We start from the raw sequence: 70,903 nt of genomic DNA, 5'->3' as shown, positions 1-70,903 counted from the left end.
CCAGGTTTCTCCAAGTTCCATCTAAACTGCCCTTGAACCCTTCCAGGGATGTGACAGCCACAGCTTCTCTGGGCAACCTGTGCCAGTGCCTCTCCACCCTCACAGAGAAGAATTTCTTCCTAGTGTCTAATCTAAGCCTAGTATCTTTCTAATACCTAATCTAAACCACTCACACGGTCAGGAGGAAAGACAGTGCGTGCAGGGAAGGTCCTGCTGAGATTGTGCAGAGGGTCAGATTGTTTTGGATGCAGGAGAAAAACAACTGCTTATTCCTTCCTCTCGGAAATGATTTCGCCTTGGCCCAGCTTGTGCAAAATGGAATTAGAGAGCCTTGCTGAGCACCAGGAGCTGGCGGGAGCCATCACTCAGCCAATTCATCATAATGGGAGCCTGCTATCTAATAAGCAGGTAATAAATGTGCTAAGTGTCCACCTTCAGGTTGCCTGTGTGCCTCCCCCCTGCCCAGACCCTGGGTTGCAGCTGCTAGCAAGGAGACATCACCCTGGCTGAGGAGCAGACAATGCTGGAGCGATGCCTGTCTGGCTTTTCTCTCCTGCCATGGGCATGGCAGGCAAGTCACAAGCCCTGTGGGGCTGGGGAAGCAGGTGAAGGCAGGAAAGCCTCATCTCAGGTAAATCAGACCTGGAGGCTGCAGTGGGGCTTGGCTGATTTCTGAAAGTCAGGCAGCAGGTTGGGGTAGGGAACAGGGAGGGTTTTGCATCTTCAGTCGTGGTGCTCAGATTTTGATTTCCCTGGTTTTCAGTGCGTGAGATGGTGGACAAAGGGCAGCTGGAGACAAGTGCTGAAGAAGTACAAGGGGATATTGAGTAGAGAAAGCACAAGGCAATGCTCCCCCTGCCCTGAGGGAACAGCCATGGGGCAGGCTGTGCTACCAGGGAATGCTGGAATGGTTTGGGTTGGAAGGCACCTTAAGGATCACCTAGTTCCAATTCCCTGCCATGAGCAAGGACACCTTCCACTAGACCAGGTTGTTCAAGTTCCCATCCAATCTGGCCTGGAACACTTCCAGGGATGGAGCATCCATAATTTTTCTGGGCAGCCTCCTCCAGTGCTTTACCTCTCTCTGGAGCAGGTGGTGCCAGGAGAACCTGGGCCTGGAGTCACAGAAGCTCAAGGGAAGCCCATGTTCCAGGGAATTGCCAGTGGGTGGCTGTCCTTGCTGGGGGATGTGGGTTAGGAGAGGCAATCCTGGAGAAGATGACAAGTCCAGAGAAACAGATCCTCCTCTGACCTCAGGGAAATGTGGATCCCAAGCAGCAGTAAATGATAATGCTGCAGCAGACCTCTCATTAGGGGTAGAAGTGAGCCATGACACAGACTCTAATTCAACAACAAGAAAAAGGTCCTGGATTATTCTTCTTTACAATTTAGCCATCCTGACTCTGACTACAGCAAGCTCCTGATGTAGGGTCCAACTGTAGACTCTGCTGGCTACTTCCTGCTGGCCTATGACTGCAATTATTGGCTTGCAGGCTCTGAACACAGCTTTCACCTGGCTCAACTGTGACCTCAGGCTTCACAGCATACCTTTTACAGCAGCAACTCTTCCTTGTTTTGGTCATCTTTATGTCCCTCTGGATTGTTCCTTCTTCTTCAGGGCTCCTCTACTTCCTCCAGGTCCTCTCTGACCAGCCAGCCCACCCTTTTTATCACACTTATCTTTATTAGTCACAGCTGTGACCCATTAAGGGTCTTCTTTGGTAATTACTACAACTGTGACTTATCAGGGGCAAGATTGCCTGTTAGATCTTCTTCTACAGCAACATGGGAACACACAGAATTGCAAGGGCCTTTGCTGGCATCAGGTAGGAGGGACTGGGCTGGTAGAGTGATGTCTCTGGTGGGACTGGGGACAGCCCTGACCGGATCAGACTGCGGGAAGGGCCGGAGACAGGAGCTCTTTATATCCTCCAGCTGAGAAACCTGCTGGGGCACAATCTCTGGGACCACCACCTGGATTGACAGCTGTCAATCTTCTATCCTTGCTCTTCCCAGGGGATGCTGCTGTGCTGGTCCCCGCCATTCCAGTGGGAGGTCAGTGCCGCGGGCCCCGCTCAGCAAAGCAGGGAAGCCTGTCCCTATTTGTCACCCAGAGCCGGGGCCTTGGAGGAGGTGAATCAGATGCACTGCTCTAATAGATCTAATCATGGCAAGCCTTGGTGGTGCTGGCTGGAGCAATCTGTTTGCTGGCTGACAGCGAGCTCGCCGCCAGCAGCAGGGAGAGCCGGGGCGGGAATCGCAGCCCGGCCGCAGCTCCGCGGGGCAGGGCCTTGAGGGTGACTGAGCCGAGGTTCTGCCATGAGTTTGGTGCCTCAGGATTTCAGCTTGTGTGGTTTTCATCTGTTTGTAATCCTGCAATTCTTTAGTGTATAACTCTGTCTCCATATACAGTGTTAGCTACTGTTCTCTCATTTTGGTCAGATACAATTCCTCTCTAGGCCTGGAATCAAGGACACTCACTGCCTCAGGCCCTGAGAGATGGAAACAAAAGTGCCTGGGTGAGGAGCAAACTGAGGGTAAATGACTTCATTACCTGAAGTTGCAATTGGAAGATGAACCCCCAATATGCAAATGGACCAAACTTAAAAAAGTATAAAATCTTGTGACCTGTCATCCATTTTGGGTGTAGCCACAGGTCTGTGGGGCAGGGCCTTGAGGGTGGTTGAGCCGAGGTTCTGCCGTGAGTTTGGTGCCTCAGGATTTCAGCTTGTGTGTTTTCATCTATTTGTAATCCTGCAATTCTTTAGTGTATAACTCTGTCTCCATATACAGTGTTAGCTACTGTTCTCTTGGTTGTTTTTTTTTTGTCAGATACAACAATTCCTCTCTAGGCCTGGAATCAAGGATGCCTCATTGTCTCAGGTCCTCAGAGATGGAAACAAAAGTGAGTTTTGGCAGAGAGAAATCTTGGGGTAAAATGACTTCATTATCTAAAGTTGTAATTGGAAGATTAGCCCCCAATATGCAAATGGACCAAACTTATAAAAGTGTAAAACTTGTGACCCATCATCCATTTTGGGTGTAGCCCCTGGGGGAATTTGTCTGCCCAAAATGTGCCTGAAGGCCCTTCAATAAATATAAAATAACTTTTTATTCCCTTAATTTTGTCTGGCCTCTGTTTTGAGGTAAGCCTGAAGAGGCATCAAGTTGGGTGGGTGAAATCCTGGTCTCAAGGTAGTGAGTGACAAATCCAACAGAGTGGATTGCAGTCAGGCAGATTTTGGGCATCCTGTGCTTTCTCTTCCTTTGTTATCCTTAGAGAGGTCTGCTGCTCCTTTTAGTTTGCTGGCATCCCCCAATTTTGCATTTGTCTTCCTTGCTAATGCTGCAGTTGGTGCCAGCGCTGCCTGGGGTTTCAGACCAGCCTGGGATCAATAGGGGAGCACTTGCAAGCATCATATTAATTGAGTCTTATGTTGAGAGCCCTTGTGCTATTGATTGTAACAGTAACTTCAGCTGGAATTTGGGAAGCACTTACTTGAAGTCGAAAAAATGAGAAGAAAGCTGAATGCTGGGTGATTGCATTGACTTCATTTCCAGAGGATTACACTGTAATAATTGTGTGTGTCCAGTCTGCTTTCATTACTTGTCCCTCTAATGAAAGCACCAGGAATGCTTTCAGATTTCAATATGCAGGATTACAGGGCTTGCTTGGAGCAAACACCAGAGTACAGTGGCCAGGAGCAATATGAGAGACTTTATCTTAATAACCGGCAGAAGATACCCACTCACCCTGCTGTCTGCCCCACTCACATCCTTTCCTTTGCTTTCCTTCCTCTAAAAAAAAAGAAACAAAAATGCCAATTACTGACTAAGAACATGAATTTTTCATTGACCTCCTGTAATACCCCACAAAGCTCGGGAGCCTGGAAAGTAATGAAATGAGATTTCTTCAAGGAACAAATGAATGAGAGATGACGACTGTCTGGACCAAAAGTGAGATGAGGGCATTGTCAAGGGCCTGACTTTGGGGTGAGGGAAGGACAGGGCTGCTCTGGGGTCAGGAGGAATACCAAGGGGTGCTGAACACTCATCACACATCTCTACTTTATGTTCCAGCCCAGGGGTTCCCCTCTCTGCAAGCAAATGCTCAGATTATGGGATTGTGGATGCCCTGAGGGGTTGGGACAACCTCAGCATGGGTTGTGCAGCTCTGTTGTGTTTTGGTTTTGCTGTTTTTCTTCTTTTCTGACACACAACCTTCCACTGAAGCTCTTGATGTGGGGCGAAGTACAGTAATTTCACGAATACAAGCCGCAGCAATTTGACAAAAATTTTGGTGGAAACCCAGAAGTGCGGCTAATAGTCGGGTGCGGCTAATATATTAATAATTTTCTGACATTTACAACCCCAGATGTGCCAGCCAGGGCGCCGAGCCAAGCACCGGCCAGTAAAAGCCGGCATTTCACAATTGTTACAGTGTTACCGTGTTGCCCTGGCTCCCTGCAGGCAGCACGGGGGGGCGGGGAGAGAGGCGGGAGAGCTCTCTTTCCTCCTCTGCTGCAGCCCAGGGGAGGAGGGGGGGGGCGCCGCCATTGCCGCGGCCTGGGGAGCCGACGGGAGCCCTGCGCAGCCATTGCTGCGGCCCGGGGAGGGGGGGGGAAGTGCGCGCCGCCATTGCCGCGGCCCGGGGAGGGGGGAGGAAGTGCGCGCCGCCATTGCCGCGGCTCGGGGAGGAGGTGGGGTGCTTTGTCCACACCCGCCGCCGGCGCCATGGGCGTGGGAAAGCTCCGTCCCCGCCCGCCGCCGCTGCCGTAGGAGCAGGGGAAGCTCCGTCCCTGCCTCCCACCGCGGGGCAGCGCCGACCCGGGGTGACCGAGCCCAGTGGCAGTGGCGGGTGGCCCCGAGCTGCAGCACCGGGCTGGGCCATCTGGCCCCGTCAGCGGCCCCTAGCGGGCCGAGCCTGCACAGCCTTAGCTCAGCCAGTAAACCCCGCCCTCCCGCGGTTCTGTTACTAATTGCACGCGGGTCCTCGCTGCGAACGACAGAGCGGCTTATATTCGTGTGCGGCTTATCTATGGACAAAAACCGAAATATTTGCCAACACCCAGAGATGCGGCTTATATTCAGTGCGGCTTGTATTCGTGAATTTACTGTACCTCGAATACACCGAGGCTGGGGGTGACTTGGCTGCCAAATGTCCTGCCCTGCTTTGCAGAGCTCTTTGTGGAGGTTCCCTGAGTGCTCAGAACCCCAGGTTTGGCACCAAACTTGCTGGGATCTTGCTGCTATCCTGGGGCTTTCTGGGACTTCTGGTTTTTTTTTTAATATGCTGCTTTGCAATAATCCAACAAAAGCTGCTCCAAACTAATTCATTATTTTTTTTTATAAAGGCTCCCCACACTTTTTTTTTGTTGTGGTTTTAAGATGCTGTCAAATTGCACTTCTTAAGATTCATGGTGGATCTCCTCTGCCTGACTCTATTACCCAATTTAAATACACAACAGCAAGAGGGGTTGAATGCCACTGTGTTAACATGGTGCCAGAGACCTCTGCGAGGTTGTTTGTTAAAAGCAAATTGTACCTGTTAAGGGGCTGGGAAGGGGAGCACAGCTGCTGTTAACTGCTTTACCAAATTGACTCTGACTCATTCGTTTCAAATGAAAATTGAAATGCTTTTGACTTCTCCTTTTTCTTTTTTTTTTTTTTTTTCCATCCTTCCAGTGGCAAATTTGCTTTACTTAACGCTAAGTGGGGATCATTTCTTGTGATTACTGAAAAATGCATCATAACTTTTGATTACGCTGCTATTAAGGATGCAGAATGGCAATTGCTGCTGCTCGCAGAGAGGGAGAGAGAGAGGGAACGCTGCTGGAGGAGCGGGTGTAACCCTTTGCTGTGCTGAGTGCTGTGGACAAGCTGGAAATGCTGCTGCTCTGGGGCCCCAAGCTGGAGGGAAGGACCTGGAGGTCCAATTTGGGCTGGGTGTGAGTGGACATGAACACAGGGGACCCCGGAGGGATGCGGTGATGAGGGCTGGAGCACTGCTGAGCATCCTCATGAAAAGAAGTTTTCCTTTTGTAGGGGTTAATGATCCTCTCTTTAAGTGAAAACACCTTGGGAAGGCTGGTGGTTGTTTGGAAGAAGGAAAAATTAGGGGTATGGAGAGGGAAATGGTTCCGGCAGCAGGATCAAGGACACATATCTCAGGGTTGGGGAGACCCTTTGGTGGGATGGGGGGTTCTGCTGGGGCCTTTACAGCGGGGAAATGGGAAGAGAGGGATGGTGGAGTGCTCAGGGATGCTGTCCTCAGCGCTGGGGAAACTGAGGCAGGGAAGGGAAGGTGGCAGGAGGAATTGCTTTACCTTGCACTGTGGTTTGCAGCGGCAAAGGCTTGACCTCAGGACTAGTGCCAGTGATGCTGATGAGCTTTCTGGAGGCAATCCCTGCCTGGATGGGAAAACCCCTCCGGGCCAGTGCCAGAGAGCCCCTTCCTGCCTTAGGGAAGGTGGAATGGACTTTTCTTTCCTGCTACTCAGCACGGGGAGCTGTAACCAGACACAGAACACCTGTGGGCTGGTGCAAAGGTGTGTGCCCAACATTGCAGAGGATTTGGGAGCTGAGGAAAGGAAGGGGGGTTGTTCTGCATCAGAGGGTCCCAGGAGCGACGTGCGGGGTTTTGGTGGTGGTCACTTTGACACTTGCCTGTTTGCAGCCCCTTTCCAAGGAGCTTCGCTGTTTATTCTTCTCCTGTGGCTGCTTTAGCCCCGAGCTCCCACTTTGAACTACGTTTCCCAGAGTTCCTACTCTTGAAGGGCTGTGCCAGGCAGCGCTGAGCCGCCTCTGAGGAGACGCAAGAGGGAGAAATGTCGTAGGCTGCACTTAATTAAATCATGAGCGCTTGTGGGAGCAGCCACATCAGCTATTCGGGATAGGTTTGGAAGATGGAGCTCTCTTATGAATAAGGGAAGGCACTTTTTTTTTTTAAAATTATTTTTTTCCCTGCAGTCCCTGTTGCTCTGAGGAATGCTGTGGCCAGCTGCAAACAGCTGGCTTGTCTCATGCCTTGAAAGTGTTAGTGGGAGTGAAAGGATAGGTGAGCTCTGTGGCGCTCTGGGATGCCTGGGGGGAGTTCTCTGCCCTGCCGAGGCTTGCCTGAAAACACTTGGGTGGTGCTGCAAGGCTGGGAAAGTTAGAGACGGACAGAAGCGTGTGGAATGATCAGATGCAGGGACCAACCTGCAGAGCTAGGGAGAAATGTAACAGCTCCCAATATTGATGAGACAGGCAGTGCCCTCCAAGGAGAATTACGATTTCTGCTTCGTTTTCTTCTTCCTCTCCACGCCCCAAACTGAGCTCGATAGCAGAACAGATGTGGCTGGTCCCCCCAGCAAAACGTGGTTACAGGAAAGGCTGTTTTCAGGCAGCACTGGCAGCTGTGTGGGTTGGATTTCTTGGCTGGAAAGCACACAGGGGATCATACTTTTGAAAATGTCAGATTTTTACCAGCTCACCGTTGCCCCACCCCCAACTGGAGGGGATGTAACCCAGTTCTTGCAGCCCAGCAAGTTGGGGTTTGCATTGTCTTGGCAGCATCCCCCTGGCTGTGTCTTGGCAATGTGGAAGGGGAGCCAGTCTCAGCATTCCATCCGTGCACGCACACTTACAGATGCACACACACACACATATATGTATGTAGATGCGTGTGTATATATATAAAATACATATATATATTTTTTTGCTGGCAGCTGAGATAAAAGGGATATAATGAAAATGTAAACGAAAAACTTTACAGCAGGCATGGCCTGACAGAGGGAAGATTGATATCCCGTGATGCTTTGTCTTGATGAGACAATGAAAAATAACCACCACGGCAGCTGTGTCAATATCAGACTTGGTAATGCACCACTAGCTGTGGGTTTTTATTTAATCCGCTTTGCTTTAAGATGATAACGGTTGTTACTTTTCAATGCCTGTCTGTCAGCACCCTGGCATTGCAATATTCCTCCGCAGCTTTGCGAGCGGGTTTCATTTATTTTAAAATACCATTTCACACACTGCTGACTTTTAACAGTGTTCCATGTGAGTTTGGGAGATTGAATAGTGACAGAAACAACACTTTTTATGAGAATACAGAATATTAAAAATGGGGCACAATATACAGATGGCAGTTTTCACTACAGCTTGTTTTTTTCCCCCCAACCTGCTTCTGCTACTCAGCTTCCCACTGAATGCATTTGTAGTAACACCATAAATGTCACTTTCGCTGACTGCCTTTTGGCATTTTATTTAAATGGGAATTCGGCGCTTCCTGCTGCTGCTGCTGCATCCAGCTCCTGTTCTGCAGCAGTGCCACTGTGCTCTCCTCTTGCATCCAGTGCATTTTCCATCAGCTTGGATCCAGGGGCTGCCAAAAGGGCCACAACCCTGCCTGTGGCACAGCAATGGGGTGTGTGTGTGCACTCCTGAGTGACTCTGGGAGCACTGGGGAAAAGTCATCCAGGCCATCCAAGAGTGGTTTCTGCTCCGTGAAAGACTTTTCTCTCTGCTTGGCTTCTCTGAGGCTCTCATCTTGCCAGCAAAAATGCAAAACCGTGTGCTGCTGTGATGGCACTGAGAGGCAGATGATAGCTGGAGTTAGTAACTCTTGGTTTTAACTCCTGGGGCTCTTTTGGCTGCTTCCTGCCTAAATATCTGGCTGCTTGCTTTAGCTCAGCTGCTGTGGTACTGAAGGAGCCCTGTCCCCTCCAGGTTTCCTGGGGCAAAGAACTGCAAAATCTTCCCAAAAGGTGGAAAGTCACATGGATCCTCCCTATGTGTGCCTGGCTGCTGCCCCTACAGCCAAGTGGATCTCTAAAAAATCTCCAAAGCTTGGTGTATGAAGAATTGTGATGGGTGTCAGCCCTTGGCAGTCCTGATCTGTCTCCTGGAGAGAGGTGCTGGTCTGCCAGTGCTTTCCTGGGGGGCCACAAGGGCTGAAAAGCAACAGGGGATGGGGTGAACTGAGGCTTGCTTTGACTTGCCCCCTATTTGTGTCTCAGAGTGGCTGGAGAGACCTCCTGAAGTGTCCCTCCTGTCTGGGAATGGGCAATTTTGCTGGCTTTTTGGCCCCTGAGGGAAGGGAGTGAGCTGTACCCTGGGTCCTGTGGCTCACCTTGCTGCACTCCAGCATCTTTTTGGGATATGATTCTGTAAGCACAGGAGGCTCTGGACCCACAATCCCTATGCAATTCCTTCAGTGTGGGGAGGAATAGCCTGTGCAAGCCTCGTGCTCGTTCTTTCCCTCACCCTTCGCTGTTGATGGTCTGTGACAACTCCCTGTCCTCTCTGTCCTCCCCTCTAACCTCTGGGAGGGATGGGCTGCACTCCTGCCATCATCTTCTACTTTTACAAGACACCAGAGTGTTTTTGGAGATGTCTGCTTGCCTGGTTGTCCCAGTTCTTTGTATAACTTAGGACATGTCTAATCCTCTGCACATCTGGGCTGGAATGGTTTGAATGAGTTGTGAGGGATGATTGTGGCAGAGCCAGGAATCCTGCACCTTCGTGGACAGGAAAAACTGGTTTTGTTAGAAAACTGAAATATTGATTTTGATTTTCATGGGAAAGGAGGTAACAAAATTTTTTGAGGTCTTTATTTGTCATTTTGAGGTGATGGCTGGTTGCAGGGAAATATTGCCCATCCCTCCCTGGAAGTATTTAAGGCCAGTTTGGATGAGGCTCTGGGCAACAAGGTCCTAGGGGATTGTGTTCCTGGGTTGGCATGAGATGAGTTTTAAGGTGTCTTCCATCCCAAATAATTCTATGATACCTTTGTTTCCTACCCAAGCACCCTACAGAGGTCCCTGACATCACCAAATGCTTCATCAAGTTCTTCCAGTGCTTTGGAAAATGATTGATGTGGGATTACAATTTTGATCTCTGTAAAATGTTTTATTTGAATCTTTGAGCTGGAGAGTCACTGTACAGATGTACAAGGACATTATATAAAATATAATGACCTCAACCAATGTTTTCCTGTCCTTCTGGTAACATTTTTGCTGTTGCAGGTTGTGGTACTGCAGGACTAAGTGCACCTGCATTCCTTGAACCCTTCTGAGAGGCTGGAAATTTGTCCTTCTCTATTCTCCTGGGGAAAAAAAAGCTGCTATTTCTGGCTTTGCAGGCTGCAGTGGCATCAGACTCACAAGTGGTGATATTTTAATGTACATAAAGCTGTTTTCCAGTGCAGGCTGCATCCTCTCCCCTCTTGGTCCCAAGAGAGTGTTGTAGCAGGGGGTGGGAGGAGCAGAATGAGCCATTACTGAACAGGTTGACTTTCTAAAGAAAATGTGAGCTGTTTGAAAATGCTCCTACATGTGCAATGTTCCAGGCAATCCTGGGAGATGGATGAGCAGTGAGAGTGCAGGTGAGGCAGGCAGAGGCACTGGAGAAAATGTTGCTTTCTTGTCTCTGTCCCAACACAAATAATTTCCACATAAATAGCACCTATCTGTTATTTAACACTTAAATCATCAAAGTGTCCATCAGCAAGGAGCTCTTTTGTGCTGGATGCTCCACAAATATAAAATGTGCACACAAGGAGGCACAGAGATGGTTTATGGCTCCTGTTTTAGGGCAAGGAGATGGTGCAGGTGACCTTTTCAGAGCCCTTAAACCCCATTATCTATTCATCACCTATTGCAACAAAGAAGAGCTGCACAAAGTTTATTCCACACTTCATCAAATCTGTGGTCTGGTTTCCTAAAGTGAACTTAGTGAAGCTAAACTTTCCTCCTGCTGTGGTACTCAACTACACTTGTGTACGTGCTGGTGTGGTGTAAGTCCATAGTAGTGTTGTATTTACATGATCCACTAGCAAAAAAATAAGAGCATACCTTTAGCCTGGTCCTTTTTGACTTCTTGGATGTGAGGCAAGATGGATAACAGGCAAAACTGTCCTCATTTTAAGCTCTGCAGGTTTTGGCTCTGCTGTAGCATTTCCTAAAAATACAGTCTTTTTATTGTTGCTGTTTCCCAAAGCCATGGTGTTTGCCTACTGCAAAGGGTAGCCAGGGTTAATTTAGTGTTTCCCAGCTCTACCTGCATGGGAATATTTCTGAACTCCACAATTCCATGGGTAATGTATGACCTGCTCCTTACCGAGCAGAACAGATGAATTAACCTGAGGTAAAGGAAAAGGAGATCCCTTAGCATCCCCTTCCCTCTGGCCATTTGTTTCCCATGGGGCTGGGCAGTGACACTTCCTGTGGAGCAAACAGGGAGATGGGCTGGGCAGGGGGTGCTGGTGGGGCTGGGTGAGTGATGGTGATGTGGCACTCACAGGTCACTTCTGTGCCTCCACTGTGCTCTGATGGAATGTGTCTTTCCACACACATGGAAATGGGATGCCCTGGAAACCCAGCTCTTTGCTCCCAGCTTGGCATTTTTTTCAGGGAAGTAGGACTTTTCAGCCAAGAGGATTTTCTAGGATGAAGTGGAAGGGATGCTGAGGTATCTCCCAGTTTGAGCTGTCTCTGTTGGCAACTGTGTGAGCTCGTTATACTGGATTCTCTTTAATGGTATTTTGCAGGTACACAGAGATTTTCCTGTTGTCCACAGACTCTGTTTCATCCCTGAGAACGCTCATTCTCCAGGAGCTGTGGCAAGTAGCACAGAAGTTTCTCCCTTTGCAATATTTCTTTAGGAGGAAGGGTTTTTTTAACACAGAACTATTGTTGTCACTGGGGTAATTTGTGATTTTTGGAGGGGGGCCTCAGCTTGCTTTGTTGCACCAGATGCTGGGTTTGTGTGTCCTGACAAGCTTCATTCAGCACTTCTGGCACCCATCTGACAAACTCCATGTCCAGCAGAAGGTGTCCAGGTGCACCCACTTGGTCAATTCACCATTGCTTTAAAAGGTTTAGGTTTGTGTCACCACTGAGTGGGACAAAGGACTCGTTTTCAAACCTGTGATCATTATGTCCAGGCCATATGGGCATTGTGGCTTCTCTGTTGCACCACCTGGCCAAGCTGTCTCACCTTGGCTGAGGTGGATGCAGAGTGAGGATCTCAGGGCAGTGATTTGGGTGCAGCTGACCTCTCCAAACCTGGGATGCAGAGTGTTTCCAGGAAAAATGTCCTGTGTGATGACTGAGCTGCTGGGGCCAGGAGGCCAATTCAGTGTGCACAGTGGGATTCTTCCCAGCCCCCGATCTGGGACCTCTTCTGGGGTTTCTGGGCAGGAGGCAACAATTCCAATCCAGCCCTGGTGCTGCAATTGCTGATTTTCCATCTCTCCTTCACTTATACCCCTTAATTTTGCCTTGACCACCTAGGTGCTGTGCCTTGTGTGGGGATCAGGGTTGTGAGGAGAGCAGTGGGTGGTCAGTGGGATGCCTGGGTGGGATTAACCCTGCTCCTGCATTTTCCATGCCTTTTGTCCCAGGTTCCCAGCCCTGAGGAGCTGCAAGTCACCTGCACAGGGGTCCCTGCACAGCATCCCACCCCTCTGGCACCCCAGAGCAAGCTCCACCCTGCCTGTCCCTGTGTGGACAAAGGCAACCTGCAAGGACTCAGAGCTCTAGCTGGGCTTAGCAGCTTTCTGTGCAGAGCACTGAATCCCACGGGGAGTTTCCAGCCTTTCCATCATCTGTTGCAATCCCGTGGTTATTATGGATAGCAATATCAGTACCTGGAAGCTCTTTGGTGGCAGTTGCTGTTTCAGAGGCTATTAAGCTTGCAGCTGAACACCTCTTTGTCTAAGCTGGCGCCTAATCTTTCACATGACAATATCTTTACAGCTAGACCCATCTGGAGCCTGAGTCAAAATCAGATTCGCTTTCACTTGAAACTGCAGATTTGGAGAATTACCCTGTGTCAGCAGGGGAGGGGGGAGAGATTTTTGCTAAGAAGATGAAGGAGATATTTCCTTATCTGTGAAAGGCTACAAAATGGTGTGCTGGTTTTGGCTGGGATGGAGTTAATTTTCTTCCCAGTGGCTGGGATGGGGCTGTGTTTTGGATGTGCTGATGGCACTGGGATGTTTTGTTGTTGCTGAGCAGAGCTCACACAGATCCAAGGCCTTTGCTGCTCCTTGCACTGCCCCACCAGCGAGGAGTCCTGGGGTGCACAAGGAGCTGGGAGGGGACACAGCTGACCCCAAGTGACCCAAGGGATGTTCCATACCATGCATTTGATGATATAAAACTGCAGGAAGAACAGGGAGTGAAGTTTGTCTTCCCAAAACCACATGTGATGAAGCCCCACTTTCCTGGGGATGACTGAACACCTTCCTGCCCATGGGGAGTGGAGGATGGACTCCTTGTTTTGCATGTGTGGTTTTGCTCTCCTTATTATATTGTCTATATCTCAACTCACAAGTTTTCTCACTTTTATCCTTTCAGTTCTCTCCCCCACCCCACTGAGGGGGAGTGAGAGGCTGTGTGGGGCTGAGTTAAACCACGACAAATGGCAGCATTAAATCTTTGTCAGGAGATCTTAGCAGGGATAATGTCTTTCTATGTCAAAAATCAACCCAAACAAACCAGAGATAATGGACATTTAGGTGAAAGCAAATGATCTATGATTTTTGAGCATGCAGGAATTTGGGTAATGAACTACTTGTTCAGATGTCTTCTTTTGAGTTCATTAGCTTTGTTCCACCCTCCACTTGGTATTTTAATATATATTCTAAAACATTCCTTGCATAACATTCCTGTCCCTGTCTTTCAAAAACTAGAACTGCTTAGTTCATAGAATCATAGAATGGTTTGGACTGGAAAGGAACTCTTGTTCCACATCCCTGCCATGGGCTGGGACACCTTTCACTACCCCAGGCTGCTCCCAGCCCCATCCAACCTGGCCTCGGACACTCCCAGGAATGGGGCAGCCACAGCTTCTCTGTGCAACCTGTGCCAGGGCCTCACCACCCTCACAGGGAAGAACACTTGAATTCTCTCTTGCTGGAGACCTGAGTTTGGACATGATGTGGAGGATGAAATAGAGGTTCACATATTTTCCATGCTGCTCACTGCAGAGCTGGGAAATTACTAAGCTGACACCTTCCGTTTGTCTCCGCGTTTGCAGGGCTGTGATGCCCCTGCCAAACGGGGAGAGTTATGGATGGGAACTGCTGGGGTTTTAATCTTTGCTGCTGCGAGCTGCAGGCAGCTTTCGAAGGGCTCCAATCCTGTATTTCGGAGAGTTTTGCTGTTCAAAGAGGGTTGTGCTGAAGAAATACATCCCCCCAACTGTCCTTAGACCTCCAAGTCTCTCTTTTCCTCCAAATTCCTTTCCCTTTCCTGTGGGGGTTCAGAGATGGAAGATTGCAAACAGTTCCTGAGTGTGAATAATTCCTCCTCCCCTTTGTGGGTTTTTTTTCCTAGCTTACATTCAGATATACTTTTTCTTTTCGTTTTAAGTAGTTCTTCCCAAATACCGAGTTTTATACTCCCACTCCATCTCTTCATCACTCATGAATCCTGCTTTTTATTACCTTAGTTTTGTTGTTTATTTAAATTTAAATTAACGTGAAGCATTTCTAAATGGTGTAGAATTTTTTTTTCTTCCTTGACTCTATTTGGATTGGAAGGCAACTTGTACAACATGATGTGGAAAACACCCTCATATTTCCTAGTTATGCTTTATCTGTCTGGCTCTGTGGTGACCCTCTGACCAAATAATATCCTCAGTCACTTAGATATCCTCATTATAACCATTAGGTTAAGTGCTGAGCAGAAAATGTATATACTGTACCTTAAGTTTCTAATCACTGTGGCAGAGTTTAGATTGGCGCTATCTTTTTTTAATGGCCAGCAATTCAGTTTCTTGGATGAGGTAGTTAATTGGTTCTTTATTGTCTGTAGCCTCAGCAAAGCTTTTTTTTCCCTTTCATGTTTGTGAAAACCTCTTACCCTCTACTTCTAGTGCTATTTTTTTGGAGAGGAAATAGCAGAAAAGACTACAAAGTGCATGTGATTTTGCAGGGATTTAGAATTAAAAATCGCTTTTCCAGTGCAGTGAAAAATCCCAATGAAGCAAGAATGTGTAAATGAATCTGAAACTCCAGCTGAGCTCTGAGTCCTAAGTTGAGGAGAAGGGCCATTGGGGGCTATGTGAGGGAGTGAGATTTAAGGAAAATTCAACTGGAGACTTTTCATTTGTTGCTGGTTTCCAGGACTTTGCAGCCATAGAGGTTAGAGACTTTTAATTATCCTTTAGCACAATTATGATGATTCTCATGCGTTCATCTGCCATTAGTAGCTGAAACTGGGTAAAAAAAGCTCCCGTAGTAATTTAAGACAACGAAATAAGGAGAATTTAGGAATATTGCATTAGGCATCTGAAATTTTGTCTGTTCGAAAGTGCTGTGGAACTGCTGTTTCAAGGATCTGGGCTGAGATGCCAGGCAAGTAAGAAATATTTGTGTACAGAGTAGCTGCAAAATCAGCTGTTTTTTTATTAAAAATATGAGCTAGACAGTCCCAATGTGTGCTCAGAGGTGGGTATGGTATCTTGGCTGCCCAAGATTGGGCAAGACTTGATGTTCCTGCAGGCAGGCAGGGACACTCCAGGTTGTGAGAGTGATCCCACTGCAGTGCCTGAATGCTGCATGTTGCAAAAAACCCCTCTGATTTTCTTAGAGGAGGAGGGTTTCAAGTGCTGAAGTGCCCTTTTGACTGAGAAGGTGACGCTGGGGACTCTGGCTTGTTATGGGCTGCCGAGGGGAGGAAATGCCAGCGCTGCACTTTCACCTTTTGGAGTGGAGGTTGTTTTCTTTCTTAATCAAATTGAGGCCGTCCTGCTCTACTCTGAGCTGTGGGCTCCAGCCTTGGGAAACTCATTCCTTGTGGGTCACTAATTCTGGGGAGGAGGGAGCCTGACATCTCTCTCCTGGGAGGTGTGGTGGAAAGGTCATGTGCAAAACAGGGAGAAATATATTTGTTTCCTCTGCCAGGTACTCACTCCTGTGCTCATTTAGCTCGGGTGTTTGCAGATGATGAATCCAACCCTCAAAAATCTGCTCCAATATTAAGTTTCTTAGAAAGAGATGCAACCAGTTTTGGGTTTCTGCAAACACAGGTGCCATGGTGAAAAATATGCTGAGTTCTGAACAAAAATTAATCCAAGCCCTGAAAGGAGTTACTTTGCTAACAATGTTAGTATTGGTGCTGCAGATATAGCAAGTCCTTGTAGCTCAATGAGTTTATCTCAGAACTTGTTAATAAAGTTGTTTCAGAAGGATTTTCTTTACAATGAGGGTGGTAAAACCCTGGCACAGGCTGTCCAGAGAGGTGGTGGATGTCCCATCCCTGAAAAAGCTCAGGCTCAGGCTCTGAGCAAGTTGGGGCTGTCCCTGTTCATTGCAGGGGGGTTGGACAGGGTGGCCTTTGCAGGTCCCTTCCAACCCAAACCAAAATACCCAAATAAAGTGATGGCTAAATTTATATAAGGAAAAGAATCACTGCATGGTGCTGTTTTACAGAGAAATAGTGTGGGATGAAGCACATTGTGAAGCATCAGTGAGCTGGGGCGGGCTTTGGGGAGGACAGGGAGCAGCAGAAACCTCAGAGGGACCAAAGGCTTTCCCAGCAGGAGCCTGCCTGGCTGTAGGAACTTCTCTGGGCATCTGCAAGCCCGGGGTGGATAAGCTGGTTTGCAGCCATCCTCAGCCCCACAGGGAGCCATGAACACTTATGTTAGCTGTGCTTACAGCACGTTATTCCTTAGCTCTGCACTTACACAGCACCACTAAGCACCTGCTAATGCTCTGGAGGATTTTTAACCATGCACAGCTTGATTAAATACAAACAGAGCCAGATCTGCAGGGGAAATGTGGCTGTAGTCACACAAAACCCCCGTGCCTCATGTGGGGTTTGTGTATCCAAACAAGCTCCTGGTGATCCCACCACACTTTCTACCTGTGACCAGAGCAGGGTAGGACAAATGCCCGCTTGAGGCACTAAAATTTTCCTTGATGCTTTACCAGGTTAAATAAAAGCAAGGGATGTGTTTCCTGAGCAAGTCCCTCTGATTTACAGCCATGTGGGCAAGAGCAGAGCCACTTACATTTGGAGAGCAGTTTAGAGAAGGAGCACAGCAGCAGTGAAACAGCTTTGAACTCTGCAAGGTGCTGATGAAATGCCTCCCTTGCACTCTGTCCCACTGGGATCTGCTCCTGTAACTACTGTGGAAGTTGTTTGAAAATCCTTATGGCTTTGTGGTTTAGGGCCAGGTGTGTTCCAAAGGCTCAGAGGGAAAGGGGCTGTTTCATCCGCTGGAAATGCTGGGTGCAGCCTGCTCTGGGCTCTGCTGGGATGGTAGGCACTGGTGAGGCTGGACTGGGAATGTTCCCCCTGGGAAGAGGCCAGTGGAATTGCATGTGGAGGCCGAGCAAGAGGGGAGCAGCATTCTGAGTAAATTGTCAGCAGCCTTTCTGTGTGTCCTCCCCTCGCCTCCGCTTTCTCCTCACCGACATATCAGCGATGTTTATTAAGAGATGACAAGTCTATCAGGCCTCATAAGCAGCCTTTCACAAGGAGGAGATCTTATATCCAGAGAGCATCATCAATCTTGTCTCTGCTCTGCTCTTCTGAGCAACTGATAGCAAGCAAGGCTCCATCCTCTTCCCCCCTCCTTCCCACCCCTTCCCCTCTCCTCCCCTTCCCCAGCCCTCTGCAGCACAGCAGGAGCCAGCCGAGGAGAGATTGGATTTGCATAAAGTGTTTGTGGTGAAGAGAGAGAAGGAGCAGGAGAAATGCAGCCCCCACTGCCTGGGCTGGAGGTGGTCCAGGGATGCTGGATGGAATGCAGCCCAATCTGCTGCCCAGGCAGCCAAAGACTGCCTAATTTTGGGGGGCATTGGCACTGAGCAGGGTCAGTGTGTGGGGAGAGACCAGAAAATCCCCCTCCCTGGCTGAGGCTGGTGGGGGCAAGGTGAGGAGTGATGCTGGAGTCCAACTGTGCCCCTGTGATGCTCCTGCCCAGGAGGAGCCATGCAGACCTGTTGTTACCCAGAGAAACTGTGATTGCCTTGTCCCTGGAAGCGTTGAAGGCCATGCTGGGTGGACCTCTGAGCAGCCTGGTCTAGTGGAAGGTGTCCCTGTCCATCTAGATAATTAGATTATCTCTGAGGTGCCTTCCAAGCCAGGCCATGCTGTGAATCTGGGACTCTTTCATCTGTGCTGGGAGCTGTGGCTGCTCCCTGGGGATAGAGGCTGCTGGAAGAGGGATCCTGTGCAGGCTGAGCTGATGTACTGTCCTTTAGCATGTGAGAGGTAGGGTGACATCCCTAGAATAATGTGCAAGGGCTCAGAAATCCCCTCTCAGAGCAGGAGTCATCACTTCTGTGTCTATTTTACAGAATTCATCCTATCTTGAGAGTAACTTTTTATATATTCTTTTTTTTCATGATCTGCACTCATGGTGAACTGATGGGTTGGAAAACCACTGTTACCTTTTCTCCCTGACCAAATTAAGGTTCTCGTTATTCCCTCTGCATCCATTTCCCACTTCCTTCTATTTTTTCTTTTTCCTGTTCTTAAAATTCCTTTCTTCTGCTTTTATCTGAAGACCCTGACTGTTTAGGGCTAAATTTTGTGTGCAGATCCAGCCCTGAACAGTAAGAATGTGCTAAGAAAAGCTGCCCAATGCCTCTTAGAGAAATCCTCCTCTCACAGCTCTGCTCATGCTGGCAATGCCTTGGTCTCAGGGGAGAAGAGATGGGTTTACTTTTGGGAGCTTGTTAAGTAGCATAGCAGTGAGCTTTTCCCACAAAGTTTTTTGTTCCCTGGTGTTTTTTGTTCCCTGGTGTTTCCAAGAGTTTTATGGCAGAGAGAGGGAGCTGAGTGACCTGTGGGGGAGCAGGTTTTAACTTGTGGCAGCTCAGAGCTGAGCCTGGTTGTCCTCAGCTCCCTGTCTCCCATTGCTGGAGACAACTATAAAATCACCTTTATCAAATACATCTAAACCTCCACCAAGGATTTAGGCTATCAGACTTGCAAGTGTGGGACGAATGTTGACACATCCTTGTTAAAAATGTTGCTAAACCTTGCATATCTGATGTGCTTTCTTTTTTAAACCAAAAACTGTAGACAGATAAATATAACCAGGATGCACCTCACCAAGTTTTGCAGAGACAGACAGTTTCTGTCTGAGGATGCCTCAGAAGAGCTGGCAATTTCAAGGAGTTGCCATTAAAACTTTATGATGAGAAATTGAACACAAACCTCACAGAATATTTAAAGCATTAAAACTAACCCTGTGTGAAATTTCCCACCTATCCCTTCAGGAGGAGGCAGGAGTTTATGCTCCGTTTTAAGGCTCCTCAAGCACAGCCTCGACCAGGATGGCACAGGAGCTGCCTGTGTTAACAGATCCTCCTGGGACATGTGGTGGAGAGAAATATGAGGCTTTCTGGGATGCATTTGGAGTCTGATCCCATTCCCTTGAGCTCAGTGGGAAATCTGTTACTGTTTACGGCACCGTACCTGGAGCTCAGGCCCCAAGCTGCCAAAAGAATTTGGCTTGGATTGAAAAAAAAAAAAGGCTGAGGTAAAAAATTGGTAAGAGGAGAGGTGGCAGAAAATGGCTCTCAACTGAGTAAAGGCCTGTCAGAAAGGGAATTATTTGCTGCATTTATTGTTGAGGTGCGGAGGGATGGTGGGAGTTGCACCAAGATCCATTTGATTCAGTCTGGTGTTTGTGATGGCTCCTGCTCTGTGTGGGTTAGGGGAAGGTGGAGGAAACTGAAGAGCAGGCAGCTGCAGGGGGGACTTATTCCCATTCTTCTCTGTCTTTCAAAGGTCATTGGAAGCCCAAGGGTTTATATCCCTTCCAAAATTCTGCAGCATTATGATTAGGTGTCATTAAACTTGCTGCCTGTAATGTGCCAACATTACCCTTTTGATTCATACACGTTTTCCTCCTGTCCTTTTCCTTGGGAGTGGGGAGGGAACAGCCTGACACATCTTTCCTCTGCCATGGACTCCCAGGATCCAAGGCAGTGCCAGCACTGTGAGCCCAGGTTTGCTGGCTGTGCCAGGGAGACAACTGATGCTGCAGGTTTTGGTTTTGTGAGCTCTCTATTTTCCCAAAGGAAGCTGCTGGTTAATAGTGAAGCTTCTAGAGGCAGAGATAGTAATTCCTGGCTTTGTGGGAAGCACTGGAGCATTGTTGGAACCCAGAAACTTGGGAGTTTTGAGTTTTCTGTGCTTTCTGGTACTGATCCCTAGGAGAACACTTCTTTTTGACCTGAGGCCTTGGAGAAGGCTCCAAATTTTAGTGATGGAGTTAAAATCAGAGGTGTGTAGTTAGAACAGAAGTGTGTGATTTCACATGGTGAAGGGTTTGGAATTTGGGATTTTTAGACTATAGTAATAGGTATGGGACAAGATGGAAGATTTTGGGTGTTGTTTCTTTCTGACTTCTTCATGCTTTCAGGCAGTAGTTTCTGGTTGGATAGTGCTGCACTGCAGGTCACAGGAGTTTGGTTATTGGGTCAAAATCATGAATAATATAAATGTTATGTCTTTATTGGACTATTTAGCTTTGAAAGACCTTGTAACTAGCTAAATTCCGCCCCATTTTGCTTGCTTTTAGCTGGTAGCTAGAAGTGTTGCTGAACTTTCTGTACTTTAGATAAGATTTAATAAACAACCAAGCCCCAACATGAGAAAATTCATCTCCTTCATGTTTTAATCCTAGCTCTGAGTGAAGACAGAAGAAAATGAAAACAAGCCACTAATTAAGTGGTACAGTTACCACATTTACAAGTGGTGCCCTGTGTGAGGAAGAAAAACACCTGGTTTACACCACATTTACACAACATCATGTCACTGACAGGGTGTGCTGTGTCCCCCTCTGGTCACTCCGTTGTGGCTCAGCCTGGGCCAGGAGGGCAGATAGCACTGAGGGAAGCCAGGTATTACAGGCTCTCCATCACCTCTGCACCTCTGTTTTGGTCTTCAAGGGCCTTCACATGCTTCATGTCCCCTCTCCTGGAGTAGATGGGCACGGGGTTTTTCTCACACCCATGCAGCACTTGGTCATTGATTTGCTTTCCCCCCTTCCTTTGCTATTCTGGACATTTGCTTCGCTGGGCTGGGCCTTTGCTAGAAGGAGGCTGGAGGTCACCTTTTGCTGTCTGGACCTATAGTTCATGTCCAGCCAGCAGCTTCTCCATCAAACTGGCTCGGTGGCTCAGCCTCCTTTGGACAGCAGTCCATCACAGGGGTTCCCCAGCCTCCCTGTGCACGCATGGCTGGGAAGATGGGCAGCAGCAGCTTGGGACAATGGAGCTGGAATTACTCTCTTGTCCCCTGAGATCATCAGGTCTGCAAGGGTCACTGCCAGGAGAGGCTATTAGAGAAGAATGAGGAGGAGACCCCAGCCAAGTTGTCTTATCCTTTGCTGTGTCCATATTATGGCAAATGACTTTCCTTGTCAGGAAGGCTGTCCTGGGCCATGGGGTGGGAATCTGGTCCACAGGGAGACCCTGCTCTGTGCAGGCAATTTTTAAGAAGCTGCCAGGAGGCCCTGGATTTTCTAGAGTGGCAGCTCTCTTGGAGCAAAATGTCTTTTCCACTGCTGCAGAAATGGGAACTGTGGAATCCCACTGTTTTTGTTTTGCTTCCATCAATGAGCAAGAGCGAAGGAGTGAGACTTTGCTCCATCACTTCAATGCCATTTGGGCTTTGCCTTTTTTCTTCATACATTCTCTGTATTCTTCACACATATATTTGTAGCTCTGTAGTCTATTGTATTAGTGACTCATTTTCCCAGCACTTTTCCATGGCCTTTCCTTAAGCAGAAAGACAAAACAAATTCCAGAGCTCCAAGCCCTGGCGGTGCAAAACCCCAGTACTGTCTTGGTTCTTCCTGGGAGCCAAGGTTGAGAACAACTCCTCAAGATATTTTCATGGACAAAGTAAAACTGGTGCTGAAGGAGGGGGTCCAGAGGAGAAGGGATTGCATCACCACCTGTCTTCCTAATTGGTGCCTTTTATCAATTATGCTAATTTCCTAAAGCCTATAAAATGTACTCACCCCTGGGGGGATGGGCTTTTGTGAACATCTTTCCATAACTACCTCTAGAGGCTTTCAAATAAAAATCCTCTTTTATATTACCTTCTTACCAAAATTATCTCGAGTTTCATTTCCAGGCTGGCAAAAAGGCAACAACTTCTGTATGCACTAAAGCACAAATTGACTCAGGAAAAAAACCCCTTCCTGAATCAGAAATGTGATGAACCAGCCAGCTTCATGTCTGGTTTTTGCTCAGCTGCTGAAATTTCAGTGCTCTGGCTTGCATCACCAGCATGGCTGTGGTTGTGCCATGGCTGGTGGGCCCTGTGGCCACCGAGGAGCCCAGGGCAGCCTGTGGGGACATTCCTCTCTCCTCCCAAACAGAGAAGAGCAGCTGCAGCCTCCAGGAGAGCCCGTAATGAGGCCAGGATCTCCAGCATGGGGGCTGCTTTCTGTCAGCTCTTGGAGGAGCCTGTGGGTAATTACCTCTCCTGTCTGCTCCTCGCTGCTGCTGCAGGTTCCAGCGCTCGGATACATCACTCAAAATTCCGATGGCACCTTGTCAGGTCAGCATGCTGCAACATGGGAAGGGATTTTACATCCTAAGGACTCCAGTGTCATTCCTGGCTGCACTGCTTGCCTGGTGCTTTTTTACCTGTTTGGAGGTGGGTTTCCCTGCTGTGGGGTTGTAGCTGTGCTGGTCTCCTCCCTCCAGATCTCTACGGTTTCTGGTTGCCACCTCGGTTTGGTCTCATGTTTGGGATATTCTGTATGAGCTGGAAATGGCAGCAAGAAAAAAGGTTGAGAGGAAAGAAACTCAAGACCACTATAAATTGCTGTAACCCTTCCTTTACCTGATGTTAGCACCTTTACAGTGGGAAAACCTATTTATATGGTTCAATCTGATGTTTTATCAGCTGTTTTTGAGTGCACATCCTTGGCTTAGAGTTTGAATCTGTGCTTTAATTGGCCTCTGTCTACAGAGCTGGGCAATGCAAAGCTGCATCAGCTGTGAAGGGCATTTTCTGTCCACAGAGAGAAGGGTCCTGGGGGAAACACTTTGGCAGCACTGGGGAAGGACACTTGGCCACGTGAACTGCATCTTGCTCTCTAGATGTTTTGTACAGCCTCGCTGGAAAACAAATCTAATCAAACAGCAGGGTCTGGTCATGCTGTGGACTGGGAGAAAAGTTTCCTTTTCTGTAGAGCTGGGCCAAGGACCAGGTGTGTGGTCCTGTCTGTCCTTCCTGGTTGTCCCAGTGTGACTTGAGCTTGCTAAAGGAATGGCACAGACCTTCTGCAGAGAAGGGAGAACCCTTGTGTGACAGATGCACAAGTGGCTGAAACAGAATAATATTTTGAGTTGGGGAAAGCAGGGTGGGCCCTGCCCACCATGAGCCAAGTGCAAGTGGGACACAAAGGGGAGAAGTGATGGAGTGAGGAGAGTGCCGACATTTCTGTGCCTGAGTGCAGGTGTTCTGCTTCTGTCTCAGTATTTTGCTTTGCCTGCGCCTCCCACCTTCCTTCTGTCCATCAGCCTGGTGATGGGAGGACATCTGGATGGAAGCTGGATGCCAGCACTGGAGCCAGGGTGGCAAGGGAGGCAGGTGAAAGTCTCTCCACGAGTACAATCCCAGCCCTGTTCTGGATTTGGGGCACGGTTAGGAGCGGGAGCAGGGTACTGCCTCTGTTCGGAGTGATGCTGAAACTTGATACGGAAGGCATGGCAGCTGGGATTTGGAGGGTGGCGCTGAGATTCGCCAGGGGATTTTTAAATTTCTTTTCCATTCTCGCCGTTCTCCAGCCTGTTACCCGTTCGGCCAGGAGGTGGCTCTGGAGCACGCTGTGGAGCCGGGCACGGCGCGCAGTAGCCACGGCGACAGGGAGGGAGAATCTCGGAGCGTCACCAGTTGGCGATGGAAGGCAGATGGAGCTTCCTCGGAGCTTCCAGACGGGATGCGTGCGTGTCCTCTGACACACATATGCAGAGGCAGCCTGGGCGCATTCCCTGACACGGTGTGCTCTGATGCAGTGTTTAGGAAGCGGGGAACATGTTCCCGGTGCTGGGAGCACAAGTTTGGCTCAGGCTGTCCTTTGGGAGCAGGGATGACTCCAAACGTGGTGTCACATCAGATGTAGGCTGCTCTCCAGAGCTCCAGACCTGTGGGGAAAGTTGTTTTGTGAAAGCCACTCCGGGACGTGCAGAAGAGGAGCTGCCTTTGTGCTTGGCAAGGTCCCCAGGTGTCCTGGTTTGGAGGACAGGTGTCTGCCAGGAAAGTCAGGAGCCTTTCTTGAAATGGAAAGTGTAAACCCCCTCCCTCCAAATTATTATAATTTTGAAATCAAGGGGCTCTCAGGCAAAGATATGGGAAAAGGAATAACAGTTCTTTTACTAGGAAAAATTACAATAGAAATACAGTGTTACAAAAAACAAACCCAAAATGCTGACAGAGTCAGGAAAGAACCTGACACCCCATCAGGCAGGGTGCTGGTAGCAGTCCCATTCCATGGTGGCTGCATCCTCCTGCAGTGACAGATGTGGTTCAGTTGAAGCAGTGCTCCTGTACAAGGTGCAGTTTTCCTCCAAAGGTGCAGTGATGATGTAGAAGGGTCTGGTTTTCCTCTGGAATCCAGTGGGAAAAGGCTGCTCTGATGTTCCCAATCTCAGATTTTATCCAGGTAGGAAATGCTTGGCTCCTCCCCCTGGCTGGAGCATCTCCCAATGGGATGATGGAATTTTATCAGTCATGCACTGGGACTCAGTGGCCATTAACAGGAGATATCTCCTGGAGGGAGGATGAAAAAAGACAAAGAACACTGCCCCACATGGTTTCAACAGATGGTGATAGAATCCATACTTTTGGGCACACCATGTATTGCAACCTAAGACACCAGGGATGTCGGGCTCGAGGGGCAAAGGAGGGAAAGCCTTGACAGAAGTACAGAGAAGCATCACTGCTGTCTAGGAAGATACTGGCATCCCAGGCTTTGGAGTCTGTGCCAAGACTTGTGCCTGGGACACACAGGGCTGCCAAGGCTGAATGACTTGCTCTCTGTCATCCATGGACTGTATCCCCAAAAAAAGGAAAACTGCAGGCCTTAGTACTCCTGTGTGAGTAGAACATGACCACAGTAGCCCAGGGCTCTCTTCATGGTGGAGCTTTGGGGTGCCCTGGAAACAGGAAATTCCTGCTCTACTCTTAGTGCAGTGATATGGCTCCTAGTGGTCTCCTCTGTGCTGAGGATACAGAGAAAATCTGTATCTGGCAATCTAAGTAAGTCTACACTTTGATCCCCTTTAGGAGCTCAGAGAGGAGCTGGAGGAACCTTTTACAGCAAAACTTGGAATTCACATTTTGTAGAGCAGGAGGGATGGTGAAAGTCAAGTGGGACAGGGCTCCTCAAAGAACAAAGAGAAAAAGCAGGCCTAGAGCTCACCTGGGCTGGAGCAGAGATGTGTTCAGTTTATTTAATGGAAGCACCAAGGTCTGACACAGCTTTGTCTCTATCTGCAGCAGCCCAGCAGTGCTGTTAGCAACTCTGTTCCCTCTCTGTCTGCTCTGAGATTCATACAGAGCCTTGCACTAACTTTGTGGGTTTAGAGTTAAGTGCAAAACGCTTTGCCTGTTGACCTGCAGAAGTCTGTGCAGGACCGGGGGCTGCAGCTGAACCTCAGCCTCCTCTGCAGCCAGTCCTGGCAGCCAGGACCAGCAAGTGGGCACTGCTGTGAGGTACTGGCTGTTTACTTTTCATATCCTATTTGCTGGTGAAAGCTGAGGGAAGAGCTTTAATTCAGCTCTAGAGCCTCTGCTGGCTACTGCCTTGTGCTTTGCCAGTGCTGTGTGAAGTGGAGAAAGGGGATTATTCAGCACCACTGGTCCCAGCCTTCAGTCTGGGGGCAGATTTTTGAGGACACCCCTCAACCCCAGGTCCTTGTTTGATAAACGACCTGGATCTAGAATTGCAGCTGATTTGTTTCTCGTTGAGAGCTGTAGGGCGAGACCTTCCTCTGTGGTCTACGATAAGCTGCAGGTATTGAAGTGAGAAATCCAAACTTGTTGCCGTATTTCAGGATGTGCAGCGAAGCCTGTCTGCTCTCTGCCTCTCTATGGCTTCCTAGGGAGCTGGAGAGGAAGAGGAGAGATTCCCCAGGCTCCATGAGAGGTGCAACTGTAATTCAGTCTGGGTTGCTGGACCCGGAGTCCGCTGTGGGCTGTTGAAGGCGTACGTGCTCTGCTAGGGTTAAATGCTTACATGAAATCAATAGAAGTTTTATTGCCACCACGTGATGTCAGCTGGAACTCTGCCACCCGTAATAGAAGCTGTGTTAGGTCTCCCCCCTCCAACTACAGGACAGATATATTGGTCTAGACAACTGAAAAATAGTGGTATATTGGGAGGCTGCGTTTTCATTATGTAAATGGAGCTCTACAGGAGGATTAATTGATTATTCAGTTACTATGGATCTGTCTTGGATGCCCTGGCAAGATGAGGGAACCTGATGGAAGCTCTCCAGTGGTGCTGTGTGGTAGCACAAAGGAGTCCTTGAGCACCCCCTGCTCCCCTCCAGGCAGTGCACAGCACGGGTGTGTTGCACAATGCTCTCCCAACAACAGGAATTGCCTCCCAGAATGATGTAGGTGCCTTCATGCTCATGACCGGTGACCATATCCTGCTACAGGCAACAAAATCGTGCAAGAAATAGTCAGAACCAACCTACTTCATGTTTGGAGGGACTCACTTGTTGACCAAGCCTTGCTGGTAGCAGCTGGGGACCATGCAGAGAGCTCCTGAGTAAATGCATTGCTGCAATGGCTGGGAGCTGCTGAGATAAATCCATTTTTGGAGACTTGCTCCTAGCTTCAGTGTATTGTTTTAGCCCCAGCCCAGCAAGTGAATGATACAGAAACAGAGGGCAAAGATCAGCAGGGGGAAGGAGTGCACCATGATTTTGTGATAGGTACAAATATCCATTTCATGGGCAGCTTGAGAGCTCTTTAGAGCAGATCTTAGTGGACACTGTGAAGCTCCAGCTAAATGTAGTGCTATTTAGGCATTAAGGTCAGTGTGCTCAGAATATTTTGATTTTTGAATATTTTGGAGTGTGGATCAGCTGCTCATAGGAATGGCTACTGTGTGGTTGGTGCTGTTGTTCTGCTGTCATTTCTAGGTTGTGTCTGGGGCATTTTAAGAGCTGTCCTGCAAACATGCTGAGGTCTTCACTGCTGCCTGCATCACTGGGGTGTCCAGGTGTGGGGACAACTGTGGAGCAGCTCTGCTCCCTCCCTGTGGCCCTGGAGCCTTGGGGTTTTTTTGTGGGCAAGCAAGCAGGACTCTCATATCTTCATAACTAGATATGTCCCTTCTGGTCAGACAAACACATTATAGCACTGGGAGTATTTTCTGACTCAGAAATACCTGCAGTGCCCTCCCCAGCAGTGGGAAATAGACCTGCACACTCTGTTGGGTTCAGGTTGCTGCAGGAAGAAAGGACAGCTGCGGTGAGATGGATGCACTCACTTTCTGCTGTCCTGCTGTGTGGGATATAATTGCTTTATCCTTCTCTGTTCTTCCAAAACCATTTCGATATTGCTGCCCAGATCAAATTTTGTGAAGAACATTTTAAAGCAAATCTTAGCCCTTGGCCTGAAATACATCACCTGTGGAAAGTTTTACAAACAATCCTGATATTTGGAGTCTGGGTATGGAAAAGCTGTGATATTGGACAAGTGGAAATTTAGATCCTTACGAGTAAGTGCAGATACTGGAATGGAGGGTGATGTATTCCCAGATTTGGGTGGGGAACAAGTCTTTGGGAATTGGAAAATTCTAGTGTTGAAAGGAAGACCTGCTTATGCTGATGAAATAAAAAAGCTTGCTTCTGTTTCCATGCCTGTAAAATGGGGAAAAATTAAAATGCAGCTGTGTCAGTACGTGCAACAAACTCTTCCAGAAGTTTGCAGAGTGTCTCACAATCCTGCTGAGAACAGGGCAAGGAACTTTCTGGAACCCCACGTAAGGACCAAAAGAGATGAGATTCTCCTTTTTCTATGAGAAGAGAACAAACTGTGACCATGTACCCCCTTTTTTGGGGTGACAGAATTGCACAAGGCTGCTGCAGTGGTAGCTGTGAGATGGCTTTTTGCACGCACGTCCTGATGCTGTGGAACCAGCAGAGGAGACTAATTGTTAGACTGGCAGGTCTTTAGGTCAAGACTTCCACTGAAATGGGAATTTGTGTAATTTATTTCGTTGAAACTTGCTGCTCCTTTGTTCAGCACTGGCTGTGGAGAGGCAGCTCAGCTCCTGCTTTGTGTTGCTGGCACATCTCGTGCAGCACAAGGCATCTTTTCTCTCTTCCTGAAGTCACCAAGCTCTGACCATTTAAGTGCAGAAACTTTGCAGACACCAGGCTTGTTTGCAAGGCAGACATGCATTTCCACATCCTGTCTCATGGATTCCCGGACAAAGATGTTTACAGGGAAAAAAAAAGCACTAATGCTATACTAGGAGGGGGAAAGCATAATGTATTCTTCAAATGTTTGTATGTCAGCAAAACGCCTGCAAACCATTCAATAGATTAATCCTGTAGCTGGCCTAAAAGGAATGGATTTCTAGCCATAACTGAGATTGGGAAAAATTGATTTCCATGTTCTTGTTGACTGAATAAGATGAAAACAACTGCCTTGGCACTCATTACTAGGCCAAGAATTCAAATCTCTGCTGCCAAACTGCAGAGCTGGGCTGAACACCAGAACCAGCCCAGCTCAAGAAGTGATGAAAAAGGGGCTTTTCAGAAACCAAATCTTACATATTTCCCATTATGGGAATGGGATTTGCAGCAGATCGTGGCTGCTAAAGTACCCGGTGGCTTTGTGTGGATGTGTGGCTGGATGCTTTGCTCTTTCAGCCAGAACTGTGAAGGCACTTCTGGTAATCAAAAATGTGAGAATGGCTTGGTTTAGGTTGTCCATCTAGCTTTAGTGTAAAATTTTATTTCAAGAAGCAGTTCGAAAGAAGAAATTTAAAATATGTTTAGGTTCCATGGAAAATACTTCTAAATTTACTGTTAAGGAGCTCTTAGTAAGGGGATAATGAGCTTATGCCATGGCTGACTTGGAAGTATTCATTTTTTTTCCCATCTCTGACAAAAGACAGCAGAAAAGATGGGAGAAAACACTGGCTAGGACAGGAGGTGGCATCTGCAGGTGGGACAGCTATGACACACCCTCCAGACCCATCTGTGTCCCCTGTGTGTAGGGAGTCCCTAGCTGGTCTTTCCCAAGTTTTTCCAGGCTGGATGAGCTGCATCCACCCAACCATCTCTTCAAATGTATGGGACTGAGGGGGAAGATTTACACTTTGTTGTTACATCATTTCAGGAGACTTTTTCCCCCGTGGGACTGGTTCCCTTTGGAGATCCTTTGTGCAGAAAGTAGAGAAGGCAAGGGACACAAACTCAGTTTTTTGGTCCTACAAATCCCAACATCTCCCAGATCCTCAGTCGCTTGAGCTGTGGATTGGTCGATGTGAAAAGGTAAATCCCTGTCCTGAAATTCCCTGGGAATCACAGCAGCTTCTGACTGACTGCAAACAGATCACTTGATAACCCTCAGTCTTATTGACACAACTCCAAAAATACGCTGCAAAGTGTAAATAATAAATGTGTAGTATCCGCACTGGAGCAAGTAAACAGCGCCTGATGTTGTCTGATATTTCACTGGCAAGGTGTCCTCGGTGATGCTCCAGCAGAATAATTTTCCAAGCGAGTGGCTCGCGTGACAGGTGGATGTGCTGAGCTCACGGAGCTGGATCTGGGAGCTCTGTGCTGGCGATGGCAGCGGGAACACCAGGAACACCACCATGGGTCCCTCCTGCTGGCTCCCAGCAGCTCAGCACAGAGCTCTGAGGAAGTGCCTGGCAAGCTCACCCCAGGCTTGCTGACATGGGAGCGCTGCTAAAAGCTTTCTTCCTGCGTGGTGTGGATGTATCAGCTTCCCAGGCTGGATGACACACGGATTAATAATTCATGCTGGAGGTATTGACTGGTGGGAGCTGATCTGAGATCACTCTTGCTCTGGGTGAATGAGCTGCCTTCCTGCTCAGGTGCTGGGGTTGTGCAGGAAAGAGTCTCCCCATGGCAAGGTGGCTGCCAGATCCTCTCCAGGGTGGCAGCTCTGGCAGCCAAGACTGCTCCCTGTTACCCAGAGCATGCTCCCATTCTGCTGTTTGGAGTGTTGCAAAGTGGCTGGAGAAGTCAGACTGTTGAAGATCAGCTTTCCATAACCTTCAGGTGGATTATTGTGCCTGCTGGTGGCTGAAATGCTGAGTTTGAAATAGTTTTTTGATGGGCTGGTCCTCAGGATGGACTCTGCAGCAGCTTCTTGGCACTCTGCTGTGTGCAGTCTTCCCAAGGGGATTGCAAGGCAGGAAAGTGTGCATTGGCTGGCCTGACCCTGAGGGAGCAGCATCCCCCTAGAAATGGATGTGATTTCCAGGAACTGAGAAACCGTGGCTTGCTTAAATGAATTTTAAAGGATCAGGTGTCTTTGTGTGCTGCTGTGATCCTGGATGGAGGGTGCCGCCCTCATGCTGTGTGTTGTACCTGCTTGGTGAAGGTTTTCCTTCCTGGCCATGTGGGGACACCACAAAGTCTCCGAGGTGACTGTGGGGCTGTACAACAGCCTGCAATGTCTGTAGTGATGAGTGGCAGACAGAGGAGACCAGGGATGTGTGTCCAGGAATCCTGGGAAGCTACTCTCAGCTGCAGCAGTCACAGAGCCCCACAAAGTACTTTCCTCTCCCCTCGCCCTGGTACCCAGTGTAACATTGCACTGACTTTCTCAAGTAAAATGTAAAACTGAACTGATGGGCTTTTTGAGAGCAAAGCTCTGTTAACAAGAGCAGGGAGGTTAACCTTGGATCCCTGCCCAAATTGGAGTGGATATAATCTCTAAATGGCTCATACAAAAATGAAATGCACTTATTGAGAGAACGTGTCCCTCTCTCTCCTGTAGTGCTGCTGTGCTGAGCACAGGAACTTGTGGGTGAGTGAATTTTGTGTCAGGAAACAAACCAGACCTGTATTTGTGGGTGGATGTGTCTTCTAAGAGATCCAACAAAATCACCCTGGAATCAAGAAACAAAACCAACCTAGAAGAGACCAAATCCTGGTTCCAGTCTCTATTTTGATGGATTAGTCCTGAGCTGTGCTACCTTTCATGGGAAGATCTTACTCATGGCACTTTCCATGGGCCAGGGCTGTGCTGCTATCCAGCTGTGTGTGATGCACAATGCTCCAGGCTGGAACAAGACTCAGAGACCTTGGCTCAAAGATGGTGCTCCTCTGTCCACCCTGGCCAGGGGCTGTGGTTAAAAGGAGCCGTGGGAGGACTCACCCTGAGTAAAATCTGTGCATCATTAGCCTGAGGAGCAGATAGGTGTAGTAAGATGGAATAAGCTGGCTGTTTGCAATAGCTGTGCAAGCACTGGCTGCTGGGCTCAGAGGACTAAGAGTTCTTCATGCTGCGAAATGTGCTGCAGCAATTCAGGATCTCAATGTGCCTTGGTCACCCAGCAGTTACTGGACCAGGTTCTGGGAAGTTTCCAGCCTCAGCTTCACCAAACACGTGCTCAGGCTAATGCAAATGTTGCTTTGGAGATGCTGAGAGGTTTCTCTCCCCCCGTCTCTTAAAAAGAGCATATGTTCTCACTACTAACAAGCAGGTTTGCAAAGAGTCTATTTTTAAGATGATTACAGGGTATCAGTAGCTGTTCCAGTGTCAACTGTCGGTTTTGTTTCCTCGTCGGCAGTAAACTGTTGGCAGGTTTGTGCACCAGAGGTTTACTCCTTCCCAGCTGTAATTGCACAGCATGGAAATTATCACTTGTTCTGTGCATGCCTCTGCTGGTTCATCCCTCTGAGCCTGCTGTTCGCCAGCAGCTCCTCCAAGCACTTCCCACCCGCTGGAGAGCCGTGTCGTGGCATCTCCTGCTGGCAGGAGACAAGGCCTGGCTAGATCTGAGCTGCAGAGATGAGACTGAATGTGGCATTGTGATACAAGTGCACTCAATATTGGCGCTCCCTGCTTTGCTGAGCAGCGAAAGAGCCCAGAATGGGGCTCCTTTCCCACTAAGATGAACACAGAGATGAGTTTTTGCTGGCAGTTTCCCTCATCTGCTGTATAAAATTATACCTGCAGCTCTAGCTGAGATCTTCAGGGTGGGGAACGTGGATGATTTGGTGGCTGGGTGTCTGGAGAGCTGGTACTCTTTAGCTGGGGAATGTGTCTGGTGCCTGGCTCAGCCTTTCTGCATCTTGGATCCCTGGAAGGCAGAGCAGCACAGCCAGACTCCCCCAGGCTTTTCTCCACATGGCCACAGAGAATCTGAAGTCCTCTGATGGAATAAAGGATGTGAAGACCTGCTACAGCCAAACCTGTGCTGGCTAGAGGGCACTGGAGGGTTAACTCACCCTTCCATCCTGCTCCCACACTGCTCAGCCAGAGGTGACTTATGGAGGAGGAAGCAAATAGGATCCTTTATTGAGAATTAAGGAAATAGCATTGTAAACACGTGCATCCTTTTATTATTTTTTTTTCCAAGAGTCTAAGTAACCCCATGATTTGTGACTGCAGCTCTGCACACAGAGGTGACAGGGGAGTGCAGTGGGAAGTGTCAGCTAGTGGGAGGAGGGCTCAGAAGTTCCATTCCTTACCCTGCAGGGCACATCCTGTAGGAAACAGCCACTTGAAGTACACTTACTCCTTTTCCCTTGACAAGGATGAGATTATGATGATGATGATGCCTGGGTGTGAAGTTTGCTCCACTGCCTTCAGTGCAAGTCCTTGGCACACCTCTGGCTTCAAACTCAGCCATCCCCCCATCCTGAAAGTTTCCAAGTGCCACCGAACTGATGGGAGAGAAACAATTGTTGTGTTTCCCGGGCTGACACCTCCTGCTGAGCATCCTTCCCTGCAGGAATGGCAGTCCCCTCGCGTTACTCTGGGGACACGCCGCCCTGCTGCTGATGGGACCAGACAGGATCCGTCACTGTGCTGATGTGTCTCCTCCACAAAAAATCCTGAATGACACCACTGTCTGAGAGATGAGGAACAAAGGGAAAACAAATAAAATTATCTGCTCGGTTTGGTCCCCTCTGGTGATCTGTCATCCCGATATGGCGTGGGGACTGTGGAGGAGGGCTGGGGTTTGAGGTTCTGCTGGGGGTATGAGATGGGTTTGCTTTGTTCACGTGAGACCAACAAGCCTGGCAGGCCAGAATGCTGCTTCTGCTGGACTCTGTGGAGTCTCTGTCTGTTTTAGCTTGTTTCTGGTGTCCAGGCTCCTCTGACTGGTGCCACAACCAGACCCTTGCAGTGGGGCGGGGAGGGGATAGGGCAGAGCTCATTGCTGGTGCTTCACAAGCATCCCAAGGACACCTTGCCAAGGTTGTGTGAGTCTCTCTCACTGCCTCAAGGTAAGATCATCTCTACCTCTGTCATTGCTGTACTAATCTGTTTTTAAAGACCCTTGGGGATACAGGTTGCTCAACCTCTTCCAGGACTTCTAACAAGAATCATTGCAGCAAGCATATAGTATGTTGGGTTTTTTGGTTTACTTTTCTTCCTTGCCTGAATTTTGAGCCTGTTGTTTATGTTCTGTTCTGTGATGGCTATGGCTGAGGAAATATTTTCCTTCACATTTCTAGGAGGCTGTTTGAAAGCTGCTCTCAGATCACTGAGGACCAACTTGGATGGCTGTGCTCTGCAATGCCTGTGACAGATGTGTCACCTCTGGGCTTGCTCTCTCCAAATGGTCCATTTCTGTCTCAAAACACGGTGGCCAAAAGCAGAGCACCAGACTTATGATGAAAATCAGCATTTAAGGTAAGAAGCTGAGATACTCTTCCTTGAACAAGATGTATGGGGAATCTCTCTCATCTGAGGATGTTGACATTAAACCTTCAAGGCATCCTGGCCTTAGCTCTTCAGAACTGCCTGTCTTGTTGGGCAGGGAGATTTCTCCCAGATGTGTTTTCATGTTTTAAATTGTCTGGCAGAGTTTAGAGTTTTCCCCTCTCTTTCCACAGCTGTTATTTCCAGCCTCGGCAGTTGAAGGTACTTTAAAATTGGGTGGGTTAGCGCTTGTGAAATAGTCTGGGCTGTTCATTTTCATGGGATTTAAGAGTGACTTACTGTTCGTGTCCTGAAAATTGCTTGTTTTGCCTGGAGGCCATTTTGCACAGGAACTTAAATTGTTGGCATGACTCTCCTTTTGCGTAAGTTGTCCAAGTTGAGAGTTGTGTGCTCTATAACAACCTCTTCTTGTCTGTGATAGCAGAGTGTTCAGTGGCACCACTCTGAAGTGTGCTGGAGCTGCCTGATTTGGAGGGAAGAGAAGAGAGATGGGAAAGGATGGGTGCATCTGATCGAGGTAAGGAGGCTACAAACACAGAGCAGCCAGACCAGAAACATGCAGATTATGTAAGCACAGCTGGGCTAAAACTTGGCAAAATAGTCTTTCTGGCCTTGTATGCTATCCTCAAGCAAATTATCTTCTGTGGACCTCACCGAGTTGAGAAGAACTGTCTGAGCAGAAGAAAACACAACTTTAATTAAACTGAGAAAACAAAACATCCAGTTCTTTTAAAATGCCTGAGTAGCTGCAGACCTGGAAAACAGCCTTAAAAATAAACAACCAGCAGCTCTAATTGCCCTGGAAAGCCATCACCTTCTCTTCCACAGGCAGGGGAAGCAGGCTGGGAACTGAAGGTATCAGTGTGGTGACAGCAGAGCTTGTGAGGAAACCACTGGCTCTTGTCCCTGGGCAGCCCCAGTTAAGGAAGAAATACATCTACAGCAGGCTCCAAGTCCCCTGCCTGCTGCTGGGACTGCTCACTGGTGATGACATCTCAAATATGTTTTAATAACCAGCGGCTGTTAATAAGCGCTTGCTACTTCACCAGCTTAGATGCATCTCTTTAAATTTAAACAGGATTAGATAAGGTAGGGAGATTATTAAATACCCAAATGAACATTAAGCAGATATATTGGAGGCTTAACAACTCTGCAGCAGATTGTTAAATTGCTCTAAATATTTCCCTACTAGTCTGGGGGTATTTAATTAAAACAACCCCTCTAGTCCTGTGTAACGTGTCTAGCAGGCTTACAAGCCCTGCACAGGGCAGGACATTAATTGGCAGTGTTACCATAAAGCTGAGCCATGCTCGAGGACAATTAAAAAACAACAGCCCCCCCCAACTCCCCACCCCACCCCTCAAACCACCCCAAGCCCCTCTAATTAGTGTGAGAAATGACGACAAAACAACTCCGAGTGTCTCCAGTGACAGGTGCACAAATAACAAGGCTGATGAAAGATTTTGCAATTAAGATTGCGCTATGAAGATTAATGGGATATTTTCATAAACTGATGTAAGATTGCCTATAACCCAGTTGCCTCCATGTAACTCCATCTCTTTCTCACCAGCACTCCTGTATCTCTTATTTCTCAGATTTCCTTCACCCCTGCTTTCCAGGTTGCTGGGGGTTTTCATCCCCAGCACTTTTTTTCCAGGTGTCCCATATTTCCTGGCATTGCCCTTCAGCTTAGGCTGTTCTTGTCTAAATTGTGGGCTTCTGCTCCATTTAAACTTCCTGGCTGGGGTGGAAGTGGGGCTGTCCCCATGGGCTGTCCCTGTGGTGTTGCTCCCTCACGGGCTGTGTCCACTCCTGGTGGAACACAGGGAGGCATTTCCCAGGTCTGTTAAGGATCCAGCTGCAAAGCACACATCTGGCTCTAAAGCCACGTGTGTCCATGGCTTTCCAAGGCCCACGGGTCACATTGCCTGTGCTGCTTCCCAGCAATGTCTCCCTTGAGCGTGCCAGCGATTCTATTAACCCAGATTAAATTGGTACAACCACTGCTTGATAGGAAGCATTCAACTGGCAGGGAGGGAAGCTGGGAGCTGGACCAGACACCCCTCCCCATGCATCTTTCAAAGAGGGGGATTTGTGCCTCTCACCCAAACCTGCTCTTTTCCCAAAGACATTTGCCTGTTGCTGCCGTCGTTGTGGATCTGTTACTCCTAATTGCCTCCTGTTATTCTTGATATCTCCAAGGCAGACCAGTGCACAGGGAATTTACATTTTTTAATCTAGTGAAAGCAATGATCGGACACACAGCCTCCAGCCCTGCTTTTCTTCCTCTCAACTGCTGCCATACACCAGGTTTGACGTCCAGCTCTTCAGTGCCCCTCCTCCCTGCCCTTGGGTTTCCTTCCTGACCTTGTCCTCATCCCTCCCAGTGGCTTTTAGCTGGGATTTTGCTGCAAGACCTCAGTGGGATTTGTTAGGACAGGGATTCAGAGGCTCTGGGCTGGATGTAAGGGGCATTAGTTGTGCCTGGCTGGAGGGGGCTCTTTGTTGCTGCTTGCTTTTTCCCATTGCCCATATAAATGATGACTTAGAAGAGACACCTGCCCAAACCTGCAGCCCTGCTCCCCCCAGGGCCTCTCACCAGCCAAGGCTGCCCAGGACTTTCAGAGCTAGGGATGAATAATCCCATGCACAGGGATTTTGAAGTAGTTATAGCTGGGGCCCCCAAACCAGTACAACCACTTCCACACTGTCCTGCTTGTTAACTCTGCTGGGGAAGGGTGTAAATAAGGGAAATGCTCTTTGCTTCCTGATTCTGAGGGTCTCCTCTGTGTTTCCCTGTGCCTCTATTCCTAGCAAAGGGGTTGTAAATTATTTTTTGTGAATAGTCTTTAATTGAGAGTTAGCACAGGACCAGTGGCTTGTCTCAGACTCTTCTCTGTACAGAGGGATGCTGTGCATTCCAAATTCTGACACTCTTTCTATAAAGTCCATGAAAAAACCTGGTGCAGCAAAAAGGCAGGAGGATTCCAGTCTCCTAAGAAAGAGGCATTAATTGGTGGTGACAGAAATGTAGTTTTTCCTGAGAATGGTATGTGCCTGACAGTATTCCACTCACCAAAGCAAACAAGCAGAAATTAGGGCTTTCTGTCTCTTGTCCATGAGTCTTTTTGACTTGATATCTCCTTGTCTCTCCTCCTTTTAATTGCTCAGCTGTTGTCCTATTAGTGTCAAAGCTTGGCGGGCGCAGGGGTTAGAGCTGAGATGCTCTGGCTGGTGCTCTGTGAGGTGTCAGCCCAGATAAATACAGTGCTTCTTTCTGTTCTTTCAAATCCCCTTTCCTGCTCTCTCCTTACCTTTCAGATGCTGGAAAAAGCCAGGGAATGTTAGTGCAGGCTGTAGGTGTTGCCTTCCCTCCCAAGCTCTTGGCTTGCTGGTACTTGCTCTGTGACTGGGTCAGCTCCAGAGCTGAGACTGTGCTGGAAACCAGTTTCTGCAGTGAGATGATACTTCTTGGTTTGGAATTGTCAGGGTCTTGCAGACATTGAAAAATGCCTGGAAAGCTCTCCTGGTAGAGGTGCTGCTGTGGTCCTGCCTCGCTGGATAGGCAGATCTGCAGCCTGACCTCTCGGGCTCGTGCTTTTACCTCGTGTCTGTGTGCTGGCAGTGAGCTGGCTGGCTGGCTGTGTGCTTTTTTATTCCCTCTCGCTGTCCTGGTGCTGCACTGATGCTCAGTTCCACCAAATCAACCTTTTGGGGGAAGTCTTCACCTTCAGCTTCTTGTCCTGGCTGCTAACACCTCCTAAGAGACTGATGCTTCCCAGAGATCCAGAACTGCCTTTCGGTGGAGGTGGGGATGTAGGGCAAGGACTGGGAGGCATCAGGGGGGCAGATGCCCTTTCCAGGTTGAGCAGTTTCCCCTGCTGCTGCAGTCTGGTGGGAGATTGTCCTTGGAAAACTCTTCTTGCCAAAAAGCAGCACAAAAACTCTTTCTTGCTTCCTGGAAGAAGCACAGGCGGTGCCAAACCCAGCCTGGAAAGGAGCAAGGCCCATTGCCCTGGTGGCCTGTGGTTCTGCTGTGGCCTCTGTGGCTGCCTGCCTCCCTCTTTGCCCCGGGGAGCTCAGAGCAGTGCCTGGTTAACCCTCCCTGCTCTGCTGGGAGCTGGGGACAATCCAAATGGATGTGCCCTGACCCAAATGGCCTCTGCAAGTAGTGCCAGGCAGGTCTGAGCAGACACTGGAGCCCAGAGCAGTGAGATGTCGAGATGCAGCAGCAGAGCTTCAGGGACCCCTGTGCTCATCCCACAGCCTGGATGAGGCAGAGATCCCAAGGAATTAGCAGGATGCAGCTCTGCCTTGAGAGATGCTTTGAAACAAGCAAACACGTGGGCGGGAAGGGAATTTGTGTTGCAGGGCGGATTTAATGCCTGGTATTTTATAACCTGAGTGCCTTTTACCGACACGGTTTTACTATCCCCTCCCATCTTAATAGCTATTTTATAAATATTATTATGAAGAAGTCTTGGTGGTAATGCTAAAGGGAAGCTGGGCTTTGTTTTATCTGAATAGCTCTTGCTTCCAGCTTGGGATAAGGGCTGTAACACTGCAGAATGAAGCTGGGCTGGAACAAAAGGAAATCTATTCATTAACTTAAATCGTAGTAATTTTAGCATGACCCAAGAGGAGCCTGGTGAATCTAACCCTCTATTTTCCCACATCCTTCCTAGCAAGTGCCTTTCTATCTCACTGAGGTTTGAGAGCTGACTCACTTCCAGACTGGAGCGAAATCTGGGGTGGGTATTTTTTTTCTTCTGTAAGATTAGAGTCAATGCTGTTACAACAATTACAGTGGAAAGAGAAATGATTGCCATTGTTGATTTTAATGCACCAAAGGTGAACTTAAGTTGTCCACTTACTAACTTCACAGTCACTGGATTTATTTTTCTTTTTGTTGTTATGTGCAGTCATAGATTTCTGTCAATGCTGCTGCTCACCTGGGGGGTAGGAATCACAGCTGAGACCGTGACTGCTTGATCCCTTATCACGTTAGTGACTTTTCTAGGGCTGCACCTCTGCTTTTCTTTAGGACTTGATAATTTGTGGTGGGTATGAGAGGTCTTTTTCTGAGGGAAGAGAGGAGTGAATGTCTGTTTGGGGCAGACTGAAGGGGTCCTGCTGGTGACAAGGCAGGTGAGGAGTCCAGGTCTCTGGCCTCCTGCAGTGTGATCAGGGTTGCAAAGAGACCTGGACCTTTCCATGGACCAAAGCCAGAGCTCAGCTTCCCTTGGCAAGTTTTTATTGTTGGATGCTGGTTTTATTTTTTTAATTTTTCATTTCACATTCAGCTACAGTTGTGAAAATGAGTGGACAGAGGAATAATCCAGATCAAAAGGAGGGAGTTTCTGAGGGGCAGAGGGCTAGAGTGTTTGGGATGCAGGAAGTCACAGGTATCTCTGCTTTCTCTCAGTTCCCCAATCTGTAAAATGGGGGCAAGGGGGTTGAAAACTTACATAAGAGCTACTGGCATACAGCATTTTGTTAAAGGCTCCCAAAAAACCTTCAGGATGGCAAAGCACAATGGGAGCACCGACAGCCTCATCACTCAGACAGCAAACTCCTACATGTGAGAACGCGAGCCGGGCGTTTGACGTAGCTGCTACCCAAATGCCAGCAGGTGATGAGCAGATGGGGCTGCCGGGCGCTTGTCTGAGGTCTGCCTGAGCAGAAGGAGGAGGGGGAGTGGAGATCTCAGTGCTGGGGCTTTTTTTTTGCTTTTAAAAATTTTTTTTCCCCCCCTTGTGTGTGTTGTCAAAAGCTGCCACGTGGTTCTCACCAAAGATATAAAAATAGAAGCTGTTGGCTTGCGTGGGGCTGCAGTGCTGCTTTATCTGGGAATTGGGATGTCATGCTCTCCTGGTTATTTATAGGTGGCAGGCAAACCTTGGGAGAAGGGTGAGAGGAGCAAAATGTGGAAAACGTTTCACATGGTGGTTTTGGGCCATGCTGGTGCCCACTGGGAGCCCTGGGTTTTTTCCTGATGGTGCCTCCACCAATCCTGCAAGGAACGACACAGGGAGGAGAGTCCATCTTCAGAGGGGCTCTTCTCTCTGATCCATGTGTGTGACCTGCCTTGGGGACAGTGTGGATTTAAACACACAGGGGAAGAAGAGATGGATGGATGGATGGATGGATGGATGGATGGATGGATGGATGGATGGATGGATGGATGGATGGATGGATGGATTAAAGGAGCTGATGAAGAGCAGTGCAAAGGAGAGGCAGCAAGCAGCCAACTCCATGTGTGGTGTTTTGTGAGTGGGAATCTGCTGTTCTGGTGGGGGAACAGCAGAGCAGTGCTGTACCAGCTGCAGTCTGTATTCCTTTCTCTTACAGCCTTTTGCTGTACCCTGTATGGTCCCAGTCATCTTGCACTGTGAAATTTCCTGTACTTGTACTGTTCCTGAAATCCCTGCTATGTGCCCCAGTGCTACCCTCAGCCTGGAAAAGAACTGGAAAAATTAATTGGGTATTAAAAGCCTTGGGATGCTGTGGTGGGCTGACCCTGGGTGGGTGCCAGACACCCACCAAAGCCACTCTGTCACTCACCTCTGCAGCTGGATGGGGAAGAGAAAATACAACAAAGGGTTCATGAGTTAAGGTCTGGGAAAGGTCACTCACCAAATACCATCACAGGCAAAACAGACTCGAATTAGAGATATTCATTGGATTTGTTGCTAACGAGATCAGAGCAGGATAAGGAGAAGTAAAAACAGAGACTAAAAACACCTTCCCCCCCACACCTTATGTGATGTCATGTGGTCTGGAACATCCCTTTGGTCACTTGGGGTCACTTGTCCTGGCTGTGTCTCCCCCCAGCCCCCTCACCATATAAATGGTGGCCATATAAAAAGCAGAAAAGGCCTCAGCTCTGTGCGAGCCCTGCCCAGCCACAATGAAAACATTTCTGTGTTCAGCACAGATCCAAAACACAACCCTGCACCGGCCACTGTGAAACTAAACCTCTACCCCAGCTGAAAGCAGCACAGATGCACAGTCCTGAAATCTGGTTCGCACCACAGATCCCTCTCGTTGCTTCACCCTGCTCAGCTCTGACACAGGAGAGACCAAAGCAAGAGGGTGAGTCTGAGAATCCAAACCTCCTCCTGCCTGCAAACATGGAGAAACACCCTGTGCCTTCCTGGGAAGGCATCCCTGCCCATCCCGGGCTGGGAACAGAAACCAGGATCCCCTTTGGACTCCCTGAAGGGATTGTCCCCTCCATCGCTTTCCCTGTGACAGTTTGTGAGCCTTTAGGGATGAGATGCTCACAAGTCCCCAGCGCTGGCATTGATGTGGTGGGGACAGGGGCCACCACACCTGGTGGTGACTGGGAATAGGAGGCAAACAATTACAGCTGAAGAGGTCGTACAGCATCGTAATCCCGAAAAGAAACATTATGATTCATCATTCCTGATGTAATGTCATCTGTTTAATAAAGCCGTAACTCACTCTGGGCTCATTTTTAATGGGGCTATTTAGGTAATGGCGTTGGGTTTTCTCTTTCCCAACCTCCCCCCACTCCCATACTAAGTAGGATTTGGACCAAGCACTTGGAAAGAGCTATTGTAGCCGAAGACTTTTTTTTATATTTACAATATCTTTCAGGCCATAGCTGAATGGGGTATTATTTATGTCAAATCACTACTTACCCTGAAATATGGGGAGAAGGAAAGCCAACAGCTGGATATGGTAATGAGTAAATAAACCATGTGTCTCTTTAATGATAGGGACATGAATTTGTGCCGCATGGGGAAACGGCCGGCGATAAGATGTCTTTGACTGGGGCTGACCACAGAGCAAGGGCACCCCAAAATTTATGTGGCTGGAGGGCTCCCTTGGCAGCTTGCTGGGAAGAGCGATGGTCTGATGGTCTGGGGTTGGCTTCACTGCCTGTTCTCTGCGGGGGTGTTGTCCACATGCAGGCACAGCAGTGTTTGCTACCTCCAGCCTGGTGGCACAGCGTGATTCTTCCCACTAAAACCTGGGTTTGGTTTCTGTGGATGTCCTGGAAACCTAGAGTTCTTAAAAATTCAGAAAGGTCGTTTTAGGAAGAAGTGGTGGGAGGGGGAGTGGCTGTGATACCAGTCCAGAGGAAGAGGCTGTAAATCTTCTTGTGGTCTGGGTTTTTTTCAGGGTGATTTTCTGCCTGTGTGGAGAGAAACAGGTCTGAGGATGGACATTTTGGTTGCATATTGTTTGAACACCCACAGGTGACATCAGTTGTCTGTGTCCTCACTAGAGAGGAGTGGCATGAGTCTTTCTGTCTTTGGGGACGTGCTACAAGGGCACAGCCAGAGAGTGGGTGATTGATGCAAACTGTTAAAGGGAAGGGGAGATGCCAAGGGGAATTGCCTGAGGACATCCTTGAAGTAGGTGTGACAGCACCAAACTTCTTTATGCATTCAGCTTCCTGCACAAGGGGCAAAAGTCATTTTGTGGCATACTGACGGTTGTGTGAAGTTTTGGTGCAGGGTAAAACTTCTACTGCTAGTGATTCCACATTTGAGTTCCACACTCCTGGACATGTGCAAACTTGGTGGGAGCTCCTGAGGCTGAGCATCACCCTGTGCTGTGTGGAGCGGAGATATGGGGCACAAATTCCCTGTCCCACAGAGCTGATGCTCCACGGGGTAAGCACTGAGCTGCAGCCAAGTGGGCTCATTTCTCTTGAAGTCAGTTGTGTGCCTGGCTCTCTGTGCCTGCAAGAAAAAATCAGAGCTGCCAAATTGGATGGGTCATTTCTGATACATCAAACTCCTCCTGACAGTGGCCAAGAGCAGAGTGCTTTGGGAGGGTATGAGAGCTGAGCATTTATGGGTAGACCCTTCCCACTCTATCTACCTGGCTTTGACATTGGGACTGTCCCAAATTAAGGAGTTTCTTAATGTCAAAAAGGACTTGACTTCCTGCATGAGAATTTCGTAACCTTTCGAAATTAGTGTGTTCATTGTGCATACAGTTTATTGAAAAAGCAAGTCATCTCTGTTCTCTACCACAGTCCTCCTGAAAGGGAACCAGAACTGTAACTGGTTAGAGCTCCTTCTAAGATGCTTTAACTTAGTGTGAAAGCGCCATTAAAAATATTGCAACTTGCCACCCATAGATTGCTTAGTTTGCAACCACACATAGGGACCAGCAGGGTTTTATTTGAGGATATGTTGTTTTATCCATATCTTTTTGCCTAATTCAAAAAGTGAACTCAGTGGTTTTAAGAAGCCAGAAATTAAAATAAAAATAACCTCAAGGCCTGTACATCTTTTATGACAGGCTGCACTTTGTATTTTTCTCTGGACTTTCTAGATGGAAACTCCCTGTCGTTTATCTATCTCTCCTGTTTATCATATCAGGAGCAAGAAAAGAAACAAATAAGGAAACTTGGGAAAAAAAACACCAAACCACAAGAACAAAAACAAACAAAATAACCCAAACAACAACAGAAAAAAACCCCCCAAAACCATAAGGGCCTTAAAATATCCCCCACTCAAAGCAGTTTCTACTTTTGTCCCATCCGGTGGTAATTTATGGCAGTGGAATTTGGCGGAAGCAGGAGCCAGCCCTGTGCTCTTTGGAGGAGCCAGGAAAGGCTGGGAAGGTGAGTCCTGTCTGGAGGAGAAGGGTGGTTTGTGTGCTGTGGGGTCACCAGGCTTCCTGCAGGTCCCTCCTCTGTTTCTTTACAGGCTGGGCATCCTGTTTGGACCCTGGGACTTGGTGCTCCATGGACCTGAAAGGAAGGTCAGGGGATGTCACATGAAGGTGCTTGGACCTCGCCCAGCCTCAGGAGGAGAGCTGATATCTGGTGGTGAAACGGTCAGTGAGGTATCAGATGCTACAGCTTCGGGACAGGTCATGGGTTTAATATTCCTTTTTTCTGCTTCCTTCTTCGTGCTGGTCCTCGCCCACAGAATGGGGGTGATGGTTTTCATCTGCCTTTTGAAGAGTTTTAGATCTGACATGTTCAGCAGCTGAAACTTTGGTAGGGGGATTATTGCCAGGTTCCCTGTAGACCTTCAAAATGTTCTTTACCCTTGGTCTAACTCAGTGTAGCTTGGCCTGAACACCTGTGCTCATGTCAAACACCACCTAATCCACCCACGGGTTTGGTTTGGGCTCTTTGGAGCAGAAGGCTGGTCCTCATTACTCCAGCCCTTGTAAGCAGATGCAAAGGCTGGACATCTTTGGTGCAGTAAGAGGAAATTGTTTCTGCCTGCTTTTCATGTCTGTGCTATCACTTGAGGAGCCCGTGCTGCAAACTACCAGGGCTGTGCTCACACGGCTTAGAGTGGGAACCGAAACCAACATGTGTCTCCTAAAACAAACACCAAAAATGTCATCTCATGAATGCTGTCATGAATGTGAAATTTGTGGGTAAATCATAATGTGGTTCATGGGGTCAGCAGAGAAGGATAAACCTGCCACTTACAGATGTTCCAGGCAATAAAAAGGGCCTGTAAAGAAAAGCCCCTTGTTGCCAGGCAAAGCCACAAGCACAGAATTGAACCGTGCCTGGGGCCTCCCGCTTTCCTGGGAAGCAGGGAAGGGGTTAAGTGTGGAGCCGAGCACTCAGCTTGCTCTGTATTATGTCCAGGTGGCATGACGTGTGAACAGACGAAAGATAAAAATCACAGCGGATAAAATCACAGAGGAAATGGCTCTGTCTGAGCCCAGATCACGACGCCTTGCGCTGACCCCACAACCTGAGCTCCATCAGTCAAGTTGTCCTTCCCTTGACTTCTCACCCCATGCTCTGCTGCTGCTGCTACTCCATAAAAGAGGAGGGTGGTGGGAGGAGGGGAGAGGCGGCTCAGCCCGATGACTAAGAGGGTCCGAGGACACAGGTCAAGTTCTTTCTGCTGGAGTCTGGAAGGGAGAGCTGAGTACTCTACCAGACCCTGCTATAAAATGATCTTCCCCATAAAAGGACTGAAAAGTAACTGGGAGGCGAGTGTGATCCTGTCCTACCTTGGCTGGGGATGGGGATGGGGGTGGTGGAGCAGAGCCAGGCTGCCCCAGAGCCACACAGCAGTAGCAGTGTCAGGGCCTGGGGCTTTGCTTGGGAAGGTGTCAGGTCTGGGACTTGTCTGTCAGTGGGTCCCTTCCCACCCAGCCACACCAGCTCTGCTGACAAGGGGCCAGAGAAGAGACCAAACCGCTCTGGGTAAGGATGTCACTGCCACGCCCTTGGTGCTTGGTCACCTTCGAGAAAGGAAGAAAGTCTTTGAGGGCTTGGATCAACTCTGTGGGCATCTCTGGGGGGAATCAATCTCCTCAGCCTCCTTCATTGGAGACAGGTGGCATCAGTGACAGAAATAGTCAGCCACTGTCCCCGAGCCAGGCAGCCACAGCTGTGGGGACGGGCACTCTCCAAGCTTTGCTCTCACAGGAGCCATGTTCGCCGCAAGGGCCGGGGGATGCTGGAATTTGCTCCCTCTGTCTGATCCAAAAGTGTCTAGTTTTGGGGAAGGCCTTCTGGGCATGCTGCATAAGACATCTGTTTTACAGGGTGTTTAGGACGGGGCTCAACTCAGGCTTCCCAAAACTGGGAAAGGCTGGGAAGTAGTTCCCAGTAGTAGCTGGCCGAGTTCCCCTGCCCTAATTATCTTTTGCAGCCCTGGGATTTTGAATGTGTTAGCAATGACACTGTGCTGGGGCAATAAGAAGTGGGAGGGAGTTTTTAGGTGATTAGACTGTAAATTTCTCTGTACATTTAAAAAAAAAGTGCTTTGCCTGTGGTATAAAGATGCAGGAAACCACAGCTCTGGTGGCCTTGTGCCTGTATGGAAACTTGTATTTTCAATTCACCTTTACCTAGTTCCCTGTGTATTTTAGTTTAGTTTAACCCAGTGTGGTTTAATTGGAATTTTTCCACCAGAATGACCAAGCTGGTTTAGAGCTGGCTCCCCCTGAGCTGCAGGTGGGCTTTGTTTGTAGAGATGCCTGCAGAGGTGCCAGAGACTGTCGCTGTCCCTGAGTTGCTGGGAACAGACCTATGGCAGGAACATGCTTGGGCATCAGATGCTGGGAGGCCTTCAGGCAAAAGGGGAGTGTGGTTGAGCTGGGGTTAAGTGTCTGCTGAGTCTGCTGCCCTGTCTGTGTGAAAATGAGGCCCTTGGATGCTGAAGGACCCAATGCTCTGAAGTCGACAATATGCCATGGTGACCAATCCCAGGGCTGGGTGCACCAGGGGTGATGCCAGAGGCTCCTGAGGAAGGTGAAGGTTTGACAATCCCACTCCTTTTTGGAGCACTGCTCCCTCGAGGCTGTGATTGTGATCATTGCCTGCTCTGAGAGGAGTACAGTGTCAGGGTGGGCACCTCCAGACAGAGACATGGCCTGGAACAAGGAGGATGATGATGTGCCCATTAAAGAGTGATTTAGAGCTTAATGAGCATCAAGCCTCTGCCTCCCCTTGCTATGAGGAAGGTCAGGGATGGTGACCAGGCCCTGTCTATGAGCACAGGTGTGTCTTGGCTTGACAGCATCTCTCGTGCCTTTGACAGCATGTGTGGTTCAGAAAGTGCAAGCAGTTGTTGAGAAGACTGAGACTTCCCTGTCCTGGCCAGGAAGGGGTAACCCAGGAGCACACGCTTCAGCAAAGACGTGGGGAATGTCCACACAAACATACACGACTTCTTTTGGGAGGCAAGATGCTTGTCTGTGAGCAAAGACACCTCTGTGTGTGGCAGAAGTAGCAGCTGCATTTTGGGCTCACAGCAGGCTCTGCGGGTTGTCTCCTGCTCAGTGAGCAGCCAGGGCAGCAGCCCATCTGTGTGTGCCTGCTCCTGGAGAGGCTGGAGAGCATCACCACTCCTCCTCCCCAGGGAAGGCAGCTCCGTGGCACGACCTCCCACCTGGGGAAACGAGATCAGCAAATGACTCCTAAGTAGCATGTCCATCACTGTCAAATTGACCACGGATGTCAAGCATGAATCGGCTGTCCCCGCGGCGTGGCCGGAGCCAGCCCCTTAGCTGGCTGAGCCGAGCTGTGCTGACTCCCCGTGATAGCATTTTAATGTGAGGGATGACAGAGGCCTCCAAGTTAATGTCTGCAGAGAGGTGACAGTTTTGAATGTCAGCCAAAGTGGAAGGCCTGCCTGGAATTTCGCAGAGAGGGAAGAGGATGGGCGTGAAATTAGCCCAGGCAGCCGTGTCTGCTGGCAGCCTCGCGGCGCTGATACCTGGTGCTCCCACAAGCTGGCAGCCTGAGCGGAACCTTCCCCCCAGACCTCCAAGGGCCACCTACGTGTGGCTCTTCCCAGGAGTGTCTCCAAGGGCTGGAGAAGGGATTTGAGCCTGGAGCTCCCCGTTGGTCTCTTGTGAGGACCATGGGGATGTGGGAAGGGAGACAGAAATGCTGCACTGGCGATAGGAGGTGGAGATGAGACAGGACCCAAGATGGTGTCTGCCCACCATTATTAAAAATAACCAGTGCATGTATTTAGATGAAACCTGGCTCTCAGGAGCTTGGCTGTCTGCCTGAACAGCCCCATGGAGTCCCACAAGGAAGGCACTCCTGGTGATTAAAATCTGATGGCGAAGAACATCCGAGTAATTCCTAAACAGCTCATTCACGAGAGGGAGCAATGCTCCTTGTGCAGATGTGGAAATGGCCAGAACAAATCAGCCCATCCCAAATGAGCAGGTATTCCTGTCCCATTCCCCAGCCTAGGGTCAGGGAACTCGCTTTGCTATGCCTCAGTTTCTCTCCTCTCCATGGGAATGAAGTCTGGGTTTCTTTATGGAGAAATGCTGAAGAAAATAAATGGCTTCAGGGTTGCAAAGGGCCTGAAGACCGCAGGTGGGAGGCATTCCTGAAAGGAGACGAAAGCAATGACAAGATACTGAGCACAGCCAAGAGCTAGGCTGGATTTATTAAAGAAAAAACGAGGGAGACGTCTGTGGTCAGCTTGATAAATTGTCTCCCCCTCAAAGCCGTGTTTCTGTGTTATTGTTCGCCTGCGATGGGATCTTGACAAACTCTTCCCCGGGCTCAGGGGCTAATTGCTGAGTTCACAGAGTTGCAGATGGCCTTCCATGCTGTCATCTGAGCTGGCACTGGGCTGAACTGGTTGTAGACTGCCCACTGGGAAACCATTAATGGGTCTCTTTGGTAATGCAACACAGGGCACAGTATTTCCTTTTAAGTCCAGTAGAGCCCAAACTCCTCCATTTGCTGGTAACCTTCAAAACAGGGAGAAGAGTCAATCTCTGTTTGTGTTCCTTGTGAAATCCTGTCTGTAGCATGCAAAAGGATTTTCAGATCTGAAAAGGATCTGCTGTTGGATGGCCAGAAGATCAGGAAGAAGATGATCTGCTTCTCCTTGCTACAAAAGCCCAGGAGGGAGGAAAAAGTTTGGTTGTGTGTGTTCCAGCAAAGCCACAACTTGGGAACTCTGGTGGACTGATGTGACCCTATAGGTATAGGCTCTGACTTGAATATTTGGAAAGTCACAGTTTTGACACAAGAGAGCTTTGTGAGAGAAATTGCCAGGTTCCCAAAGCAGGATTTTGACTGAGAGCTGTTTCAAAAAATGCTATCAGATAAATAAATGCAGGCGGCTCTTGAGGAGGAAGATTGTAGTGAGCAAATCTCTTCAGAAAATGTCCTCTGGGTGTTGGAAGGGAATTCCAGGAGCTGCTAAACCAATCCTGTGTTGCTGAGATGGTGTTAACAGAAGTGATGAATTGTGGATGCTCTTCTTGCCAGGGTTTCACCTCCAGCTGACTGCAGCCATGTGGAAAAGGAGATGGAGGATTTGTCCACCACTTGCTTGAACATGAGAGTCCTGCTTTGTTGTTGCACTGCAGGCCAGTTACACAAAAAAGCCCCACCAGAACTCCTCACAGATAAGTCAAATGTCCATTATACATAAAAACCAACCAACCAAACAAAATAGCCCAAAAAAATTCTCACCAAAAAGTCAGCACACCCACAAACCAAAGAACACTTCCAAATGAAAATAAAAAATGAATTGCAGACCTCCTAGTTCTCAGCACCCCAGAAGTTCAAGTTAGTGTTGGCTGGTTTTAGCTGGGTACTGAAGTGAAATGCTATTGGTGCTGAAAAAAACCTCTTAAAATAAGGAGAAGGTCTAAAATGAATCCTAAATTCCTTACTCTAAGTTTAATGCTGTCTTTATAAGCCTGGGCAATTGACTGGAGAAATGCTGGCCTTTGTTTAACTATTTTTCTTGGCAGCACTTTGACCTTTAGGTAACTCCTGGTCTTGACCTCAGCTCTTTCCCAGCCAGACAGCCGTGGAGGAATGCTGCAATTTGCAGGCTCTTAATCCCAATATATCAAATGCCAGTCTAGAGGAGTACTGCTGGAATCTGCTGGAGCACTGGCCCGTGTTGTCCTTGTCTGCACTGCCCTTCTGAGAGCTTTGAAGGACTCTTCTCTGCCCAGGAGGATGTGGACCTTTCTCCTGCTGGCTGTGCTCAGTGGTGGCATGGGAGGGATGTCACAGGGGGGGCTTTGTCTCCACTGAGGTCCACCAAGAGAGTGTCTCTCATCATCTCATGGTTTTTCATGGTGGAGAACTTCCCTGCCAGCCCTGTTGTCATGCAGAGCATTCCCTTTCCTTCTCCCACCGCTTCATTTTGTAGCCAATCCGGAGCCTGTCGTCTCCCAAAATGTGGGTGGAGGCACTGTGGGAGAAAACCTGTGTGGAATAAACTCCCACTTGCTGCCATCCTTCTGCTGAGAGCTGTGACCAAGCAGGTTCCCTCTCCTCAGACTCAGGCTACGAGCTAACTCAGGAGAGAGATGTGTGCGCTCGTTTATCCTCCTCATCGACAGATGGGATCCGACAGCTTCTTCCCTTATGCAGTCACAGACTCCACAGCTTGCATCTTTTCCCCTTTTCTGCCAGGAATAACTTTAAGGGGGGCTTTAAAAAATGGTTCATTAATGTTCTGGAAATGTTGTTTTGTGTGTGAATTGCAGGAACTATTTACAGTAACTTCTCAAATGAACCTTGCGAAAGGGGAATAATTTTGCTGTGTACAAATTTCTCAGCCTTTTACTGCTTTGGTTTTTTTTTTTTTTCTTTTCCTGACAGCATCTACATTTTAAAGTTATGGCCCCGGGCTTAAGAAACCCAGTGTCTTTTTGGACCAGGTGAATTATGAATCAGCCTTGAACTCCTTTCATAGTGCTGAGTATTAATGTGTCCATATTGCAGAGGGTTAGTGACTTAGCCAGTGGGTTGAGCAGGGAGCAAAGAGGCGACTTGAGGTCTCCAAGTGTTTAAGGCAGGGCACTATATTCATTCCCTGCTAGACAGATGGGAGACAGTGAGGCCCATGGACCTTGGAGAAATTAATGGGGCTCTCTCTAAAAAAAAATCATCCTGCTTAGAAATGAAATGTTAGCTGCACTTCTGTATGCTCTGTGTGGCTGCCTTTATTTTTATTGGTCCCTCATCTGTTAAAGTTGTCACCTCCTGCTGTCATCCCAACTTTCTGTGTTGGGAGAAGGCTTGGTGGAAGAGCCCTTCCATGAAGCATGGGGGTATTGGACAGTTGTGCTGCCTGCATCTCGTTTTAATGGGGGTCATTAACCCATTATCAGCTTAACTGAAGATACTTACTGTAAATGTAATTAAAACTGATTATGTGAGGTGAAATTTTTCTTGGATGGAAGTTTGGTGAGCCATAAGGTGGGAGACAGCTTGCCCAGGCAGAGGGTCAGTGTGTGATGGCCTGGATGTGTGACTGGAACAGTTTGGTCAATATTTAGGTCTGGTCAGTTTTGTTGATCTTTCCTGACTTACATGAGTTACCTACAGATCCTGTTTTCTGGAGAAAGATGGTTTAGATAATGCTGCAGCCCCTCTTGTCCCCTGAGGCTCTTTCCTACCTCTCAAACCCACCCCACTGGCTTCAGGTTTTGACTTGCATTATTTATTGTTCCCTTTACATCAGCCCCTCTGCTAAAGCCAAACCTCGTCTCGTTGAGCTTGGCTTCTTGGCAAGTCTGAATCTTGCAAATATGTCCAGGTTCAGAAGAAAAACAACTGTTTAAGGATCTGGAATTCAATTGAAAACCATAAGAAAATACAGCATTTCATTCTGGATAATTAACTTTTTTTTTTTAATAGAATAGCACTGATATTTTTGTTGATATTTAGGAATAAGTGCTGTCACTGAAATGCTTCTTTTGAAATATAATTTTAATTGAATTTGAAGCAAAAGGCATTTCAAGATGAGGAAAACTGAACTGCTGGGCTCAGAAATATTGGAGCTAGACATCTTGATTTTGCAGAATTAAAATATTTCAGGGTGAAGACCCTTCAGTGTGAAGAAGTCTGGAGTGATTTGAGAAGTATTTTGATGTTCCTGAATCTGCATTTTTCCCTGCTTATAGACACAGTATGTGTGTGTGGTAATGGGACATTTTTTACCTGCTTCCACAGTAAATGAGTAGGTAGCACAGCCCTTTGGTGAAAAAACTGAGAATTCAAATAGACAAGCTGGCAGGTTATTTAATCTCTGGATAATTTTGCCAGCCAGAAGAAGAGCATTTTTCACTTGCCCAGCTCAGTCTTTGGCTGAGCCAAGAACCAAAGCTGGGTTTTCTGAGTCCTTGTCCCATGTCCCACAACAAGACCCCTGTCTTCTCCCTTTGTCTGTGGCTTGTGATTGATCGCCTGAGTCTCCTGATATTATTTCTCTTCTGCTCCCTGACTGTATGATTTGAAACTTTTATAAACAGGCCACAGAAAATGCATGTGACACACAAAAATATGGGTATTCATCAAAGCAGCACAGCTGCTGCTGAAACAATGGTGCTAAGGAAGCCCATTCATACTAATTACAGCAGCACAAAGAATTGTGTTGCTAAATTTGCTGGCAGGTCCAAAAAATGTTTTGGCTTGACCTGAAACAGTCTCTTTTGGGTAAGAAGTTTTTGGCAAGTCGAAATGTTTTAGTTTCACTCTAAGAGCAGCATTTTGTTCTGAAGTGGAGGATTGGCTTTGAGTAGAGATGAAAAGTTAGAAGATGGAACATTGGTTTTAAGTACAAGTGAAGGGTTTTTTTTGGTTTTTTTGGGGTTTTTTTGTTTGTTTGTTTTGAAGGAAAGAAAGTTTTTCTCTTACCCTTGAGTTTGATAAAAAAGGATAAGTGGGATGGTGTTTTGGGCAGCTCATTCTCCTCAGTCTGAACTCTTCAGCTGCTGGAGGATGGCCTGACCCTTGTGCAAGCACCAGGAGAAACCCCTCACCTTAGGGTCTGAGGTCCAGGTTACCTGTCCCTTCTCTGCTTTGGCCCCAAAAACGTGCTGAGCTGATGATCCTGGTGAAGCCCAGTAGCCCTCAAGTGCTGAGGGGGACAGAACAGGGGCAATTCCTCTCCTAAATCTCTTTGTTCTGAGCTCAGAAGGAACAGAGTGTAATTACACTCCACATACCGATATTTCTGTGTACTCCTCTGATGGCATTCCAACCGCACAATAATATTTTCCTTTCTGAAAATAGCAGACTGATTTAGTGAGATCCTTGAATGTTTAGAAAGTCTGAAAATGCATAATTAAGGTATCCAGCCAACTCCCCCTTTTGCCTTGTAATTATTGTGTGTTGATTATCACCCCAAATGACTTCCACCACCCGCTCAAGCTTAACTTTGCCCCGCAGATCTGTCAAAACAGAGACGTGTATCAACATCTCAATTTGCTATTACGACAGAGGGAACAAACTTCCTTTCCTCTTCAGATGAATCGATTTTCAACGTAATTTCACAATCATGCAGTGGGTAGAATGCACAGGCACAGACTCTGCCTGCCTTTCTCTTCAAAACCTTACCTGCATGAACCTCCTGGTTTATCACTGGGGTTGGGTCCCTAGAACAGCCCCAAAGAACTGTTGCAACTCCTAACATCCAACACCGCACCAGCAAAGCCCATTCCCAAAGCTGCTCGGAGGGAGGGCCAGTAAAAGGACAGCAGCCTCATGCCAGACATCTGAACAGAGGTGGAAAAGCAAAATGTTTCCAACCCACATCAACTTTGCTGGCTTCAGCAGGAGCTGCTGTGTTTGTGTGACAGGGTGCACACTGGAGCCTGTGTGAGTTGATGGGGAAACGGCTCTTCATGTTGTTTCAGTCCCTGCTTTTATTAAGCAGCCATTTGGATGACATATGGAAATGAATGTTATATTTAGACATGTTCCTCTACGTCCACGAAGACAGTTACAAAACTGTTTTTAACCCTAATACTTGTACTAATCCTCCTAAAACCCACCAAGGGGCACTAACTCTTCTCCAGCAGCAGAGGAAAACTCAGCCGAGTCTTCAGGGGCGTATTTCTGGATGGGAAGATATTTGCTGGAATAACCCATTCAGTTCACTCTGGTTCTGCTCTTATCTCAAGTTGCTCTGCTCTCCTTGCCAGCATCCCGCTGATTCCTTTGGCTTGCCATACTCACAACCTCGCTGTAGCAAGTCCCAGGACTTGGCAAATGCCTCGGGCTGCTGGTGGCTCTGGCAAGCACCAGCAGCTGTGGTGTAGATCTGTTCCAAAACACATCTGTGTGGGGCTGTCCCTGTGGTGGCCATGTCAAAATCTGGGCTGCTGCTGCTCCTACATGCCCTGCTTGTTGCTCCAGGTGCTTGCTCCCAACTCCTGGGCTCGCACAGGAACCCTAACCCTAACCCTTGCCCTGCCCACAAAGGTCTCCTGAGCACACCAGCTCACCAGCAGCATTTCTTTTTCCTTTACAGAAAGGCTTTCTTCCAAACCTTTGTGCCAGGGAGAAGCCATAAAGATGGGGTTAACAGCTGACATCGTGGATGGGCCATCCAAGTTGCCAACGGAGATGCGAAAGCACCACAGAAAGCTCTGAGATTGATTTCTTCAGCAGCTTTTGCAGAGAGGCCAGAGGCAGTGTGCCAAGATCTCCCAGGATGGCTCCTGTCTGGGGCATTGCAGCGGATTCCTGCTCATGAAACCCTTGTTGTAACCCACTGGAGTGTTCTGCGGGATGTCTGCAGAAGGATCGGTTCCCTGCTCCAGGCACGGCCTCCCCCAGGGGCCAGCGTGTCACTGTGATGTGATTCCTCAGCTTGATCCAGCTGGTGGGTGGGCAGGGAAGGAGCTCTCTGCTCCCTCTGTAGCTCCATTCAGCAAGTCTCTCTGCCGGGATGCCAGCCCTGCTCAGGCTCAGATAATCCAACCTCTACTTTTGGAATTTTGTCTATTCTTTTTTCCCCCCTTTTCCTTGGCATCTCCTGCTGCCCCACAGCATGCCCAGGCCTTGGGAGGTGTGTGTGCCTCCTCCTGTGGCTGTGCTGGGCAGCTCCCTTGCTGGTGTGCGAGCAGGGATGATTACCTTGCACTCCTGCACTGCAGTGCAGTGATGATGGCAATTTATCAGGCTGTTCCCTGGTGGACTGGACCTGACCTGGACACGAGAGTCTCAGTGCTTCCAAACAGCTCCACTCACGTGGTGCCCACTCCAGCTTTCCTGGAAGGCAGGCGGATCTGGCGGGAACTGCCTGACACGCCGCCATCGATGCATAATAACCTTCAGTTAGCGGGGAAAAAAAGGGATAATAAGGGAAAAAAGAAACAGAAAAAAAAACCAACTTTCTGCCCATGATCCCGTGGTAACCCTGGAAATATGGGCATTAACGTCCAGAGAGCTTTCTCCTCTGGATGAGGGGGGAGTTAATGGGTTTGGATTATTTGTGGTTATCTGGATTTCAGATTGACACCATAAATATTCAAACTCTGAACCTGGCTGGATGCAGCCGCTGCTGACTTTTGTATGACCTAGCTGGAAACTTTAAATCAGCTGTCGACTTGACTTTCAAGGGAGTGAAATGCTCCAAATCCACTAGATAGCATCTCCTTGGTGTTTTATTACCTCCTGAGAACCTCACTTTGGTAGGGACCCAACTCCAGCCTCCTCTCAGAAAGCAGGGCTTTGTTAGGCTTGCAAAGTCGTTAAACCTGCCATGTGGGAATAAGGGTGTCCTACCTTGTGGCAACACACAGGGCTTATTATACAGAATGTACATGATTAATATACAAGCAAAATGAGTCCAGATGCAAGCCTAGCATTGTGTTATTAATAGGCTAACACAGATCTCTATCAATGGTGTTCTCTGTCTGCTGGATCACACTGGATGCTGTGCTTTCAGTGGCTTTTTTGGGGGGTATTTTTTTAAGCATTCCTTTGTCTTTTGAGGTGGAGGTACATGGCTTTTCTGAAGGCTTTGAGTTGGTTTTGAAGGTTTTGCTGCCAATGTGGAGTGTGCTGTCATTTTGGTCAGCAGTCCAGGGCTGGTTTGTGAAGTGCTGGGTGAGTCAGGAGTGGCACACAGTGAGCAGCTGTGAGGCTGGGCCAGTGGTGATGCCTTGGAGTGGCTACCTAGAACAGAGGCTAGACAAGATTAGGAGAATAAAAGCAGAGATTATTGAAGGCTTGCAATAGGCACACCTTGGGCAGTCAAAAGCCTCTTAGAGGAGCTACACCCAAGATGGATAATGATCAGGAGTTTTTCACACAATTTTAAGTTTGGTCCATTGACATATCAAGGGTTAATCCTCCAATTACAGCTTCAGGTAATGAAGTGATATACCCCCAGTTTGCCCTTCCCAAATCACTTTTGTTTACATCTCTCAGGGTCTGAGATTGTAGGATGTCCTTGAGTTTCAGGCCCAGAGGGATTGCTTTGTCTGACCAAAATGTGAAGACAGTAGCTAAAACTCTATAGGGAGTTCATAGTCACACACTAAAGCAATACAGGATCTGAAAAATAAAAAAGCTACATCCTAAGGCATCAAGCAGTGCCACCTTGAAGGGCAGTCTCTTGCTCAGTGACAGAGCAGAGCAGCCCTCCAACACCTGGCTTATCACAGCAAGCAGTGTGTTCAGCACAGTCAGCTTAATGAATGTCACAGTGATGGTAAAGGTTGTGGCCTTTGCTGGAGAAAGAGACTCAAACAGCATTGTGGTAATTGTACAGTGGGGAGGGCAGTGACAGAGCTGGCATGTCCCTCCTCTGGTCAGTGCCTCCAGGGGTGATGCTCTGAGCAGTCAGAGGAGGATAAGCTGGGGCTGGATGTTTTGCTGGAGTCGAGAGGGGACCTGGAGTGTGGCTGGAGTCAAGGCCTCCAAACCTTTGTAGCCCCATGGGAGATACCAGAGAAGTCTTTGCCCCTTCTTCCCTCAGTTCTCAGCTGACCTTCTCAAAGCCATAGCTGGGTTTGATTGCCCAGCCCTAAGGCTGGTCTGGGTTCACAGCAATGTAGGGCACTTAAATACCAACAGTCATGTGGCTTGGAGTGGTTTTGGGTCCACACAAAGTATGGTTTTGAAAATGCAGGGGCTGGCAAGTCCAGGCTGACAGCTTTTAGACTAATTGGTTTGATGGTCTGGACCTCTAATGTAACGTTTTATCACGTACAACAGATTTCTGTTCCAAACTCCCTGAGGAGATCCCTAAAATAGCTGTGAATGAATAGCTTTTCCCTGAAGCTACGTGAGAGGTGCTGGCATTTGACAGATTTTGGAAAACCAGCCCCACAACCTTATGGATTAGCTCCCATCTCCTTTGCTCCTCTGGCTGGTACTGGAAGTGAATCACAGGCAAATGAGTCTGGAGTGGCCAGTGCTCCATGTCTTCATTCCATCCCCAGCTCTGTTGGGAATGTGCCTCTTCCTGCGGTTCCTGCTCCTGATGCTCTGAGATGCCTCTCTGCAGAAGTCCCCAGATCCACGTGGTGTCCTGGAGACCAGCCACACAGGGATTTGGGAGTCCCAGCATGGACACAGCTCTCCTCCCATGTCTCCAGTCCATGTGGTATCTTATCCTCCAGCCTGCAGGCACTGGGTTCCTATAGGGACACCTTCCTCCAAGCTCTCTCCTGGTTATGAAGATGTCTGGGCTCTCTGATACAACCTCACGTGCCTTGTGCTTTTAATACTGTGTATGAGTTGCTCTCTGCCGACAAAGATTAATTGAATATGTAAAACAATAGGTGCAAGGAATTAATACAGGGCTTTGTAATACAAGATGACTTTTATTCTAGTTTGAATACTTCACACAGCAGCTATAAGTGCATTAGTTTTATTGATCTATATTCATAGAATTATTTAAATGTACCCTCTGGTGCTGAGTGTCAGGGATCTTCCAATGCTTGCCACTATGCATTTTTCATTAGAGGCTAGCGAAGGTAGATCCAAACTTTGACTGCCCAGGCAAGATTAATTTCATCTTGACAGCCCCAGCCAAAAACAAGCAGAGTGTTTTGAGAGCTGACCACTAACCATGGTCTCACACCACGTCCCCCGGAGCGGTTTCCCGGGCTGCCTCCTTTGGGCTCTCCTGCATCGTCAGCCTCTTAGTGCTGCCAGGGCACACTGGCTCCCAAACACCCTGACTCCAGCAAGGCTTTTCTTCTGCATTTTGTTTTAAAGAATGAAAATGGATGGGTTCCTATATATAGCTGAAACTCTTGTATTAAAACCCTGTCTGTACCACGCATACTAAGCCTGGCCTGATCTTTCAAGGTCAGATGTTTGGCAGGTGCCAACACTCTGTAGCTGGTAGAACATTTCTTCCATCCAAATGTGACTGGATTGCCTCGTATTTCATCAGATTTTTTCTTTTTCACTTTTGTCTAAAAATGCTCTTTCCCTTCCCTAGTGAGGAATTGAAAAGAAAAAAAAAAGAAAAAGAACAACTTGATTTTTGGTGAAAAGTATTCTCAAGTTTTTATTTTAACGATGTTTGATTGTAGTCATTAGCCAAAGGAAACAGTACTTTTTTAATTTGTAGAAAACTTAGGATGAGAAGAACTAAGCTTCCCAGAGAAAAACGAAATGTGATGAGGTTTGGTGGTTAGAACTGAGGCAGGTGGGAAGGCAGCTTTTCCACCCAGGTTTGTTGTGAAGCTGGATGAGGGATGGGAGCTCTTGTAACCCATATTTCCTGCACCGGGTTGCTTGTTAAATATCTGGGCAGTCTCTGGTGTCTGGTAAGAGACTGAGCTCAGGCTGCAACCCTTGCTCGAGGGAGGACACCAAGAAGGTGTCTGTCCTTTAGCTGACAGCCTAGTGAAACTAAAACTCTGAATTTTTTGTCTCTCTGCTAAATTGAGTTAAAATTAGCTGACAGGTTCCAAAGCAATTGAAACACACAAGCCTACGGTGTAATTGCATAAGCCACTTTCCTTGGGAACCAAGCTAAAAAGCAGCAGCATGTTTTACAGCACTTATTATAACAATCACTGTGTGTCTGGTTCAATGTTCACTGCACCGTCTCGATGTGAACTCGAGGAGTGCTGCAGGGGTACACAGCCCGTGGGCCTCCTTGGGAGCATGTATGTGGATGTGTGCCTGCTGCAGCAGGAAAGCCTTTGGGATTTGGGATCCCAGCCCTGCAGAGATGCTGTTATCAACCCTGATGGTGAGGCTGTGCCTGTTACTGTCTAAAGCCTCCTCTGAAGCCGGCCTTGCTCCCCTGTGTTGTCCTTGGGGTGGAGGAAGAAGAAGCTCTCAGGGGATGCTGTTGCCTCTGTGTTGCTTTGCTTTAGGGCTGCTGCTTTCCCATGAGGAGGTTAAAACTCTCATCCTTTCAGGATCAGGGAGTGGGATCTCCTCTGGGCCTTGCAGCTAGAAAGTGCTGCCTGGTTCCTTGTCCTGTCCCAGTTGGCAGTGGCTGCAAAGCCGTCCTGGAGAAGGCTGTGCCTCAGGGGTGGAGCAGGGCTTGCAGCCTTGCTGTGCAGGTGGCCCCCAGGTGTGTCTGCTCCTCCCAGGTGTGTCCTGTCCTTCAGAGCAAGGGCACAGCCTCACAGGGCTGTACACTGTGGAGGGACATTGCCTCTGGTGCCCTCTCACCACTCTGTGGGCACCTGGAGGAAGATCTTTGCTTTCACATTTTAATGTGTTTATTTGTTAATAAATGGAGGGGGTAGGATGGAAAACAGCCCTGGCATCACCATGTCCCCATGGCTCAGCACCCTCTGATGCTGATGGATCAGCAGATGGAGCTGGGCTGGGCATCCCCTCGCTCTTGCTGCTCCAGAGCCCTGCCCTGTCCCTGCCGGGGCCAGCTGCCCCCAGCCCTGGCTGCCAGCGCTCAGAGCCTGCCCGGCGCTCGGAGCAGCGGGTTCGTGAACTTGGCTATGTTTTATAGCCACTAGAGGGGGGTCAGAGACTGCTGGCTTGGGCTGCCGGCTGCGGGCAAGCCCAGCTGGGGGGCTCGGCTGAGCCCCACCTGGGCTGGCAGCCCTTGCCCGGGTGTTCCCAGCATCTCCCCAGCCTCGGGGACTGCTCCCTGGGGAAGGGCAGTGCTGCAAGCCAGGACGGGCTGTCTGCGTCTGCTCCTGCTTCCCCTGTGAGCAGGGAGGCAGCGCTGGGCTAGCAGGGAGTGGAGCTGGGGAGCCCCTGCAGCCCAGGAGGGTTTGTCAGCCCAGCTGCAGGAGCGCTCTGTAACCCCAAAGTGCTGGTGTCCCCAAAGCTGGTGTCCCCCAAAGTCTTCTCCTGCTCACACATGAGCCTAGACCACCTGAGGCGGCTCTGGGCAAGATCCCATCAGCTCTTCCGGCCCTTGGGACATCCCTCCATCAGGCTGTGCTGATGTCCCAACAGGGAGCACATCCTGAGGCTCCGCAAGTGACACCCCAGTGTCACTCCAGGTGTGGGACTCCAGCCCAGGGTGTGTGTTTTTAGCCATCCCCAAAGGGGAGGCACTGAAATTTGCCCAGGAACATCAGGCCATTGGGATCACTGGAGCAATTTCAGCTGGCCAGGAGCGAGTCTGTTTATTGTCTCTGAAACCAGGCATTCGAGGTGCTCAATTTCCTTTGCTAGCAAAGCCCAGAGCAGTGTTTTGTGCCAAGATGAGAAGAGATGTTCAGAACACTTTTATAGCTCATTGTTTTCCCTTGTGGGCCCCTATATGTGATTTTTTCTAAAGGGGGAGGAAGTGCTGGATTTTCCATTTCAAGGTGCTGCTCTCCAAATTCTGAGTGATATGAGCCATAACACTTGCAAACTTCTCACGGACACCTTGGCAAGACTCAGCCAACTTCTGAAGAGAGAGGAAAGGATGAAAAGAGCTTGACTGCCCTTTGCAGAGCCTGGCACAGCATCAAGAGGAGCTTTTCTTCCTGGGAGCAATCCACCTCTGCTGCTGTCTCATGGTGGATGCTCCTGGTGGCTCTGGAGCAGGGTGAAAAAGCAGGTAACTCCTCGGTGGCATCAAAATGGTGTTCTAAGGTCCCCCACACTTGTTGCTGAGAGCACCCAGTCCCTAACACATCACAGGAGCAGCCTGTTCTCCGTGTCACTGGGAAGTGATGGGCCCTGGTTGCGTTAATGGATGGGAGGGATTTGGCCTTTCTACCCCTCGGCCTCCCCACAGCTCCAGGATCGTTTTAAGTGCAAGGCTGTGGATTATAAATTATACAGCATTTATAATCAGGAAAACATCTGCTGGGTGCTCTTTCCAGTGGACAGGGCCAGCCAAAGGCTCCAGGACACGACGCGTAGGGGTTGCACCAATCGCCACCTGTCTGCTCCTATAATCGAGTTGATTTTTTACGATCTTGACATCAGCTTTCAAGATGCATGATCTATGTGTTTATTTAGCTGTCTTTCCTGGCGTCCCTTAGTTTTGAACTCCTGTAAATCCTCCCACAGTTGGATTTCTGCACTTTTCAGAGATTACATTTCCTGACAGTACATTTCTCCTTCCCCCTCACTCCGTTGACAGCTCAGGCGAGGCTCCAGGGACAGAAGTGTTCAAACCTGGCTCTAGAAAGCTTAGCTCTGACACAGAGTGGGTCTAACTTTCCAGGGCCAAGGGACTGGTGCTGGTATAAGCAGGAGAGGTGACCCAAATGTGCTGCTTTGAGGCTGGAGTCCCCCTCCAGGTTCAAAATTGATCCAGGGGCTGTGTCAGCCTCTGGGACCTGTCCACGTGTGGCCTCTTTGAAAGGCCCTGCTCAAGTCATATCTCCAGGCCAGAAAGGTAAGGAACTTTTTATTAAAAAGCCCAAATTCTGGCTGGTGGGCAGAGAGTTTTGCAGTTCTGTTTTTTGGGTCTCCGTGGCCCTTGCTCACTGATGTTCTCATTTCATCAGGAGTTAAACCACTCAAGAGCTTCCAAGGCATCCCAGTTCAAATGATTCCCTGAAGGACCTCATTATAAATGCCCTTGTTTTTCACCAAACCCTGTCACCTTTGTCCTCTTCTTTTTGGGAAGTGCAGCTAGTGCTGAACTCCACCAGCTCCACCAGATGTGTACAGATGTATGAATACTTGCACACTGGGAAACAACACACAGTGGCCTTTTCTTTTTGTGCTTTTTTCTTCCAGCTAAAGAGGTGTTGTTGAGCAGAGCTATAAGCCAAGAAACCTCTGAAATCTGTGGGATGCTTCCTACAGCCCTTAGCCTCTGACTGCAGCAGCTGGGAATATACCTCCATGGAAAAGCTGAGTTTTAAGGGTTAATATTGGCTGATCTGCCTTTCCAGGTGTGGTTTGCAACCAGCCTCCCTTTCCCAGCCTGTCCCAGCTCCTTTTGGTCACTGCTTGTCTTCTTTTCCCTTGTCTGGCCTTTTTCTTATCCCTTATTCTACTTGGTCCTCAGCCTCTGTGCTGCCTGCCACAGCTCCTTCCTTTCTCTGCTCCTTTTACACAGAATCACTAGGTTGGAAGAGATCTTCAAGGTCAAGGAGGAGGGGAGACTTCCAGGATCCAGAGCCATCCTGGCTCTGCCCCATAATGTGCCTATGCCACTTGATCCCTGACTCTCTCCCAAACTTCTTAGCCACCAATGACATGTGAATTAATTTATTTATAGCTTTGATACCTCTAGGAGTTTTCTGCTTGACTGCATGCTGAGGGTTTTCCCATCTCTTGGAGAGGATTCCTGGCTCTGGCAGGTACTGTGCCTGATATTTTTCTGAAGATAATGTGAACTTATCCCAGGTACAAATTGGTGTCTAAAGCCCTTGCACTTGTGCTTGGATCAAATAGCATTCCCAGCCACTGCTAACTCTGCTTCTGAGCTCCTCTGCTGCCTGCAGCAGCACTCAGAGGTGAGCAGATAAAAGGGATTTGAATGTCCTGTGTATCTCAGGACATAATTTTCCAGCTCTGTTACCAGGCCCCAGCTGTACCTGCTGTTTCACTCATCCCTCAGTGGTGCTGCCTCCCTCTCTTCTAGTGCCATTTTAAACAGCCGGCAGGAACAAAGCACTAGGTAAAAGTCCAGTTTCCCATGGGTTTGGGCTAAAACCTTCAAGTTTTCACCCACTAAAGATGTGGCTGGACAGATGAATCTGTGACAGGTGACAGCACACCTGTATGTGTATGACAATGTCATTCTTACTGTGACCTGGCATTTGTGGGGCCATGACTGATAAACCCACAGAGGCAGAAAGCATATCCTAACCAATGTGTCTGCATTGACTTCTTTTTCCCATCCTTCCCAACATGATCCTCACTGCCAGGTCCTCTCAGCCATCCTTTTCCAGTAGAGATGGGAAGAATTAATGCCTTACCACGGCATAATTTACCCCTCTGCATAATGAGGTGCTGAAGGCTCTCTTTCACACTAGGCTGGAGAGTTTCCTTTATGGGCATCCTGAAGTCTTGGGCTTGAATGGAAAGCCATCTCCCACTAGCAGAAGATTGGATACACCTCATCATCACTTGTGCATATTTTTGCCTGCCACGCAGTAGCAGGAAAATAGGTGAGGAAAGATTGATCTGTAGGTATTAATTTTATGGGATTGTGTGGAATCCACCTCCCATCAATTTACCAACAGGTTAGAAGAGACGATGTCCTTATCATTCCCCTCATCCCGGCAGGGAATAACCTGCCAAATGAGCTGTCCCTTTATAAGGGTGTTATCATGTAGAACAGCAGAGTGGATTTGCACCTCTGATGGCTCTGTGGTAATTTATATGGCATTAATGCCCAGCTGAAGCCGGGTCTTGTTGTGTGGCTCCTTGGGAGAGAGATCTTCCTGTGCTGAACTGCTCCAGGTGGGACAGGGAATGGAAATGTGCTGGGAGCAATCAGGTTTCATGGTGAGGCTGCTGCAGGTTGAGAGCAGACCTTGCCACACCCGACTGTCTGTATCACAAGTATTTGAAGTCATGTTTGCCCCTACAGGGCTGCTTGGACTGCATCAAGGCTGTTGTGGTCTGCCCATGTTGCATGTGTGTGCTCCTGTAGAACGTGGCTTAGATGGAGCTCGATCCCTCAGTGAATTCCTGTTGTCCCCATCCCATCTTCCAAGTGGTTCTGTGACCACCACGTTCAGTTCTCAGGGCTGATGAGCCTTGCCCAGCCCAGCTCTCACCACTAGCCTGTGCCTTCCCATCACATTTAGGCTGGAAAGGACCTTCCTTGGAAACCTTCCCTGCTACCAAGAACTGGTGACATGGGTTTCTAATGGTGTCACAGCCAGACTTTGCCCTCTAGGTCTCGCCTTCGGAGCCAGCACCCTTATTAGAAATGCAATCCTTCTCTTATCCCTTATTTTTTTTTAAAGTATCACTGAAAACTAAGGCACAGAGAAATGGAGCCCTTTGCCCAAGGTCATTAACCAGCTGCAGAGTCTGGAATAAGAGTGCCCTGATTTCCTGGTTTTGTGTCACAAGTGTGAACAGCTCCTTACTCTGATGACAGCGAGGGCTTTACTGTAAGGAAGGGGAAAAAAAGAGCCATATTTCAACATGCTTCTTGCTCTGTCCCTGAGTGCATCCCCCAGGGTGAGAGTGAAGTCAAGAGGCTGCTGTGAAAGGGTTATAGCCGACCTCTGATCACAACCGATTAATGACAGCCCCAGGGAGCAAAAGCCCTTGAGCTGCCAGGAAGGAGGTGAGCATGGAAACGCAGAGAAGTTTTAAATGCAGCAGCCAGAGTCCAAAGTAGAACAGCAGCCGAGGAAACAGCTGTGCCTGGACACAGTGCAGGAATGGAGGGGATTCATCCATCCCCAGCAGGCTGGATCCAACCCTGCAATCTGCTCTGGCCAGACCTGTTGCTCTCAATTTGCTGATGATAATTTGGGGTTTTTTAAATGTGTTTGTTCAAACTAAGCAAAAAAAAAAAAAAAAAAAAAATTCCTGCGAGGTCAGGTTAGCATTTAGCTGCAAGCAGATGAAAGCAACTGTGAGGGTGAGAAACACTTGCCAAAGCAGGGAAACTGAGGCGGGACACCAGAATGGGGTGGGCAGAGCCAGGACCAGGAGGAACACCCGCTTCTCCCTGCACCACCAGGCATGCAGCTTTGTGCTTGGCTCAGCAGAAATCTTGCCTTAATGTAATTAAAGGATGAGCAGAGGCTTCTGCAAGAGGCTGTTTACGAGAGCAGAGGCGGGCATGCCGGGAAGATGCTCCATTCCCAGCTCCAACTGCTGCACAGGAGCATGACCCTGGATGAGGATGTGCATGGCTCGGATGCTCTCCAGCTTTCCAGCTCTTCCATGAAGGGCTGAGAGCAAATTGGCTGCTAATGCAGACAGGGGCTGGCTGGACTCAGCACTGCACACTGTGGGATGGATGAGGAAACCCATGCTCCTGCTTCAACAGGTCCAACCCTGCTTGTTAGTCTTGGTCAATAGTTTCCCGTCAGAAGCAATTCTCTGTCAAGCAGATGTTGGTTTTGGTTTTGTTTTTCTTTTTTTCCCTTCTTTTTCAGCCAAATTTCTTGCTTTTGGTGCTCAGGGTTTTTTTTCCTCCTTGCTTAAAAAACAATGGTGAAAACAGGGTTGTCAGCTCTCAGAGCCTGAATCTAAAGGTTTGAGCCAGCAAGGTATCCAAATGTATCTTTGATTTTACGTCAAAAGAAAAAAAAATAAAGAGAGGAATGAAAGAAGGTTTTTAAGAACTCATTGCCACGGTGGAAAACTCATGTTAAAGAAATTTCTTGAGTCCTTGTTTCCGTGAGACTCTTTGATGGCTTGTAGTTGTGTGTCTGAGGGTGGTTCAGATGGAGCAGAGCTTGTGATTCTTGAGGTGGTCCTGTGGAGGAGTTGCACTTTGATGATCCTTGTGGGTCCCTTCCAACTCAGGATATTCTATGATTCAGCGAGCTTGGGAACAGGGGTGGTGGCAGCCCAGCTCTGGTGACATCTGAAGGTCAGTGTGTGCCACTCCCTGTGCAGGTTATGAGGCCTGCTGAGTCCTCTCTGCTGGTTCAGCTCAATGGGCAAAGCTTGCACTCAACGTTAAACACAACAGCTCCTCAATATAACAAAAAATTATCTGGATGGAGAAATGCTGCTTTCTTTGGGAAGCTTTGCTCTGTCCCATGGGATTTGCAGCAGACAGCCTGGCTGGCAGAGGTGATGGGGAGGTGCTGTCCCACTCTGAGGGAGCACAGTGATGATTTTTGTCCTTTTCTGGCCCACTGGGTGTCCACCTGGTGCTATGTGAACATCTGCAGTGTCTCTGGCAGCACCACGGTCCCAAGGGTTGATGCTCTCTCTGGCTCACATGGGTGTAGCTATGACTTGCACAAAGGAGGACCAAGCTGGGAGCCAGAGGCTGGAGGGTGCCTTGCACTGTGAGGATGCAAAGAGGTGGGGGAGACCTGAGGGGATGAGCTGGCCCCAGGCTTACCAAAGCTTTTGGGTGTTGCCAGAGTTAATGCAGGGAGCGCGTGCGCCTCTCGCGTGTGTTTATGCATGCAAAGAGGTGCCTGCTGGGGAAGGAGTGGAAGGCTTGTGATTTATCATTGCTCTGTAATGGGTGCCTTGCTTCTAGTGAAAGAGGTCAACATCCCTGAGAGATACCAAACCCCCTCCTTATTAACGTCCTGTTACAGCTAATGGTTTGGGGTAGGGCAAGCAGGTCTTACAAGGAAGGCATTAAAGAACAGCGCGACTTGGAAGGGAAGCCAAAGAATTTACAGCAATATTTACACAGAGGCTCTCCCCAGAGATAAGGAGGTACACAGTCAGCTCGGGAGATAAGCACAGCTGTGGGACCAGGCAGAGCAGGCACTGTTGTTTGTGCATCCTGAAGTTCAACAGGATCAGAAGCCAGAGCTGTGTGGTGCAGGAGAGGGGGATGTGAGCAGGACCACACACACCAGCTGGGCCCTGGCCTCTGGAGGCAGATATTGTGTTTGCTCAGTGGCTTGCAGTGAGAAATGGGGCCAGCAGTGCTCCCTCAGGCTCCTAACCCAAGCCCCAAACCTGGCTTGAAGGCATGGATTAATACAAATTAATGAGTGCAGTGTCCTGTCCTGGTGAAGATGTGGAGGTCTGGCCCAGGTTAATGTGGCAGCCACCACCTGTCCTGTCCACCACAGGCTTTGGAAGCTGCAGGTTGACAGCTGTTTCTCCAGGGGGTCCTGCTAGTTGATCCCAGCTCCATCTCCAAAAGCCCACCTTGATTCCACGTGGGGAGCCCTGGGGACACTTTTGGGACACAGCCCAAAGGGAAAAGGCAAACCTCTACATTTAATTCGAGGCCAGATACAATTCCTAGACAAGCATGTGTCCCAGGACACAGGTCGTACAAGGTCACCCAATCTGGGGAGCACCTGGGAAACTTCTTCTCTTTCCTGTCCAGGTGATGTTGCAGTCAGGTCTTCCCTCCCTAGTTCTTTAGCTCCACTTTTCCACCTTTCCTGTTGGCTCTGAGAGATGTGCAGTGGATCTGTATTCAACAGATGCTGTGCTGGCTGAAGGTCCCTCAGACTATTCTCAGCCTTCTCCAGTTACTTGCTACGAGCCAAAATCCCACATCCAGCAAAATCTCCTGACCCAAACCCACCTGAAGACAAAAAGAGCCTCACTTGGTTTTTGGTTTTTTTCCTCATTGACAGCACCAGGCTTTGGATCTAGTCACATGGGGAAACCGAATAAGATCTGTGCTTAAGGCCTAACAAGAGAGCCCAGCCTGCTCCATGCCCCCTTCCTGCATCAACCAGACACCTCCCCTCTCACTCCTGGTTTCTTTATGTGCTCAAATCACCCATGGCCACCACCTCATCCTGTGCTAGACTACATCTCCACCGTCCTCCCTGGCCCCTAATAGCACTCGACCACTGATCTCCGAGCGCTCCATCCATCACTTGACTAGCACATTATTTATTTACCATGGGGGAGAAAAAGGAGTTGGGTTGTCTGGAGAATGTATTAAATTTTCATTTGTTCTCATTGATTCCTGAAAGGAAATTGCTGAGTTATGCCATCAGGTTGGACGATATGGAGAGCATCTACTAGAGGGGGGATACTGGGTGTGAAACAGGGGCAGAGCTGAGGTTGTTTTGAATATTCCATGGAAGTTACGGTGACCATTTAGCCGAGCAACCTGATGAAATGTATCGTCTGCTTCCCTCAGTCTCTGCTGTAGCTGCTTGCCCAGACTCTTCCCAGTTTCTCCTGCCATATGGGACACACGTGGTGCTGTTTCCTCCTGGCTGCTGGGTGAGGAGCTCTCTCTCGCAGGTTTCCCCACCGATTCTGGAGCACCGTGCGTGTGCGTGGGAGCGGCTTCTGGCGAGGGCTCCTTCCCCGTCTGCAGGAGCTGCTCGGCCTCTTCCAGCTCATCCCAGTCAGTTTGGAGACAGTTGCCTCGCATATTTCTTCTCCAGGCATGTCTGGGCTCTCTCCCCCTGAATTTCCGCTGTGGTAGTTAGCACGTTATTTATGGCAATTTTTTCCTATTTTTTTAGTGTGCGCTAATATTGTAGGTTGCACAAGAATACTGGCTTTTCCATAGGGCTTCTTGTCATCCAAAAACTGCTCATTTTTTTCTTTCCCAGCCAGAACTGGCATCCCAGCCAACAGCAATGACTATGGTTCAGGTTTTCCATGCTTCAAATGATTGTCGTTCAGGTTTTCCATGCTTCAAATGATTGTCATTCACATTTTCCATGCTCTGAAGCCCACCAAGAACTGACTTGGAGTCTCAGCTGAGGATTGGCTCACATTACTTCATCTAAGTCCCATTTTCTAACCAAGTCAAACTAAAAGTGTAGTCTGAACCTCATCAAGACACCAGGGTTGCCCTAACTTTTGGAGGAAGTCTTTAGTGAAAACGTTGAAGCCTCATCTGAACAAGATGGAGAAGAAATTCTCCTTGGTGAAAAGTCTCATGGCTGGGATTTTTGAGGGCAGACACTGTTTTCTGAATTAAAATGGCCACCTGCTGCCCGAGGACTGTGGGCTGGGGAAGTCCTCACATCTCTGAAGAGGTCACCTCCATCTCTGGCACCTCTGACCCTGCTTGCTGCCTCAGGTCACAGCAGACCCTTAATTCAGGGAGCCACAATGTAGAAGAGGAATGTTTTTACTGGGGTTTTATTTTTGCAGTCTGGAGGATAATCAAGGGTCCTCGGGTTTCTGTGGGAGTTGAAAGAAAGGACAGAGCAAACTGGCACTGTTCCCAGTCCAAAATGTTTTCACTAATTGCATGCAACCTTCCTTACAGGAGAGAGAGGCTGCAAATACCACCGCAGTTTAAGTACCACTGCTGGTTCACGTTGGTTTTATTTCTGCTGCTCCCAGTGCTGCGTGTGAGTGGCATGTGTGTGCAAGGTAGGATGCACAGGGAATCATGGATGGCTCGAGGCTTGAGGGAGGGAGCTGAGGAGCGTGTGTGTGTTTATTTGGGGGTGTGGAGCCTTTCCAACGAGGAAAGGGCGGCCGCACCCCAACACCCATCGCTGGTGTGGGTTGGGAAGGGACCGTGTGAAGCTGAATGTGGGTGTAGGGGTGAGATTCCAGGCCTGCTTCCCAGAGCTTGGCTTAGCCAGCACCCTGACCCAACTCTGAGCCCCATGGCGGACCAGCTCCCCTCGCTGTCCTTCCTTTCCTCAAACACAAGGCGCTTCCTCCCCATCCCGAAGGGGGGGAGAGAGCGGCACGGGAGGAATCCGACGCGAGCAGGCTGATGGCTGCCGTCCCAGTGCAGGCTCAGCAAATGGGGCTTGTGATGGATGAATGTGCAGGGCAAGAAGTAATAAAATGGGCCCCAGTCATGTAATCTTCCATTAAAATGAAATGCATACCAGAAATGAGGCATTTCTGCAGCTTGTACCATCTCCCACGGAAGATCATGAATAAAAGAGGCAAGTGTACTGTTGACAGATGCCGGCATGCATAAAGGACAGTTCCTATAAAGGCAAAGCCCCGGCTAACAGATGGACTAAAGATGTGAGATGCAGGAAGATTTACCAGTCTAAATAATTCAAGGGAATGTCGTATGGGGAGGCAGTGCTGGAGAGGGGAGCCGGCAGAAGGTACAGATGGAAAGGCAGGCCAGGCCTTTCCCACAAACCCATTAAGAACGTCGCTTGTCTGAGTGACAGTATGTCGCACAAGGCACCAGCAGAGATGGGTGGATTTGCCTCCAGCACTCTTTCTGCAAGGTCAGGAGAAGAGGTAATCTCAAAGGTTGCATCTATTTGAGGTTTGCCTCTTGAAAGGCCTCTTCTCCAGCCTTCCTCCTCACCCACCTCTTCTACTTTATCCCTTCTTCCCCTGCTGCTGGCCAAAATGGGAGCACAGGAATGTTTCTGCTGCCACAAGCAGAAGGTAGATGTGGCAAAGGCATTCAGTGCTCCCATTGCTCTTCTCTGCCTTGCTCAGGTCCCTGGACATCCTTTGGGCTTGGAAGGGGCCTGGGGGTTAGTGTTGAGTGCCCTGTGCCCATTGAGGGACACTGGTGGAGCGTTTGGGGGCTTTACAGAGCTTGGCGGAGAGACGTGGCTGTTGCATGATGTTTCCATGCCCTGGCAATGGCAGCTGGAAAAATTTTGTGAATCTCCCTGGCCATTAATAGGAAGTCTGAGAAGGGCTGGCTGAAGCATTGCAGGCGTGTTGGGAGGGTTTTGGCAACACGGGATGCAGGGATAAGCTGGTGTAGGAAATGGCACAGAGGATGGGGCATCGTGGTGGCTGAGAACAGGGCAAGGGATGCCCAGGGCCCCTCTCCCCCTGTTCCCTGGGAGCCTGGGGTTGGCTTTGGCAAACATTTTGGGAGAAGAGGGAGGATAAAGGGCAAGATGCAGAGGGTTAGATAGAAGTCAGTGGCAGCTGCTTGGCAGAGATTGTGCGCGCTCTCCGCTCGGAGAGGACGCCTTCCCTGGGCTCGTCAGCCGTCTGCAGCACGGCGATTAATCATTGGTGTCAGAATCCCTAATCCTATTCAATGGAAAACAAACAGCGCGGCATCCAGCCCTGTGCTGAGCCCAAGCAATTAGCATGTTTACATGGGCTGGGGAAGCTCAACAAAGAGTGGCCAACGGGGGCCACGGGAAATGAACCCTTGTCAGCCCCTGATGTTCCGTGCGCCTGGGATCCCCAGGCTCTGACTCAGGCCCAGGCTTGGAAACGTGGCTCAAAGCAGTTGGATGCAGCTACTTGCCACCAAAAAATGATTTTTCTCCATCAGGGCTCAGGTGTCTGTGAGTGTGGGCAGCTGCTGAAGTGGGGGGATGTGTCTGGTATGGACGGTCAGCTGGGGAAACGGGGATCTGGAGGAGATTAGGGGTTTGCTCCTGCTTGGGCTTTGAATCGGTAGCAAAAATAGCAGCCAAAGCCTTTGCAATTCCAGCAACTCAGCCCTGATGTCAACTCCTTGTCCCCATGCCTCCCTGCTGGAGCTGCATCTCTCTGGAATTGTTTTGATGCCTTTGGGTGCTCTGGGTTAGGATTGGGCTCTGTAGGGCTGGGGATGTGCAGGACCAACACACCTGGTATGCTGGTCCTGTCCCTGGCAGGCTCAGGTCCTTCTCATAGGCTCCGAGGAGGTTTGAGACATGGGTTGCAAGGAAAGGTGCAGGACTAACCAGACATACCTGTCCCTTGTGTGTGTCCCCAGGGCTTTGCAGCAGCCACCTCAGAAGAAAACGTTTCCCAAAACCAAGAGAAATAAAAAGCTTCCTCAAAGTGGATGGAGATGCTGCATGGACTGCCCTGCTGAGCATCTCTGCCCTGCTCTGGATTATTTAACTGGGTTCTGCAAACGATTTCAAATAGCAAAGCAAGGGGAGACAGACATAACCTTTGTTTC

General features: G+C 48.8%; 1 long non-coding RNA gene across 1 annotated transcript; it reads left to right on the top strand.

The window, feature by feature from the left end:
- The first annotated feature begins 33,708 nt into the window (after positions 1 to 33,708).
- On the top strand, positions 33,709 to 53,867 carry LOC117000388. Its single transcript, XR_004418755.1, has 3 exons — positions 33,709 to 33,854; positions 34,306 to 34,401; positions 53,621 to 53,867. It is a non-coding gene; the product is annotated as an uncharacterized LOC117000388 (long non-coding RNA).
- The last annotated feature ends 17,036 nt before the right edge of the window (positions 53,868 to 70,903 follow it).

This window comes from Catharus ustulatus, chromosome 9 (genome assembly GCF_009819885.2).
Source record: "Catharus ustulatus isolate bCatUst1 chromosome 9, bCatUst1.pri.v2, whole genome shotgun sequence".
NCBI classification, from domain to species: Eukaryota; Metazoa; Chordata; class Aves; order Passeriformes; family Turdidae; genus Catharus; species Catharus ustulatus.
This window is presented reverse-complemented; position numbering and strand designations above follow the sequence as displayed.